Consider the following 72089-nt stretch of genomic DNA (forward strand, 5'->3'; position numbering starts at 1 on the left):
ACTTATTAAATAGCTCCAATTGATTGTTAGACCCTTACTTATAAAAACAAATCTCCCAACTTCTGCTTAGGGGCATGCCATTTTACATACTGCAACACTTATTCGCTTAAGGCCAACAAGTTATCACCAATTCTCTCTTCTACAATTGGCTTTTGGCCAACAGCCAAATATTTTCTATTTGAGAATATTTGGATATGCGGTATATGTTCCAGTTGCTCTGCCTTATCGCACCAAAATGGGACTCCAAAGAAAATTGGGGATATATGTTAGATATGATTCTCCCTCTATAGTAAGGTATCTTGAGATATAAATAGGAGATGTGTTTAAAGCTCGATTTACAGATTGTCATTTTAATGAATTAATATTTTTAACATTGGGGAGAGAGAATAAGTCACTTGAAAAAAGAACTTAATTGGAATGTATCATCGTTAATGCATATAGACCCATGTTAGGGTAATATGAACTAAAAGTTCAAAAGATTATATATTTGCAAATAATAGCAAATGAATGTTCTGATGCATTTTTGATACTAATACTAAATCCTATATACCAGCTAAAAATGTCCTAATTTGAATTGATGTTCTGTAAGACCCAAAACCTTTGAAAAGGCTTATTATGATCAAGTATCAAATCATATTGTTATTTATAACCTTAATTTCGGAAATAATTTTATTAAAGATAATTAAGACAAATTTTGATTTATTGAATTTGAGACGAGTTATGATTTTTATCTAATTTTATAATTATTGGTTATTTCTATATTAAAATTTTAAAGTTGATAGTTATGAAATGATAAGGATTTTATATAATATGGACTAAATAATCAATATTTTAATATATTGATATTGCTATTTTGGAAAATAGAGAAATTAATTATATTATTTCTAAATTTTGGATTTGGACATTTTATTGAAAATAAAGTATGAAATTGATGAGCAAATAGTATATTTTTATACACTATTATTGTTGAATTATAATTTATTTCTAATTACTACGTTATACCTATTTTTAAGTGAAATTACTAAAATGCCCTTAACCCTAAGTTTCAAAAATGAAACCCTAATCCTATACCCAGCAGCCGCCATCTTTCTTCTCCCCTCAGCAGTTGCAACCCCTCCTTCCCAAACAGACACACACGCATAGCTTTCCTTACCCAGCAGCAAGTAACACACCTTCTCCCCTTTCTCCAATTCAATGTGCAACAACAGTAGGAGAAGGAAACAAGAGAAACGGACCAGAGAGAGAAGCTGAGTTGCGGATGAAGAGAGGAGGAGAGGAAGGAGATTCGCGCCGGCGCGCTGGGCTCCATCGCCGCCATCGCGTCGTCGCCGTCAGCACTGCGAGATGCCAGCCGCGTCGCTGTCGCTGAAGCTTCGCGCCGTTGTCCAACCGCCTCGCCTCGCCGTCAGTTGCTGCTCATCCTCATCATGACCAGAGAGGAGCGCAAGACCGAGAGAGAGAGAGAGAGAGAGGGAGAGAGAGAGAGAGAGAGAGAGAGAGAGAGCATGGAGTCGGCGTCGCGCGAAGAGGGACTCACCGCTCCTTCCCACCGCCGCTGAGCTGCCATTGTCGACGCGTGTCACCGCGGCTGAGGGTGTCGCCACCACCAAACCCTGGCTGAAGATGCTTCCACTGCACGCGAGAGGAAGAGGAGCGATGAGGCAGAACGCGTCCTCGCCGGAGCTCTTGAGCGCCGCCGTCGTTCGTGCCTCCTCCCGCCGCCAAATCTGCTCCCACTTCTGGGTTCTGGAATCTGACCCGGACGCCACTGCCGCCATCTGAGCTCGCTGCTGCTGTTGATGGTAGGCCCAAACTGCCGCCGGCAAAAAGGGGTTTAGGCCGCCGCTGGTGTCGCTGCCGGAGAAGGGAGCTGCATCTCTGTGATTCCGACCGCCAGGAGTGGTTTTGTGACTTTAGGAACCACCGCCGGAGCTTCTGGCTACTTCTGCCGTCGCCGAAAAAGTATGCCGGTAAGGGTTTGAATTTGCGGTTTCTGTCCTTTTTGGATTTCGGAAAGAGTATTGACACTGCATGGTTGTACAGCTGCTATTATCAGAAATTCGGGCCGCCGCCGTTATTTAAAATTTATTAACGGAGCCGCTGCCGAGTCGATTTGGAGTTGCGGCTGTTTTGTTTCGTTAATTTAGTGAGTATCTCTATTTCGAAAGCCTCGCGTTAGTACCTTGTTGTGCTTGGTTAATGAATATGAGTTTTGGTAACGTGGGGTCGAGTCCTGATTGCTATGTATTGCGATTAGAGTTGTTGAGATTGTTGAGAATGCAAGTGGAGCCGAGTTGCTGGCTACAGTTGGTTTTGGGTTGAGGCAGAGAGGACTCTGTGAGACTTTTGGGCTATGGAATTACGTTTTGAGGTAGGGGCGCTTTCCAAAAACTATGTTTTATGTATTGGAATTATTACATATAGATACTGATGTGAGATATTGTGTATTTAGTGATTGTAATTGCCTTATGTATTATTTGATTGACTCGAATGATTATAGATGTTGGTTTGGTTGAATTGTTGTGCGGCTTTGTGAAATGTAATGTTTTGAAGTTGATTCTTTAAATATTTGAAATTTGAGTTTAATCCGTTGAGGATTGATTTGAATTGAGTTAATTATTTTGATGATGTGAAAAATCGAATGCACTTTTGAATTCAGCTTGGTTTACTTAAATTGACTTGGTTTTGGACAAACGATTTGTTACTGAGCTGCTTCTTTAAAGCTTTGGAAATGAGTTAAATCAGTCGATATTGATTTGATTTTTAAATGGTTTCCTTGAGATATGCCACTGAGGCGACTGTTGGATTTAGCTTGCTTTTGAATTGATTTCTGGTTTTAAGCTGTTGAAAATGAATGAGAAACGGTTTAGTTGGGACCCGAACCGGGTGGCAAAGTCCAAGTTTTAGGGGAGATGCTGTCGAAATTTCTATAAAATTCGAGTCTTTATTTGAAATGTTATTTGGAAAATTGAGTTTAATGCCTTTCCTATTTACTTCGAGGATTGTAAATTTAGGGCTTCTTTTATTATCTTTACTTAGAACAATTATGAAAGTGATGAAGCTACGCTTTAAAAGAATTGTTGAAAGAGAATCATGATTTCCCCTTATTTTCCAAGAAGAATAGTATGTTCTTGGGTACAAGTCATTCGAAAGAGAATTTTGCCTTGCGGCTGTTTTAAAAGGTAAAACGGGTTTATGTTTTTCTCTATTAGCATAAAAATTGTCCCTTGGAAGGGTTTTCGTGATTTTAAAAGGACTTGGATTTCGATTGATGAACCTCACTATTTTGACGTTTTAAAAAGGATTCAGAGTATCCTTTGAACTCTAGTTAAAACAACAAAAATTATTCTCTTAACAGTTTGAAACGCTTCAGATTTAATTATAAAATTGAAACCGGTTTTGTTTAAGTAAAGGAAATGGCTTTGAGAAGAGTAATTGATTACATGACTCGGATTGGTTTAGATCTTATTTTATTACTCAAATCAGGAAAACCAGGGTGTTTAATGATTTTAAGTGAATTTGGCAAAATGAGTTATAATATCCTCCCCTAAAGACTTGGGACTATGCCGAGAAACTTTGTTATAAAATCTCATTGTGGGATGGATGATTTTGAATGTTTCCAAAATGAATCTTCAACTTTCCATGGTTTTGAAAGTTTTGGAAAGAGAATGCCGAGAGCGGCTTTGTTTTAGAAAGGGAACTCACTTTGAGTAAAAGTGGCTTATGAGCTTGAGATGATTTGAGAAATGAGATCTTTAAAGTCAAGGCTGAAAAGAGTTGAAACTTGATTTCAAAGTGAAATGATTTGAGAAAAAGTGATTTATGGCTTAAATGCCAATTTTATGAATTTGATGATGTTGAATGGTGGAAGTGCTGCTTTGTTGTGAGCCGGAATGGCTGTGTATGATTATGAATATTGGCTGGTTCTGGATTGAACCGTGAGCCGAAATGGCTATGTGTGATATGAATATTGGCTTGTTCTGGATTGAATCGTGTGCCGGATGGCTGAGATGGATGTTGCTCCATGACTGAGAATGAAAGCATTTATGCTGAGATATTGATAAGTTGTGATTTGCACTTCCACTATCGGAGATAAGAGTTTTCCTGGGAGGAAGCAGTGGCTAGCCACCACGTGCTCCAAGTTGAGACTCGAAGCTCTTTTGACCCTATGTCGTCAGGATGGCCGGGCACTGCGAAAGCCCCGGATGAGCTCACCCCCATAAATATTCACCAGTGAAGGTGATGGATATGGATCATGATTATGATCAAGTTTATTATTGAGTATAACTCTAGTTGGAGAGACACGACAGAGGAACAGTCCAATGGTTAGCTACCAGGACTTGTCGGGTTGGCTATATAACCGACAGACGATATCATCAGCTACTAGGGACAGGCATGCATCATATGCATCTATGTGACATTGTTTGGGTGTGCATATTATACTTGATTTGCCTATGTGATTAATTGCTGATTGTCCTACTTGCAATAACTGTTTGTTTGTGCTTGAACTTCCTATCTGTGTTTGCATCTGGGACTCTGTTGGTTTGTGGTGATTGGTTGTTGGATTGGATTGTTTGGGTCTAGGGCTGTGGTTGAATTGAGATGGACCGATGGTTGGTTTCGGTTTGGTGTTTCTGGTTTGGAAAAATATATGAAAGGCTATTTTGGCTCAGTATGTTAAACCTTTTGAAAGGCTTTTGAGTTTTTGAGAATTGAATGGTTCCTCTTTTAGAAAATATTTATGATTTTACTTTTATTGTAAACCGTTGTTTTTGAAAAAGAGGCATAAGATGGTTATTAATCACTGGTGCGGTTATCTTCACGTATCCTATTACAGTAATTCCCAAAAACCCTCTACTGAGAACCCTTTCGAGGATGATGTTCTCACCCCCTACATTTTTTTCCTTTCAAGATATGGGCGCAGAAGTCACGAAGAGTTTATTTAATTGTTGTTGAGATGCTCTGTATTGCTTTAGATTATTATTTTTGTACCCTCGCCTTTATCTTACTATATTCTATAAGAGGGATAGGAATTGTATTGGATAATGTTTGTAATATTATTTATATATATATGGATGTACTCTTTATGAGTTTCTATAAGTTGTATGGTATGTATGGATGAACGTTGTATAGCAAAAGTATTTTTGGGAGCGATATTGCGGTTTAAAGTTTTAAACAGGCTCATATTTTAGTATTAAATAGTCTAAGTGTCGTCGTAATGTCCGAGCTACCAGAGTAGCGCAGCCGGAAGCGTGAGCTTTGGTGGTTAGGGTGTTCCATGTTCCAGTTGAATAAATATCTACTGAAATGAGTACATGTCAGAAGTGTAGTAGACCAATTGGTTCCAAAAATAAAAATTCTCGAAAAAGAAGAGAGGCATTTGATATTACTAAGACAAATGGTACCCCTTTTGAAAAAGATAAAGACATAGAAAAGATACCAGCAAGTGTCTGAAATTCTGATATAGTTTTGATGGTCTGAAATTCTGATATAGTTTTGATGGTAGAAGACGTTCAGGTACCTGAAAATTATAAAAATTGTGAAAATTATAAAAATGATGAGATCTTGATAAATTATGTCTTTACAGGAGAAAAATAGAACCAAAATAAAACAATTGTCAATGAATTATTTGCATATAATATGGTATTACACATCATACATGAAAGTAAGGATCTTGAGATAAGAACAGTCAAAAAATGCCGACAAAGGAATGATAGGCCAAAATGAAAAGAAGCTATGAAGACTGAGTTAGACTCACTTGCAAAGTGTGAAGTCTTTGGACCTGTAGTCTGTACACTAGAAGATGTAAAACCTGTTGGATACAGATATGTATTTGTGAGAAAATGAAATGAGAAAAATGAAGTTGTACGCTACACAGCTCGTTGTGGCACAAGGTTTTTGACAAAGACCCGGTATAGATTATAAAGAAACATATTTTCCTGTATTAGATGTAATAACATTGCGTTATTTGGTCAGTTTATCCGCATACCATAAACGACATATGCATCTAATGGATGTGGTGACAATTTATTTATACATATCATTAGATCGTGATATCTATATGAAAATTCTTGAAGGAGTAAAGATATCTAAATCATCAAGTAAATATTCGCAGGGGTTATACTCAGTCAAATTGCAAAGATCTTTATATGGTTTAAAGCAATCTGGACGAATATGCTATAATCGTCTTACTAAGTATCTGGTCAACAATAGGTTTAAGAATGATGATATCTGCCTATGTGTTTTTATAAAGAAATATGCATCTGGATTCATTATAATTGTTGTATACGTTGATGATTTAAATATTATTAGAACCCTTGAAGAGATTCCAACAATTATAAAAGCTCTAAAAGAAGAGTTTGAGATAAAAGATCTTGGAAAGACTAAATTTTATCTCGACTTGTAGATCGAGCATACAAAAAATGGGATCTTTATTCATCAAACAACATACACAGAAAAGATCTTGAAGAGATTTTATATGGATAAGTCACATCCATTAAATACCCCAATCATCGTAAGGTCTTTGGATGTGAAAAATGATCAATTTTATCCTAAAGAAGAAAATAAAGATATCCTTGATCCTGAAGTACCATATCTTAGTGTCATTGGAGCACTAATGTATCTTGTTAATAATACACGACCTAATATATCATTTGCTGTAAATTTACTAGCAAGGTATAGTTCCTTTCCAATCAGAAGACATTAGAATGGAATCAAAACAAATCTTTCGATATCTTCATGGAACAGTTGATATAGAACTGTTTTATCCATATGAATCAAAGTCACAATTAGTTGGTTATACAGATGCAGAATACTTGTCGGATCTACACAAAAGAAGATCTCAAACAAGATACCTATTCATATATGGTGATACAATTATGTCATGGAGGTCCACGAAACAGACGATAGCAACAACATCCTCTAACCATGCTTAGCGATACATGAAGCAAGTTGCGAGTGCTTTTGGCTCAGAAGTTTAATGTAATATATTCTATCATCTTGTAGACTGACTGATAGAAAAATAGCTCCAATTGTTTTGTTTGAAGATAATACAGCATGTATTGCTCAACTTAAGGGTCAATACATCAAAGGTGATAGAACAGAGCATATTTCTCCCAAGTTATTCTTCACTCATGATCTTCAAAATCAAGGAACAATTGATGTCCAACAGATTCGCTCAAGCGATAATCTAGCAGATTTATTTACAAAGTCACTTCTAAAATCATCCTTTAAAAAATTGGTACATCAGATTGAAATGCGTCGATTTCAATATATTAAATAATGTCGACAAGAGCAGGAGACTGTACTCTTTTTAATTTGGTCAGATTTTTATCGTTATTAGATTTTTCTTGACAAAGTTTTTAACGAGGTAGTTCTCATCATAAAAGATATTGCACTCTTTTTCCTTCACTAAAATTTTTTTTAATGAGTTTTTCTTCCGTAAGGTTTTAACGAAACATAATTCTAAATGGACATCTAAAGGAGAGTGTTGTGATAAGGATGAATGTGAATGCCTATTAATATTTGGACAGCTCATTTTCTCAAGAAGGAAAATACTTAAATTTTTAAATTAATTACATTAATAAAAATAAAAAATAAAAAACTTAGTACGGCTATAAATAGAAGACTGAGTCTCATACTATATACACAAAAACAATATATATAAAAACACTCTGCTCTCTTTATACGCTGCAATATATAATTAGTCAATATATAAATGAATTATTTCTATTATATTGAGATATTAATATTAGTTAATATTAATACGAGAATCCTCTATTTATATTTTTTATTTTATATTTATTTTATTTATTTATTTATTTTACAACACAAGTAATTAAACGGAGTAATTATTAGTAGTAAAAATAATATTGTGAATTAATTTTTATTCTAATTAATTTCTCAATCTGAATAAAATTTTATAATAAATATTTAAAAATGGACACTTAATTAACAACGAAGAGAAAATCAAAATCCGCCATTCTTAACGAATTAATCCTTGATTTCAGAACTGTACGTGAGAAAAAATGTTGGAGTCTGCTGTTGCTTTTTTTTTTTTTTTTTTGGTAGGGTGTTGGGTGTTTTATGGTGTTAGGTTTTATATTTTTTTTTCTTTCAGCTTATATTAAATGATACCATTTGGGCCACTCTAGCCCCTTAACTATATAGTTGCAAAAATAAAATTGCATCTGCAAACATTTTTTCGTTTTTGAAATTTTCACATGGTTCTTTTTCTTTTAGTTGTATTTATAATTTTATATAAAAGGTTCTCTGTTTACCAAAAAAAAAGATAAATTATATATATTGTTTATCTATTAATTATAAATTTTTTATTTATGTCCTATACTAAAATGATATATAAAAAATGACTATAAAATTTTACATAATTAAAAATATTAATATATATATTAAATTATTAATATGCATATCTTATATGTATTTAATATATACTTTTAATATTATATATATAATTGAGACAACTCACAAACTAATAAGTTGAGCTTATCCAATCTCAAATTCGACTCATTTAATTTATGAACTTTATTCTAAGTTCAAGTTCGGCTCACTAACTCATAAATTTCATGAGTTGACTTGATTTACTTTCAACTCTATAGACAATGCAACTAAAGTAGTTATTGAAATAAATTTAACTTTTCAATTTTTTCCAGAAACATAGATACATGAGGCAAATATCACGTGAACTAAGGTTTTGCTTCAAGTGGATCACATGAAATGAAAGGACATCTCTGTTTTGAACTGAATCGCACCCTCACCTGCAATAATTCCTTTGGGTACATCGAAAAATCTTGATCTGCATGTACAGGATATTATTACCGGCCCAAATTTGTATCACCAATCAATTAATCTCTACAAAATTTGTGTCTACTTTCAATTTATCGACAAAAATAAGTGAATAACATAAAAAATAATATTAACCGCCAATATTTTTATTGAAAAATAAAAAATGGATTAATATTAGTTCAAATACAAAAAAAAATGGATCATCCACAATTTTTCCTAACATAGAATCCCAAAGCTTCAAGAATAAAAAAATCAAAATATCAATTGTGCTGTTGTGTCTGGGAAGCAATAATAATAATATGGTGTCTGTGTCTCCACATGAATTATTATTGTGTATGTGACCAACCCTTGCTTGGGCTTCTTGTCACATTTATATTATTGTACTATATATATGCTATATATTTATTTTTTTCTTGGTCAATATGATATTATATATGCTTTCTGCAAGAGTTTCAAGTGTATTGAAAACACCGGTATTTCAGTTGTTTTAACCGTTGATCTGAATTATAAAATATATATATAATATATATTAATTAAAATCAACTGTTAAAATAACTAAAACCGGTGTTCCTAGTACATTTAAAATTTTTCCATGCTTTCTTATTAGTCAGCACATTTGCACTATATTGGAGAATGAAAAAACCATGCAAAAATACCTACAGGTTACATAGGAGAAGAGGGGAGCTATAACGTTTTGAATAAAATCTCAAAGTTGACCTAAGTATTAAACTAATATTATCTAAAAAAAATGGTTACCATCTTAGTCTAAAAGTACTATACCACTTATGTGCGTTCCAATTTGGGACATGGGATCATTATAATATTAGCTCAAAATATATCATAAAAATGACGCTTCCTTTAACATTTTTATACTCATATTCATATGATGATACACATTTATATGAGAAGATATGATAAAGAAAAAATATATATATTCCCTAAAGTTTGATGTTGTGGAAGGTGGATGAGCCTTTCTACGATAATTGATGGAGGTATGGAGCTAAGAGCAATAATAATACTATCAAATCAATGGAAATTAGTCCAAAACCTAACTAATTATCATAAAGAAGTATCAAATCAAATGACAATAATTAAACCCTACTACTAATTGTGTGAATGAATTGGGAAGCAATTCTATCCACAAGCACTTCATTTTATTTTATTTTTATAATTATATTTTACGAAAGCTAAGTATGAACCAACATTAAGATGTAAAATGATTGATTGTTAGAAATTAACAAAGCCATGATTGCACGTTATAATTTTCATTTTTTTCTCTTAATATCAATTATCCAACCACCATTAAGTGCCCCACGAGTGTCAAAGTCTTTGTCCTTAACTATAAAATAGGTATAAATCAATTCTCACATTACCTAAATCATCTTCAAAGATTAGTTTTGATAGGGTATGTGTAGGGCATCTTAAGAAATTATTGACTATTGAAGAGATTTTAAAGAAGAACTAAGTAAAAAATACAATATCAGAACACATTTTATTTAACTTAAAATCTTAAGATATTAAATTAATATGTATTTTATTTTATAAATTCTTTATTTTTAACTTTTTTTTTATGTGAAACTAATTCATTATGATCCTCACATTTAACTATTTAAAAATATGCATCTATTTGATGCTTTAAAAGATAAGAATTCAAAATTTACATAACTGTATATTTTACGATTTTATATTTTTAAGAATTAAATTGAGACATCTAAATCTTTAAAAATCAATTTAATTCATTTGTGATTTTTTCCTAATATGGGAAAAGCCTTTTCCAAATAAAAGAGCAAGAACAAAACATTCTTTTTTCTCATAAGTTGTTTTTGTCATATTACAAATTCACAATTGGTGAGCTTTATCTTAATTAGTCCTATTTGCAAATGTACATTTTTTGTTGCTAGCTGTCCAATTAGCATATTCCAAATCATAATTTTAAACTGCCCCGGGTGATAACAACCTTGCATCTTCAAGCATTAAGAATGACTTTCTGTTCTTGAATTGTTTTTCTTTTTGTTATTTGGGATCAATTTATTGAACGTAGGTTACATACTTATATCCATTCAAATATTAGGCATTGAGTCAAGTAGTTTGGTTAGCCCATGTCCTTTGGTGCTTGTAGTTTAAGATGGCGATAAATAGGATGCGATAGAGTTTAAATTCTATTGTATTTTTATTCATAGATTTAGTTTTTTTTTTTAACTTTAATCTTATAAGTCAGCAATCTGTATCTCTCAACTCCGACTATATTTAAATTGATTTCAAAAAATATTTTTATTTAAATATAATATTTAATTTTTTAATATTTTATAATATCAAATATTATTTACGTAATATTAGCCAATTGAATTATAAATTTTGTAGTATTAAATACTTGTAAAAAAAAAATAAATGTTCAAATCTCTCCTTATTAAAAAAATATATATATATTAAGATTACGCATTGAACAAGTAAAATTAATCCAACACTTAAATCTAATTATATCCTCTACAAATTAGATTGCTAATCTAATTGAACGGAATTAAAATAAATTAGATATTTGTGGATGTGTGTAGTAATATCGGCCCAAATTTTATATGGTCTCTCTTGTTTGTAATGAGAAATTTACATGTTAAATAAATCGAGTATGTTATGTATTTACACCGTTATTAAAGTTAACTATTAAAGTCGATCACCAAAGTCAATTATTAATATCAAAGTCAATTATCAAAATTAATTATTAATATAAAATATATATATTAAAAATAAAATAAAATTATACATATATTTATACACAAATATATTAATAATTAATTTTAATATTCTGGACATATACTGTTTGAATGGTTGGCAGTGGCAAGTGGTAAGAAGAAGGGCTTAATTATTCTTTGCTGGTGCCTCACTCACTTTTTATCACACCGACAACAATAAATCTAAAGTCATCACTATTTCTGTCTCTGCTCTCTTTGATGACAAGTTAACATAACAAAGCCAAATATCGACCTTTCAACTACTTAACCATACTCCAATCCTCTCTTCATTTACATTTATTCACGTTTCATATTGTTTTATATTATTCTTATTATCATATCATCTCACTTACTCATTCCCTTGCACCATCATAGTAGAGTACTACTTCTGCATTCTCTTTCTAGAAACAATGTCTACATGTCTCTGAACTATGCTCAGAGAGACAGAGAGAGAGAGAGAGAGAGAGAGAGAGAGAGAGAGAGAGAGAGAGCATGTTATGTTGGACCCACATTCTGAAACTCAACAAACAATCAAGCAATTCCATTTCCATGTGCCAAACCTCTCTCTCTCTCTCTCTCTCTCTTGCATTCCATGTGAAGCATTGATTCATTCAAGTTTGTACTGTAAGACTTGGAATCTCACTCACTCTCAGCTGTGAAGTGTTTCAACCTTGAGGTTTGAGCTATGGACCCAAGCACTCGTCTTGATCACACACTCTTTCAGCTCACCCCAACAAGAACAAGGTACTTGCTTCATTCTTCAAAGTTAACACATTTTCCATAAACTTTCATTCATTCTTCTTTGTTTGTGTTCAAAGATGCGACTTGGTTATTGTTGCTGGTGGTGTGAGTGAAACACTAGCTTCAGGCTTGTTAGAACCGTTTCTTTCACATCTAAAGAGTGCAAAAGATCAGATTTCAAAAGCTGGCTATTCCATCACTCTGCGTCCTCCATCTTCTCCCAATGCTCCATGGTTCACCAAAGCCACCCTCCAAAGGTTCCATTTTCTTTCCTCTTCCTTACCAATTCTAAGCATGCTTCTTTATCCCTTCATTTATGAGTTTAGATCTCTAAATCAAGTTTATGTGCTGTGATTTGTGATTCAAGGTTTTCAAAGCTCTCTGAGTTTTGGTAAACAATAGAGTTTGATTGCTTTGATTGCAAGTTTTCTGAATGATTGGATCAAAACAGCCATTACCCTCCATTTGTTTACTTTCAAAGTTTGTACCTTTGGAATAATTCCATAAGAATAAGAACAATGTCTGTGATCCCTTATTTTCTGCTAGATGGAGATGAAAGAGCCTTTTTTAATCTGTTTTGTTTTGATTTTTCTACAGGTTTGTTAGATTTGTAAGCACTCCAGAAGTTCTAGAGAGGATTGTGACGATAGAAAAGGAGATTGTGCAGATCGAAAATCAGTCAATTGAGAAGACAAATTTAGTGTTAGAAGAAGGTATGGGTGAAAAATAGCAATAAAATCTATACATTATCTCGGTGCTAATTTCATATCATATTCAAGTATTTGCTATAATCATTCTTAATTTAACTTTCCTGTTGCAAATTTCAATCACTACCTGAATGTGATTATTGAATTAAAAAGGCCAATGATTGTGTTTACTACTACATTTTTAACTTTGAGTTTGCATCATAATGAGAGAAAGTACTAATCACAATACAACTTTATTTAGGTTTCATCATTTTCTTGACATATAGTTTCTCTGTTTAGTCTTTCATTTCTATTTTAAATAGGATCAGAAACTTTTTTCTTTTGGTTTAACAGTAAATCTGTTATCTTCTGCAGAAGGGCGCATCAAAAAATCAACTGCAAATCAAGAGGGAAATGAAGAAAATTCCAGGTACTATACTTGGTGCATTCCTTATGCTATCTTGTTTCTCATCATTTTTTTGTTCTTGAAGGAAGTATCTATTATATGTTGCAATAAGTTTTGATTTGTTTCTGATGAACAGGGTTCGCCTTCGACGTGTTTTAGATAATCGTAAAGCCATGCTTTGCAAAGAGCAAGCAATGGCCTATGCCCGTGCTTTAGTTGGAGGGTACTATCCAGAGTCTTTAGATGATCTTATATGTTTCGCCGATGCTTTCGGAGCTTCACGTTTAAGGTCTGTAACTGTAAGCATGCAAGAAAATAGTCCTTTGATTTGTCCAATCTTCTTGCTTGAAAAAGAAAAGGAAAATCTTACATCTAATTTAACTGGAGATTCATTTATACTCAATTTCATTTCTTTTTAAATACTTTAGTTACTTGTTGTTACATACTTGTATTGATTTTTAGCACCTGAGAACTTGGTAATATAAATTGGTATCTCATGTAGGGAAGCATGCATCAATTTCTTAGATCTATGCAAACAAAAGAATGAAGACAAACTCTGGATGGATGAGATAGCAGCAATGCAAGCGTCGTCTCAGCCGGTATTGCCATACCTGAGAACAGCCGGAATCATACTCGCCGGCGAAGATGATGCTAGCAGTAAACTGAATGGTTTAGGTGATGCTGCTATCTCTGAGTCAACCCCAAGTCATGCAAGTTTTGACATGAATCAAGGTATCATCAATATCTAGTTCTTTCAAGAAAATTCAGAATTTTCATACATGAATTCCCTTATGTTACTTATCTTTAATGGTGAAAAAATTTGCAGATAATGGCATGCCAACACCACCAATGTCATGGCCAAACCATGTTCCCCATTACATTCACAATTTTCAGGGTCATGGATTTCAACATTTGCCACCACCATACCAGGGGTACCTCTATCCTGGTATGCAGGTTCCCTCTTCATACTATCCAGCCAGTATGCAATGGCCTCCGAATTCGGAAGACTCAATGGATTATAATAAACCATCCTTTAAGAAGAAGAAGAAGAAACACTCTCAGGAAGATGCATCTACTTTGTCCAGTGACTCAAGCTATGAGAGTGATTCAGATGAACATTCAAGGCAAGGAAAAAAGAAGCATGGAAAGAAGTCATCAAGGAAAGTCGTTATTCGCAATATAAACTATATAACCTCTAAAGGAGATGGCGAAAAAGGTAGTGTCACCGAGGGGAGTTCGTCCAACAATGAAGATTTTATCAATGGAGATTCCCTGAAACATCAAGTAGAGGAAGCTGTGGAGTCACTGGAGAGAAAGCACAAGTCAAGTTCCCAACAGCATAAGAAACAACAAAATGGTTCAGCCGGCATTGATTCGAATGGCGCGAAGGGAAATGACAACTGGGATGCTTTCCAGAATCTTCTCTGGAGAGATGATGAGCCTAGTCCTGATACAGAACAACAACATGTAAAGCTTGAGGAGGAAGTTATTGTGAATAAGAGTTTCAAAGATGATTCATTTATTTTATCATCAAAGGAATTGGACAATGAGAGTCAAAATTACAACGAATACTTTAAGGAGGGGACGAATGCATCTTCCTTGATTAAGAAAAAGGTTAACACAAATGAGAAGTTTTTGTTTTCTCAGAGAAATGAAGAAAATGAGAATGAACACAAAACTTTCAGCATGTTGAATGGTGTTTCCAATTCTGAGAAAAACAGGAGAGACACTTTGGCTGATGACTCATTCATGATTCAAGCTCGGTCATCGGATAACCAATCGAATTCTCAATCAGCAGCAGACTTAAGTTTGGTTTCAGACATTGTTGGTGCTGCTGAATTCTCCAACAGCACACAAGAACATTCTCACAATAAGACTGAAACTTTGAATTCCCAAGAGCCAGATGATCTCTTCATGGTTCTTGATCGTGACTCGGCCTTAGAGCACAGTGCAGCAGCACCACCTTGGAGTGCTGAAATGGATTATCAAAACAACATATCATCAAATGAAGTGAACAAAAAGCTATCCAATGCCGAAACAGAGAAAAAGAAGTCGTCGAATGTCGAGAGGACTAATACTAAAGCTCCCGGAGCAAGGAATGGAAAAGTTTCAGGTAAAGCAGCAAAGGATAGGCCAGTAAATGGACTTAATGGAAGGAGCAAATCAGATATCAGCTCGAAAACCAGAGCATCCCCTGGAAGCAGAATGACAGCTACTAAAAGCAAATCTGCAAAGGTAACTTTTAACTCTTCTAAGTGGAACTTCATTACTTGTTCAAGTTTCTGTTATTGTTGTTTGAACTTTGAAGGCTATTTTGTTTTGATAGGAAGAAGAAAGTAGAAAGCGAAAGGAGGAGCTACTGATTCAACGGCAGAAAAGAATTGCAGAAAGAAGTGCTTCTAAGAAGACTACTTCAATAGACACCAAGATTACTTCCAAGAACAACAAGCCAAAGATTCATCCATCCAATGAAGAGACTAAGAAATCACAAAAGCCGGTCCTTCGAAACTCCACAATCGAGCGCCTCGCAACTGCGCGTGTAGTAAGTCAGAAAGTTTCAAAAGCAGTTCCTACCAAGAAACCATCCTTGAAGGCAAATGCAGTTCCTTTGGAAAAGAAGAAACAAGGTGTGAAAGAGGTGAAATCTTCAAAGAAGAAAGCAAATGAGGAAAGAGAGCATGCCTCAGAAGTTGTGTTGCCAATAAACTCTGCCAAGAATTTGATCTCAGAAAGAGAGCATGTGCATAAAAATGTTGGCCAACTTCACATGGAGGCGTCAAGAGGTAAAGACTTGTCAAGCAAGTTATCTTCGCTTGCAGCCGATAAACCTCAGCAGATCGCCGAGGCGATCATGAATCCTAGCGCAGCATCGCCAATCAAGCCGCCGCCAGCTGTATCTGCCGTGAGTTCAAAGGTCAGTCTAGAGATAGATGAAATCAATGCTGCTGTCTCTCTTCAAGTCCCTATGAAACAAAATGCTACCCCTCCTCCTCCACTTAGTGATCAAGTGATGTCGGAACCAGTTCACTCTAGGAAGAAATGGAACAATGATGAGGACTCTTCCAAAGCTGCGAAAGGATTCCGGAAGCTTCTCTTCTTTGGAAGAAGAAGCTAAGCAGCCTAGTTGACAACAGTCATGAATCCTCTTTATCCATGGTTTTGGTAATTCAATGTTTTTGCATTTCCCACTCTTTAGCTTAGTAGAAAGTGTTTGACACAACATTTTGTTTTGTTTTTTGGGTTTTGAACACATACATTCATGTTTCATGTGGAAGATTGTAGATAGTTTCTAGCTTTTGCCACACACAAACACAATAAGGCCATGGGATTTGGAGTTTGGTGCCATGTTAGAGATCCTTGATGTAAATTATGTGAGTATGGTATAGTAATATCCTAAGTGAGGATTGCAAAGTTAATAAATTTTTGTGTGTTACAACTCTTATTAGGAAGGCTTATCTTTGTTCATTGATTTCATTTGATGCCAAAAACATGTTTCCTTGTATTTTAAATCATGAAAGTTTGTGATGGTTTATTGTGTATTTCTCTCATGTTGATATTTCTTAACAATGTCAATAATCTAATCCTGTAGTTAAGATTTATTGAGGTCCACATCAATGTTACAATTTTGTTTTCAGAAAAAAAAAAAACAAAGACAATAATATAAAAATAAATAAATAAATTTCCATTTCCTCGTCCATTTAGAATTTGGAGGTTATCTTCGCCCCAAATTTTAACATACAAGTTGTATTTGGAATCTAGTTTTGACCCAGATTTACAAATCATGGTTCTAATTCTAATATCCGAATTGAACTTATTGGTATAAGCGGATTAATAAGAACTAGTCACTAGATTGATTCGATTTAGGATAAAAACTTGAGTAAATTGTTAAAAAAAATTTTGACTAACTGATTGAATCATTCTAAATTTTTTTTATTGTTAACTAGTTTAAAATAATAAGATACACAAATTTATTTTTCTTAAAAAATATATTTTTTATATATAAATATATATTTAATTGAATTTCGATTAAATTTTTAAATTATTAAACATCTAACTTCACAAATTTAATTACTATTTTGATTTTGAGAACTTTGGTACAAAAGACATATATATCTTTGTCAGTCAAGTCTAAGTTCACTAACGCAAATGAAATTTCACTTTCGTTGCATTTATTATTCGTGCACCTCCTCATTCTTCTTCTATTAGTGATGTTGTTGTATTTTGTTTTTATTTCTTCTTCTCCTCTTTTTTTTCATGCTATTGTAGTTATTTCATTTTTTTATATTTTTTTCTTGATTTTATTTCTCTCAAGAGAGTAAATCACGAAAAATTTTGAAAAAATAAAATAAGAATGAGAAGATGAAGAAAAAAAATATGAAAAAGAAGAAGACGAAGCGGAAGATGATGAGGAGAAGGAAGAAGAGTTTTGAATTGTGCAGGACAATGATACCAAATGCATCGAAGTTACATAGTGATTTCGACACAATTAACTCAGAAATGCACCAAAATTACAGGAGTTTCTGAGTTTATAGAATGCACAATTTTCGGTTCATTTGTTATTACACAATAATGTTGTTATGAAAATATTTTATTTCACTTGTAGTACATGTGTGTTGTCGACGAACAATTTGTCCCAAAAATTGGGATGACTTTCAAGACAAATTGAATGTAACGGAATAAAATCTAATGTAATTAAATAAAGTGATAATGAATAATTTCATTCTTCTTTGCTAAAAAATTTGGTCAATACTTATCAGTAGCATCAAGTGAACCTCAATTCACACACAAATGAACTGAAATTAGTTCAAATTTAAACAAGCAGTTAAAAAGACTCAATCATCAACAAAAACACATCGAATTCATTTTTAGATCTAAATGAACCTCAATTAAACTAAGAAATGAACCAAAATTACTTAACGAATAAAAAATTTGGTTAATACTTATCAGCAGCATCAAGTGAACCTCAATTAACACACAAATGAACCGAAATTAATTCAGATTTGAACAAACAGTCAAAAAGACTCAATCATCAACAAAAAACCACATCTAATTCATTTCTGGATTCAAATGAACCGAAATTACTTAAGAAATAAAAAATCTAGTAAATACTTATCAGCAGTATCAAGTGAACTTCAATTAACACACAAATGAACCGAAATTAGTTGAAATTTGAACAAGCAGTAAAAAAGACTCAATAACCAATAAAAACACATATAATTCATTTTTGGATCTAAATGAATCTCAATTAAACTAAGAAATGAACCGAAATTATTTAATGATGACACTAAAGAAAATCAGAATCAATGAAGATGTTAGCAAAATATTAGTGATGTTGGTGTTGTTGGTGACGACAATAACAAAAGAGAAAGATAACCAAAAAAGGAAAAGAAGAAGAAGAAGACACAGCATCAGAGAAGAAGGGAAATGAGAAAGAGGAGAAAAAAAGAAGAACTTACCTGTGAGAATTTAAAAGAAGAAGAAGAAGAAAAAGAAGCGACGATAGTAAAACGTGCGTACGTGAATTTAAAATACTTGGTTGAACTTAGTTAGGGTTATGACTTAGATCTAGAGCATATATATATATATATATATATATATATATTGGTTTCTAATTTTAAAAGTTATAAAAACTATAAAAAAAGTTAGAAAAGTTTTGTCTTTATCTTCATAATGAACGAGTTTTATGTGTTTATTACTTTTGGGACCAAATGACACTAACATGAAAATTGAAGACTTCACTTTAAAAGCTAACTTAAGAAAAGAGAATTGCACCTATTGCTTAACTGTTTAATCCGTTATGTCTATACTTATAATCTTTTAAGGAGTTTGTGTAAATTGTCAGTTATATAGGTTGATTAGGTAATATTTAATTGCACCATAGTGTAGTATATCCAAATGAGATAATATAGAGAGTTAACGAAGTATCTGTATAATATGTACAATAAAAATTAGAGATGTTTGATTCAGTAGGATATCAGATGTTTATTATCCTCTGGTATCCGGATGGTTATTCTAGATAGTATGGATGTATTGTGTTTGAGAAATTAGTAGTATTTTATTCTGTATGTTTATTTTTTAACTCATATTGGACCAAATAAATAGCTCATTGTACACATTGTACAAATATTTCATTAGCTCCCTAGTGGAATTCTATCCAAATTAAATTCTACAATTTTGCTATATGTACATTTTTTACAATAAATATTATTTTAATAAAAAAATATATGAAACCAACTCCTAATCAGTCAAAAATAGAATAACTTAATTAATTATAATTATATTAATAATTAATTTTAAATTTTTAAATTTAAAAAATTTAAAATTGATTAAGTAAACATAATTAAAACCTATAAAAATCTTCCTCTTCTCTTTCACATTAACTTACCCACCTTCAACAACCACACACAGAGACCTCTCTCTCTCACCGTCAGGCCCTCTTCGCCTCTGCCCTCACCCAAGACTCTGCTACTTCTCAGGAGTAATGCATTGAGTTGCTGGTGTTGCGATCCAAAGAGGGACTTGGTTTGTTGAAGGAGAGCCCAGTTTTTAGTGATGAAATCGTAGGAACCCATTTCAAGAACGCCATCGGTAGTTGGAATGTGTATGAGAGTTCGAATGCCATGCATGTAAACTTCTTTAGCTCTGTCATAGTCGCAGAATTGAAAGTCTCCGTTGAGCCAGATGGGAGACCCCGAACTAAGGGCCTTCTCGGGTAGCAAAGAATATGAAGCTTCGCCCATAGGGAAGGTGCGTGTCAAAAACATCACGTAGATACCTTTAAAATCAGTCTCTGCCTTGCACTTTTTCAGCTTTAGGAATTGTTTAAGGAAGTAGTGGTGGAGAACGAATTGTCATTGAACAATTACAGAAATATAAAAAAATATTCATTTAATATAAAAAAATATCTTAATACTTAACAAAAGAAATATCCAGTTATATTTTGGCAAAATAATTAGATATCTATAAAATTTTAAAAAAATATGAAGTTCCTAAAAAAATAGAGACATTCACATTTGCAATACAAAAAAATTCGAACAATATATAAAAGAACATCCATTCGGTATGAAAAAGAAACATTCTGATACTTAACAAAAGAAACATTCATGTATATTATCTTATTTTTATTAAGATGAGTTTCGAAATCCAGCCTATTAAAAAGTTGGCAGGAATTGGTTGAACTCCCTCTTGTTTTCTAACAAAATTGTATTTTAATATTAATATTTTCTTAATAATTATATACGAATTTTTTTGTTAATTAAAAAATAATTTAAATGTATGATTAATTAATAATAATCATATTTTTATATGGATATCTAGAATATTTAATATACGAATAATATTTTTTTAAATTCTATGTTGTTTAATTGATGTAACAGGTAACTTATTAAAAGGGTAAGGATCAATAACACCACCGCAATACAACGATGTTAATAGCAATTATAGCATGTCCGTAAGAAAATTGACGAGACAAGGCATTGAAAAGGGTAGAAAGAAACCTAAAAAAAGAACCATGCTTAGCTGTTCATGGGGCATTGGATATGTCATTCTGTAACCCTACCAATTAATTTGCATAGAGCATATGTATATATCTTACATTAAAAACAACATAACATTGTTATGAATTGTGATGCTTAGATCTGAAATGTGATGATTGGGCACATGGATTAGAATATTGCAGGTCATTAGGTCAATTAATTTCAAACTGCGAAAAAAAAAAAAACACAAAAAGGAGAAATTCAATTAGCAGCTTGATTTGTAGTTTAATTTTCTAGTGGTTTAGTACACATTTGTCTTGAATACATAAAATTATTGTAATTGAGCTACAAAATTTTGGTATAAGACTATTACTTATACGATATATTGTTTGGACAAATAAACATTGGTGTCCTCACCTGTTGACTTTAATGATTAAAAACAATCTTAATGAGGCAAAGTTAATATTTTCGGTGCATTGAGTATCCTAAGACAAATATTAAAGCCTTTAATTTAAAGGCGTTATCACCGCATTACATGGAGAAACTCTTACAATAATCTTAATTTAAAATCTCATTTACATTTAATAATGATTATTAGAAATTGTATGAATTGCAAAACATATCATTGTGACTTAAATTTTAAAGGATTTAGCTATGTGTCTGAAGACCGGGTTTAGTTTATACTTTATAATAATAATGTATGTATTGGTAGTGCGATGTATAAGAAATATTTATTTTTTTTATATTCATGTCTGAAATATATTTTTAAATAAGTTATTTATAAATATATTTATCTTATATAAAATAACTTTATATATTTTTTATTATTTATATTAATATCAAACAATTTATGAAATAAAAATTTCACAAAGTACTTATATTTAAAAAAAAATATTGTATATAGTAAACAAATAACTCAATGTCTATAAAAAAATTAAACTAAAATATTTTAAAGTGCATTTTATATGTATTCATCAAATATTATCAAAATAATAATAATAATAATAATAATAATAATAATAATAAAAATAAAAATAAAATACTCATTTAAGTAGTAGAAAATAATAATATATTATTAAAAATATTAGTAATAATTATCTAACTATTTAGATAAATTTGATAAAGAAAAATAAAAAAATACTATATCCAAAATATTATATAAGAAAGAATCAAGAATTATTAAAAAACATATATAATATTGATAAAGATATAAGAAAGAATCAAGATAATTATTAAAAAGATATGATATAAAATATTATAATTATTGATAAATCTCATCATAATTAATCATTAAATATTAACAAATTTAGTTACTTAATATATATATTTTTTAAAAATAGTATTAACATGTAGACTAATACTAGAATATGTCACGTCAGCATACTTAGTTCTAAAATTTACACTCATAAAAGATAAAATAAAACAATATATAGCATTTACAAAAATATAAAAAAGTATAATTTTTAAAAGGATATAAATAAAATATTAGAATTAGTAAAATCACAAAAATATAAGAAAGAATAGTCATAATTATTAAAAAGATATGAAACAAAATATTAGAATTATTAACAAATTTCAACATGATTAATCATTAAATATTAATTTGCATATAATTGATTACATAATAATTTTTTAAATAATAATTAAGAAGAGAGATATTCAAACTGACATCAGAATGTGTCACGTCAATATATTTGGCATATATAATCTATTGTAGAATTAAAATGATTGAATTATAAATTATCGATGATTTACTCACTCAAAATATTATAATAATAATAATAATTAAAAAGATATGAAATAGAATATTAGAACTATAGACAAATCTCAATATAAATAATCTTTAAATATTAATTTATGTATAATTGATTATATAATATTTTTTAAAAAAATAATTAAGAAAAAAACGTATGCAAACTAGTAATTGTGTAATATTATGGAATGGAGATTGATGAAATGATGTAAAATTTATTGAGTATTTATGTTGGCTTTTGAGTTGGTATTGTTAGAATTGGAAAAGAATGGAATGGAATGAAAATGAGGTTTACAATTGTTTATCAACTTTTGGTTTTGGGCTGAATTTTGACGGGATATAACTTGGCTTTCGTAATCCCAAATTGATTTCAATTTGTTTTAAATAAAAATTGGATTCGTAAAGTTTATACCATTCGAAGAACGGAAGAAAAACGATTTAAAATGATTGAATTATGCCCTTTGAAAGTTTGATTTTATAAACTATGTTTTGAACCAAATTCTGCAGCTTTCTTTTATCAATTCTGCTACTGCTGCCTCACTAGTGCATCTGCCTTATATTTTTTTAAAAGCCGTACGTCCACGCGTACGCGTTACTCACGCGTGGAGCGAATTTTTGGCGATGCATACACGACGAGTCCCATGCGTGCGCGTAAAGAGTAAACAAGTTTGTTCACGCGTACGCGTGACATGAAGTTTACACCCACGCATACACATGATAAAGAGACACGTGCGCGAACTGCAGTTTTACATTTTCACGCGCACGCGTGAGTCACGCGTACGCGTGGATCCCATTTCAGAAAACATGATTTTTAATGTTTCAAACTAAATTTTAAACATCTAAACCTCTATTTTCATTCCTCTAGTCATGAATATTAATGTTAAATTTGATAATTAGATGAAGTTAGGAAATGAGAATAACTTGAAGGTGAAGTAAAGTTGAAAAGTAATGAATTGATGATAAGATGTTATGGATGAGTCATACATGATACTTGATTGGATGTTCTGATAAAATATTATATATAAAATTTGGCTTGAATGATTTAATGATCTGAGATACGAGGATCGAGGTTCTCTGGATTAAGTACCGTGGTTTGCTACCACGTGTACCAGGTTGAAAACTCGATACTCTGTTGACCCTACGATATAAGTGGGACCGGGCACTATATAAATTATCGGGAATGTTACCCCCATTGAGCAATATTGATCATTTGAGAAAAAACTATGCATAGACTCTTGGGGATGCACGTCGAGGGACAGTCTAAGTACAATTCAGACTTGTCGGGTTGGCTGGATAACCGACAGATGGGTCTCATCAGTCATAGGACAGGCATGCATCATATGCATATTACTTGAACTACTTGCTTGTGCCTTAATTGGGTGTGCCTATGTGTATTTGTCATGCTAAATGTGTACTTGTTACCTGCAATAATTGTAACATTCTTGTGTTTGCCTTTATCTGTCTAATTGTCTGTGAAAATGTATGATGGAATTGGAAGAATGGAGAAATGGCAGTATGGAACTTAGATTCAAGGTAAATTAAGTTAGGTTTAAATATTCTTAGAAAACCACCTTTTATGACTCCTGTTTAATACTTTAAACTCTATAATCTGAGTGTCAGCGTTCTAGGATTGCCTCTGACATTCTCAAGACCTTATATATTATGTGTGTGGCACCTTTACCATACTAAAACTTCCGATCTCATTTTATACTATGTTATTGTTTTTCAGATGCAGGTCAAGAGGCATCTTGTTAGGCATCTGGACTCTTGAAGCGAAATGGTTACTGGGTTATATATATATATATATATATATATATATATATATATATATATATATATATATATATACTTGGCTTTCTCTCTCCTTAACTTGTTCTTTTTAATCCTCTTAGAGGTTTATGGAGAGGCAGGATTGTGTATAACTTTTGGGTTTTGGATACATATGTATATATGTGTAAATATTCTCCGGACAGTCTTGACTTCGCGAACTGAGTTAGAAGCTTGTTATTTTGTATGTTTGTCACTCTATTCCTACTTTTGTCATCTTATGTTTAATAGTTATGATTTTCTTAGCACGTAAGTTAACTTGTTCCTTGAGCGTTGCGCTTTTATTTTGCGATTTTTATTTCCTCTATTCCTCAAGGCTCCTAGCATATTATAATTCTTCTATTATTATATGTACTCATTTTATTTTAGAGGTCGTAATACCACACCACCTCTATTTTACGACTTAAGCATAAAATTTTGTGTGATAGAGTGTTACATATTTACCCTTTAATCCGAGTTTATACATTTAATTATCATACTTTTAAGATTAATTTAATTTTTAATTTAAGAACCAATAATTATGTATAATTATAATATAATTTGTATAATTTATATTTAGTATAATTAATAATAAATTAGAATATTATCTTTCTCCTAATAATATATTCATGTATGGCCCTACCATTAGTTGATTTAAAACGTTAATGGATGCATTCTAACTTTAATAATAATAAAGAGTACCAAAATAAAGTCATACTCAATACATTGAGGAAACAAAAATCTCAAACTATCTAAAATAAATTATGAATTTTAAATAAAAAAATTAAATATTATTTTATTCTCTTTAATTTAAAAAATCTATTTAATAGACTAACATGTATACTCCTCAGTCAGAGTCTATATATTTAATTATAATATTTTAAAATTAAAAATTAATTTATTAATGAATGATAATAATATAATAACTTGATTCTCTAATTTAAGAACAAATAAATATGTATAATTTGAATAATTTACTTTTAGTATAATTTATAATAAAATAGAATATTATCTTTTTTCAAATAATATAATCACGTACATTTTTAGCATTAAGTGATTTAAAATATTAATACGCACATTTTAACTTTAATAATATATAAAAGTATGATTTATACCTTAAAAAAATTAGTTTCGATACAAAAAATACAATATCATTATATGAAATAATTAAAAAAATAAAAAACAAAAACAAAATACTTTAACTCTAGAACTTATATTTATGAATGGTAAATAAAACACTTTATATAAGTATATATAATATTTATTGAGATATAAAAAAGAATCAATATAATTATTAAAAAGATATTATATAAAATATTTTTATTATTGACAAATTTATTATTAATTTTTAAATATTTATAAATATAATAATTTAAAGTTAATACTTTCTAAAAATAAGAAATAAAAAAAAAAGACAAGTATACTCACACCAGAACGCGCGACGTTAACGTACTTAGCGTTAAAATACAATTGTTATAGAATAATATAATCATAATGATATAATGACAAGTGATTTAAAATATTAATACACATTCTAATTTTAATATTATATAAATATTATCTTTTTCATAATCATGTATTAATATCCACGTTTGCTCTATAAAATTTGTTATTAATACTATATAATATATTAATATATGTAAAATTTTACGTAAAACACGTATATAAAGCATTTTCTTATACACATTTAGACATTTAGTATTATTGACAAAAAAATATTACTATTAATGTAAAAGATTCATTTTTTATGTATATAACTTAAAAGTATATTAAAATTATATGGCATACTATTATATTAACAGTATTTTTAATTTAATTATTTGGATATATTTAAATATGATAAAAAATCATAAATAATAAAAAAAATTAAAAGTAAAAAATAAATATTATATATTCAAATTAAATAAGTATAACTTATCAGATTTAAATATAATTAGCATTTAAATAGACAAAAATATACTATTATTATATGAAATAGTTAAAGAAGAAAAGAAAATTATGATGTATACATTAAAAACATCAATTTCGATAAAAAAAAAAAGTAAAAATATATTATCATTATATGAAATAGTTAAAAAAATAAAAAATAAAATAAAATACTTTGATTCAATCAAAAATTAAATTCTTTTTAAAAAAAATTTTTTATCTACATTCTATTAAGTTGGTCATAATATATGAATAGATTCAACCATCTTTTTTAATAAAATAGAGTTTATTATCCATTTGTTAAACTCTTACATCTATGTAATTAGAATTAGGATCAGTAAAAACATTTCAATGTGATATTTGATAAATGTGTATTATACATAATTGCGATAAAGAACAATCATATTATAAGGTTAAATAAAAAAATAAATTTTAGTAAGAATATCATCACATTATCAAAAAAATAAGAGAATAACTACATCAATAAAAAATCATAAAAAATTTGTAACTTACTTTAAAAGGATAAAAAATAACAAATTAAAAAATTAAACAAAATACTTTAATCTTAGAACTTAAACTCATGAACGGTATCGCACGAAATTAATTATGAGAATATCAATATATGTGTTATTAGTATACATGTGCATAACAAAGTTATAAACGTAAAAATCATATAAATGTATGATTGACAATTAGTATAATTAAAATTAGAGTGATTTATAATTGAATAATTGACAATTAGTATAATTGTTCATTTAATGTTAATTTTTATATAATTATAAAAAATATATTTTTTTAAAACAAATTGAGAAGAGAGAAATATGTATATTTGTACCAGAATATATTATATCAGTATTTTTGATATCATAATATAATCTGTTGTAAAATAATATAATGATAATGATGATATAAAATGAGATATAAATATAGACAAAAACATAAATAAGTTATTAGTGTTCATGCATTATGTTTAGCAAAATAATAAATAAAATACAATCAAATTATAAAAAAAAAAAAACAGTTTACCCTCATATATGATGGAGGAAAAAAAAATAACTGTTTCGCTTGGCATTTTTTATCTGAAGGCATTACGCATATAGGTGTTTTTTTTTCTCTCTCTCAATGACATGTGTCCCATATTGATGATTTTGTGTGAAAGACACATCCTAATTAAACATCAATAAGTTTAAAAGTAAGTTGAGTTAGGCTAAATTTAAATTCAACTTAAAAAATTAAGCATGATTTACGATTTCACTCATGATAAACCATTAAAAAAATAGTTAAAAGTGTAAAAATATATTTGAATTTATAAATATAATTGAAAAATTTTGATTCTTGTAATTCTTTAATTTTTTTAATTAAAATCTATCAAATTCTTATTTTAGACTAAATAACAATTATCTGATGGAATAAGAATTGCAAAATAATTTTGGCATATTAGAACCAAAACCCTAAAGCTCTGTTTATAATCAATTATTGTTAATAAATTGATTATGAAATTCTAATTTTCTAATAATTAACAATCAAAATAGTTCATTAACTAATTAACTAAATTCACTTCATTTAATATATAAATTCTATTTCGTTTGGATTTTGTTTTTTTGACCTTGACAGGAGTCGGGAGGTGTCAACTAAGCTTGTATCAAGATTTCAATTTGGAAAATAGATACGACTTCTCTTGCGAGTTGCTCTTAAGATTTAGAGATCGTATCCAATAGAAGTATAAAAACAAAAAAAATAAATAAATAATATTAGAAAGCAAGAAGTAAGAAAAAACAAGTGCAAACAATAAAGAATTGAAAATTGTAAAATCTGTATTAAAATATGTAGAAATTGACAAGATCTTGAATGAAAATAACAAAATTTAAATAACAGAAAAGAAATAACATAATTGAAATGAGTGAAAGAGAAAATGGAGTCTCCCAATACTTATATGGACTCGTGACTCATATTTTCGTGCGTCAATGTGACTAGAAATTTTTATAGTGAGTGAGTGTGTGAATGAATGGAGAAAAAAAATTCTATTTATAGAGAAAAAATCCTAAACTAATTGATATAACCTTAGACTTTAAGTAAACTTGTTCTTTAAGTAGTCTTGGACTTCAAGTAAATTTGGACTTCAAGTAGTCTTGAACTTCAAATAATCTTGGATCTCAAGTAAACTTTGACCCCAAGTAGTCTTGAACCCCAAGTAGTCTTGAACCTCAAGTAAACTTGGATAGCAAGTATAAGGTAACTTGACCATCAAGCATAAGGTAATTTCACCATCAAACATAACTCATTCTTATTTTCTTAAATCATGGTGTGCTTCATACATATATGATCTTTGACTTTAACTGTCAAATTCTTTTCGACGTCGACCATTTGTGCCAAATTTTTAACACAACAAAATGCCCCTCAAAGTTTTGGATGGGTTCGATTTTGATGAAAAAGCATTAAAAACTTTGAAATCACCTTTGAATTCAATCCAAAGTAGTAAAATTGATCTCCATCTTCTATATCAACTTTCAAAGTGCATCTTTTATCTTGACTATTTGTCGACTACTTCTCTTTTTCTCTTTTATAATACGCCTAAAGCACATATAGTTATGTTCATTTTCGACTTTTTTTATTGGGTCAGCAAGTCTAATAAATTTTCACCAGTCTTAGGATATATATGTCTTACTTTGAGCATGCTGGTGTCAAACTAAATTTCTTGATTCACCATCGCATTAACAACAAACTCTTCAAATTCAGCAAAGTTTAAGGTCAACTCGCAAGAATTTTTGCCAACCTTTGTATCTAGTATCTTATTAGGCAATCTTAACTTGCTTTTAATAATTTTTTTCTTTGGGAATACCTTTTCTTCGACAAAGTTAAGCGATTGACATATAAAATGAGACTTGTTTTTTGTTTTGATTGTAAACACATTATTTTGCTCTTTAACCTAGAATTCATCACACAACCAACAAAAGCTACTATTTCTTCTTCAAAAAAGTTCTCATCTTTTTACTATTTTTCTTTTTGTAACCTTTCGATCTATCGGATAGTATCTACTAAATTGAGCAAGGTCAATAACTTGTTGGTTAACTAGCTTCTTTCTAATTTTGAAGTCAAACCCATTAATCAATATCTTGACAATTTTAAGCTTTGGGATCAAATTATAGCATTTATTTTTCATATTTTTTAACCAAATAAAATAGTCTTCCACCGTCTTTACATTGAATTTTTTGATTGAGAACAAAGCAGAGAATGTAACTTTTAGTTTTCTTTTAAAACATTGATCATAAAAACTCTTTTTCAGTTATTCCCACGAATGGATCGACTTGGACTGTAAATTTGAGAATAAAGTAAAAGCATTCGCAGTTAAAGAAAAAGAAAAGTATCTCATTTTAAGTTGTTCATTGCTAGTTAGAACTCTGATTTCGACTGTGTAGCGAGCCACATGCTCGACAGTTGACTATCACTTTCTCTTAAAAATTTAGTGAGTGATTTTAGGTTTTTGACACATCTAGAAAATTCTGCTTGCAACACATGATTAGGGATATGAAATATAAAATATGGTTGGTGAGTCAACTTTACGTTGAAACCTACCCTATTTGTTTCACTTGATTTTTGATAACCTCGACAGCGTGTTGAATTAAGATTGTATCAAGATCTCAATTCGTGGAGTAGATACGACTCCTCTGAAAAAGAGTGAGATCGACCTAAAATTACTTAATGTTAGTGTCGAAGTGAACTGTGTCGAACTATTGGTGGTATATTGTAGCAAATAAAAAAAATACGTAAAATAAATGCAAGTTTTAGATAAATGAAAGAGTAAAATTGAAATTAAAAGAAAGCAAAATAACAATGAAATCTTAAAGTAAAGAAATGAATTAAAACGAAAAAGAAAACAAAGGAAAATAAAATAAAAATGAACTTCCAACACTCACATGCATTTGTACTCCATGTCTTCCGTTGTATTGTTGGAATTGAGACTTTTTATAGAATTTTGTGTGATGATCTAGTATTTTTTTATTGAAGTTCTCTTTATTCTTCTAAACTTCTTCTATTTAGAGACCTCAATGATAGACTTGCTCCTAAAGAATATTAACCACGGCCTAATTTCTCTTTTTTCTCATATCATGACTTTGTCTTGACCTTGAAGAATCTTTACAGTGAACTCCTCACCTTTTTGCATCGTGTTCGTATTTATCCACGCAATTTATTTTATTTCGAACTCGATTCTCGACTCATTTCAAATCATCAAGTTCTCGACTTCGATTATCATTCCTATCGTAGTCGAAGATAAATTTTTCTATAGTCGAATATCTAATCCGTTAATCGTATTTTAAATTATTCCTATAAATCATAGTCAAATTTTTTCGTAATTTAAAATTTATACCAACAAACTCAAATTAAGATTTAAGTTTAATTCACAAGTTTGCTAATTTAATTTATCGAATTATTAACTAGTTAAACTCGAATGGTCTTTTCTCATTTTCAATGCTAAGTATCATGCTAAAAAATATAAAGTGTTATCGTATTAAAATAGTAACATTTTGGCAATAACTCTTTGAAATAAAATATATAAAACTCAAAATAAAGTACTTTTGTACTTAAAATACTTGGTCAATTTTTTAAATAGCATTACTAGTTAGTCTTATAATATAACATGCAAACTTTAGTTTCAAAATTATTTTTTTTTTCCAGATAAAAATGAAAAAGACCAAGATTGAAAAAGACAAAACAATCCCATATTATTTTTTTATTAAGAAAAGCCGATTAACTTTTCGCTGCTGAAGCATGTAATTCATTTTATTTTTTTATAATCCAATAGTTTTGTAATTTATTGGTTGGTTCCTTCCTTAGCTGCAACGAAAATCTACGCTACCGCTTGCTTTATTGGCTTTACGCCTCACCGACAGCTACCGCGTCATTGTCACGCGCGCATTTGAAATTACGACATTGCCCCTTTTCAATTGTTCAACGACCTTCGTTCCCTTTCTCACCGACTCTCCTACCAAATAAAGACAAGATGTTAACATTTCAGACCATGCAACATGCAATGATAATTAATAATTAGAGCCTTCCTTTGATGTAATTATTAGTATAATTAACTAATAACATTTTTTTAAGAGGTTAAATCTAGAAACTAATATCAAAATTGTAAAAATTTCAAATTTTTTAAATATTTATTGCATAAAAAATGTATATAAGTTAGAAAATCTTTTAGAAATTTTCTGATATCAAATGAAGTATTTGGATAATGAAAATTATAGCTAAATTTGTAAAGAGGACGTGCATTGTATATTGTATTTTTTATTTTAAAGAATAAATCTTCACTCTTATTAAAAATAGTATTCGACTTAGCGAAACTCATCTTGTTAACACAGGTAACTTTGTTAGTAAAATTCTTATTACTAATATTTAGACTAATCCTGAAATCACAGTTAATTATGTTTTTAATCTTTTGGTAATTTTCTTATTTTGAAGGAAAACAATTAATTTTTTTAGCCCAACTAAAAATTTGATGCTGACAATGAATATCGTTTGATGAAAAAGTGTATTTTTTAAACATATTTTAAAAGAGAATTTTATTTAAGTCAAATTAGTAGTGCAGTCAAAATTTTCATAAACTCTATACTTAAACCTAAAACATATAATTAATTGATTCGAATCATTATAACTACTCTTTGTTGACCAACATGATTATTGATGCGGTTTTTTTAATCAAATATCACCTTAAACAACCTTTTATGGGTAAAAAAAAAAATTAAACCTTTATTCTAAGTAGCAGCTTAAACTTATGGTAGTGTTCTGGGGTACACAACTAGTGCTAATATAAAATAGAAGATAAAAAAAATTAAAACGAGAGACCTGATAAGAAGATAAAGTTAAGAAATTAATTATTTTTAAATTAAAATAATAAATTTATATATTGTAGAAATTATAAATTTAATAATAATTAATTTATCATTTTATTATTTGATTAATTTTTTATTTTAGAAGATCTAAATTTAAAATGGAGTATTAAATAAGTCCAATATATGTCAATGTTTTAAAAATAAAAAATAAAACTCAAATAAAAAAAAAGATGACATGGTCTCCTTTATTTTTAATAAATAAATTTTATGATATTTTAAGAAACAAATTTTTTTAAAAGTATTGTCTATCTAAAATGGATTTTATTAATTTTTTTTAGTTATACGTAATAGTGGGATATTATCGATTTTTTTTTTAGTTTTTTATTATATCTTCTATTCTAATAGGTCAAAGACTATATACACCATATAAAATTTGAATTCTCTGTACTTATTTAAGTACACTAACCGGGATATTATCGATTTATCTTAGCTTAGTTGCCGAAGCAAAAAAGATAATATGATAATTAGGTAAGTAATCTCATTTATCAGAAGGTAAAATACCTATTTTCAATAGTAGTTTAATTGGTGCTGTTGGGAATAAGACACAATTCCCCCTTGAGAAAACACCTTTGACAGAGAAATAAAATAGACACAATCACAACACAAGAATTTAACGTGGAAACTCCAATTACCGGAGAAAAAACCACGGCCGTTGTCAAATGACAACCAGAGAATATCACTATGTGAAAATTGTTACAACACATAGACTTCTTTCTCTCACCGGCACCCCAGTACACCCACACTCTTTCAAAGCAAATATCTAACTACACCTCACAACACTCTCTAATCAAAGAGTACAGAGGAAAAGAAAAATCAGATACAAGCTTAAAGTGTTTCTGACTGGTGCAAAAACAAATGAAGAACTTAGCCTCATATTTATAGCCTAGGCCACCCACTCCATTTGCTATCCTAAGCAATGTAGGACTAATTCAACCAAATTCTAACAATCTCCACCTTGATTGAAATAGTCACACATCTTCAGCTTCCATTGTCAACACCGACAATTCTTTGCTGCCATTGTCTATACCGACAATCATAGTTCAGAGAACTATCATACTCCACCATGAAAGTATACTCACTTGGAATTAGACCACTCCAAGAATTTCGCCTTGGTACAGATCGAAACCTTGCTGAAAATTCATGGTGCAACTTCCAAATTGGCTTTTCCTGGAAGTTCTTCAGCCATCGACCTAACTCCGCCACACACCTTGCATCTCAACGCCAACCAATGCCCGTGTGCAATTGTGGACCTGATTGCCACAACTCATCCTTATCCATGGCAGTGCGGTAATACCATGAGGATACTTCTTGTCTTCTAGAGAACATCATCTTCTCTCATAGAGAGAGCAACCAGAGATCTTCTCCTTCAACGCCTTGTGCAAACCTGATTGTATCAACACATCCTTGACTTGTACTTGCCACAAGCCAAAATTGATTCTTCCATCAAAATTTTCTATTTCAAGCTTCACAGCACTTGAATATCCTGACATTGTTGCAACCGTATACTGGAATAGTATAACTCAACTGTAGACCGTGCACTAGGAAGGGTCCCCAGGAAAGAGAGGTGGGTCACAATGGACACACTTAAATACCAAGTCTTTCCTTAGCCAGAACCTTTTCCAAACTGCACTCTCACAGAGTCACACTGCCTTCCAGCAACAACAACAGCAACCAAAGATCAACCTCAAGCCACAGGACAAAATTCTTTTCTGATGTGGAAGGTCAGACTAGGCTGCAACCACAGAGCATACTAAGAATAAATCCCACCGAACCGAAGCTCTGATACCACTTGTTGGGAATAAGACACAATTCCCCCTTGAGAAAACACCTTTGACAGAGAAATAAAATAGACACAATCACAACACAAGAATTTAACGTGGAAACTCCAATTACCGGAGAAAAAACCACGGCCGTTGTCAAATGACAACCAGAGAATATCACTATGTGAAAATTGTTACAACACATAGACTTCTTTCTCTCACCGGCACCCCAGTACACCCACACTCTTTCAAAGCAAATATCTAACTACACCTCACAACACTCTCTAATCAAAGAGTACAGAGGAAAAGAAAAATCAGATACAAGCTTAAAGTGTTTCTGACTGGTGCAAAAACAAATGAAGAACTTAGCCTCATATTTATAGCCTAGGCCACCCACTCCATTTGCTATCCTAAGCAATGTAGGACTAATTCAACCAAATTCTAACAGGTGCCATGTCATTTTCCATCTCCAATATATTCTTCTTTTTCTTATTCCCATTTCCATCTCCCTCCCTTAACTTTCAATCATAATTTTAATAATTATTATAATAATTTTATTAGTTTGGGATCCAGCTTGCTTTTATAGTAGCAAGTGAAGGAAACAGAACAAAACAGAACATAACAGAGTGCATTTTTGCAGAGACACAGAGATACACAAACAGAGAGAGTGAGTAAGAGAAGAACATAGATCCACACACTCATCCATGGCTTCCAAGCTCGTTCTCATCATTGTCTTCGTCTTTGACTTGATTGCTTTTGGTTTAGCTGTGGCTGCTGAACAGAGAAGAAGCACTGTAAGTATTCTCTGCATTTTCCTTTCTTTCTGTCTTTATCATTAATTTCACCAATTTTCTAACTTTATTGTCTCTTCCTTCTCAAAATACAGTATCAAAATCTGGGTTTGTTTTTGTTTCTGGGTTTGTCATGAATCTTTTGATTATTGCACATTGCAGGGGATAAGTCATAATTGGGATAGTTTTCTTCTTTTCTTTTCTCTCTCCCCCCCCCCTTCTTAATTTTACTAATCTTGATTGCTGAGAATGTGGGTCAAAATGATGTTAAAGCTTGAATCTTTCTAATGTAGGCATGCCCAGATCTTCTCTTTTACTTTTCTTTTTGTTGAATTTGTGTTCTTTTAGCAATGAAACTATCTATAATATTTTATCCTTTAATGAATCTGTCCTCAGCTGTTAGAATTTACCAAAAAATAAAAAATAAAAAATTCTTGAACTTCCTATCTTGCTTCACCAATTCATCATCATAGATAGAACTCAGAATCTGTTTTATCTAACAAGAAAATGGTGCCGAACTTCAGATCTCTCTATCTTTAACCATTTCTATGAGAAGGCCTAAAGATAGCTTCAAACATATTTATTCTGAAACAAATATCAAATTCCCGGAAATTCTTCAATTTAGAGTTTATTTCAACGAAATTTACCCGGTTATTGTTCATTATGGCCAATTAACATTTAGTGACAACAAATTTTGGCGGCATCTACAATTAACTAAGCTGAATCTTATATTTATTTAGTCCTAGTTGATGTACACTTCAATTTCGCACCATGTGCTTTGTGAAGAAGATGTCATGACAATGCCTTGATTAGATCTACAAGATACATAATCTTATAATTCTTGAGGTTGAAGAAATAAAGCACAAATTACCAAAATGCCCTCTCATTCGTGCTTTCTTAGGGACGAATCCAACTCTTCTATCTTTGATATTGCAGGCTAGAGTTGTTCAGGACAAAGAAGTGAACTACAATTACTGTGTCTATGACTCAGACATAGCAACTGGCTATGGTGTTGGTGCATTTCTGTTCCTCATGGTTAGTCAAGTACTCATAATGGTGGCGAGTCGATGCTTCTGTTGTGGGAAGGCTTTAACCCCCAGCGGTTCGAGGGCCTGCGCCATCATCCTTTTCATAATCTGCTGGTATGTTATCATCATTCGCCATGTTAGCAACTGTAATACCAAGTTAATCATGATTAATCTCCATACACAAGCTTAACACATATTGTTTCTTTTTGTGTTGCATTGAACTTGTGAGTTAGTTAATGTCTTTATGATTTGAATTCTACAATTTTTTTTTTGTTGAATTGAATAAATTGTGACATTTGATCTTATAAAATTGAATAGCTATCTATTAAATCACATGAAAGTTAAACAGGATTTTGCAATACTAGGGTGTTCCAAGGGCTTGATAATTACAGACTTTTAAACTCTTAGTTGAAATTATAAGGACCTAAAATTAAAAAGTGGAAATTGACATGCAGTTGTTTCACGTAAAATTGATAATTGAGAACTGTTGGAGTATAGTCTAGTCAAATACATCAAATCATTTAACAATTCTCAACTATCAACTTCATATGAAAATAACTGCACGAGAGTCTTCACCAAATTAAAAATGAGGTCAACATCAATGCATAGAAACTAAAGTCTACTTGTTTCCTGACCCTCTTTTTCCAGGGTGTTTTTCTTCATAGCTGAGGTGTGCTTGTTGGCTGGATCAGTTGAAAATGCATACCACACCAAATACAGAACCCTCTTTGTGGAGAACCCGCCTTCATGCGAGACAGTTAGGAAGGGAGTTTTCGCGGCCGGTGCCGCATTCACCTTCTTCACTGCCATAGTCTCTGAGTTCTACTACATCAACTACTCAAGTGCCAGGGACAAGTTCAATTCATATCCTGGTGCTGAAGCTGGTGTGGGCATGGGAACCTACAAATGAAATGAGCCTTTGTAATTGTTAAAACAACAAAATTTTCAGCCTTAAAATTACACAACTTTAGATGATGTGACTGTATGTCTAAACCCTCTTTTGGATTCTGCAGCAAATTTCTTTTTTCTTTCTTTTTTTTTATTTCACCTCATTTTATTGGATTATGACATTTTGTTGCATTTATTTGTATCTAGTAGTATATTGCTTTACTAGAATATTATATACATTTACTTGTATCTTAGTAGAAATTTTTTTATTTGGTTGTTGGCTATCACATTTTTTTTTTGTTAGCAGTATATTGCCTATTCACATATCAATAAGAGGAATTTGTTTCTTTTGGGAAAAAAAAGGGGAAAAAGAAAAGGAGGAATTTGCTTCTTGTATTCACTAAGCAATTTGTTTATCTTGGCATATCATTTGTATTTGAAGCTTAATGTTGGTGAAAGTTGTAAGATTAGTCACAAAAAGACGGCGAAATTAACCAAACTTGCCTTTAGGCTGGTTGACAATTAACCCTCCTCCTGTCCCGGAGATAATATGTTGAATTTTGCAACAGATCTTTAAATAGAATCTAAATTTATGGTAAATTAGTTTTTGATTTATTAGATTGAGAAATTTTGTGAAAAAAAAAGTGACAAAAAATAATTTTAACAGATAGAATTAACAGTCTTTTATTTTATTTTATTTTTTAATTTTTTAATTATCTTCAATGTTAAAAGCTATGTAGCAATTTTTTTAGCCATTTCACGTGATATATATGATACAAGCATGGCATTTGAGACCACCTATCCAATTAGATTTTAGTTGCTCAGTGATTTTTTTGGGTCACGAGTTGCTCAGTTTTCTTTTTGGTAGAAATTCAGGTATAATCAATTTTATGTCACTGAAAATTGTTAGATAAAAATTTAGTCAAATTATTTAACAGTTTTTAACTATCAACTTCATTTGAAGTTGACTGTGAATTTTTACTTATCTTTTTTCTTCTAATCTTTATTGTTATCATTTTTTTTTTGAAATAAAATCTACAAATTTATATAGATTGATTAACCTTTTTTCAAATCTGATCCTTTTAATTTATAAAATTGTAATCATATTAGTCTGAATTCGGAACCAAGAAAATCTTCATTCTATGATATTATGGGCTTCACTTATTCTTGCCACAATAGATTTGCGGGTCAACAACAGTAATAATACTTTAGTTTTCGGTAATTAATACTAACAATATAGACATGGGGTTATGTATGGACGGAGTCCAATTCAAGTAGGGTTTGTTTTCCAAGACAGGATACAAAAAATATAGAACCTTGGATCAGTGGCAGCATCATCTGCCTCGCTGGGAGCTGCACTCGGGTTCGAATCCTCAGTGAGGAATATAGAACCCATGTTAGTAATACCCATGTAGTGTGTGTGAGTGTGTTGTACATGGGTGTAATGCCTAGGATTGGGGGTTGTCCAATCCACTTGACCAAAAAAAAAAAAAAGAAAGGATACAAAAATATGAATAACGAATATTTAAAAAGTGTCATGGATACTAAAAATATTATCTCCGGGACAGGAGGAGGGACGAGTGGAGGAAGCACCCAGTGCTCACCAATCAGTTCCGCCACGCTTTCCCTGGCTTCGGCATCTATGTCGTCGGCGAGCAGGTCTTCCGTCGCGCAGCCGCTCCTTCTTCTCACTCTCACTGATATCTCTTCAGGTATCCTCCTTCCCCTCCACCATCCATTCCCAGGTTTTTTATGCTCACAGATCTACCCTTCAAAATACATTCAATTTTCATTCTGCTATTCACGCTAGGGACAGAAATACGATTCCAATTTCTATTCTTGCGTGTTTTAGTTTTACTTGGTGATTGTAGGATTGTGGTTCTTTGATTATGTTTGTAACTTCACTGGCCCGTGCTTTCTAATACCTTACAAGTTACAAATTACATTGTTCTTGCAGGTGGTGGTGGAAGGAGGCTGGGAACAACTAACAACTATGGCACTTGCCCCTTCTTTTAATGTCCATTAATAAACTTTTTAAGTTCAACTTAAAACTGGCACCATTGAGTTTGTAAATCTCAGACTACGTTATCTATCTTGGTATGTCGTTTACCACTATTGCTGTGGCTACTTTTTATACATTATGCTGCTCATGCTTTTAGATTTCACTCGTTTTCTTTCTTCATTTACGTCTGTATTGCTTTAGAATGCCCTCTCATCCCAAATACTTTTTAAAAAAAGAGAAAACAAGTAACTCTGTCTAATATCGATCTCAAGTATTCCCGGCACTACTTGAATTTTAGGTTGAGAAATCAGAAACACAGCATTATATTTTAGTTTGTGTTACATAGTCTCCCCTATTTATTAGGTAGTTTGTGTTACACAGTCTCCCATATTTATCACATAGTCTCCCCGGGCAGTGGTTACTGTTCACCTCGATATGCGTGCCCGGATTTCCCGTCACCCGGTGCGGGCACTGTTCACCTCGGGATGCGTGTCCTGCGGCGGCCTTATTACCACTAATCTATTTGTTCAATTGTGTTCATGCCTTGAGTCTATTTTTTATATTTTGAGTGGTGTTATTTCTTCCAATCATCTCATTTGCTAGGCATTATCAGCAATGAACAGCTCATGACAGATGAATCCGAACTTGAATGTCATGAAAAACTTAGAAAGTTACATAATTCAACAAAGATAGCTAAGGTGTATTTGCATTTAAGATTAATTTCTATGAACTTATGGTTTATGTTGGTAACCATTCAAATTATAGGAAAGTGAGAAATTATGGTGGGTAGTTATTGTAATGTATAGTTACCTATAATGATTTAGCACTTCCTTGGAATTTCATTTGTTGATAGTGTAAAACTCATTTTACATCATCGGTGTATAGAAATTAATTCCTCCTTTTCATTCATTATCCTTTAATGGCTGGAATTTAACAATTTAAGGATGCTTAATTGTTGGTGCTTTTAATCCTTTAATCTGTGTGATGCTTTCAGCATTTTCAGCACTATAGTGTTTGTGGAATTCAAGGTTTGATCTCTGTTAGTTCCAAGCAGATGGAGATAGGTGAGTTTGCTTTTTTTTTTTTCTGTTTGTCTCTATTGATTTAGTTTGTGCCTCAGGGTTGATAATTGACATTATGTTCAATATACACTTCAGTGAGGAAGTTGGCTACGGATTGCTTTAAGTATGGCATTGAGAATCAAGGTGGTGGTTACCCTCTGCAGGGGCCTTCTCTTCAATTTGGTACCTCATGAAACATTGGAAAATGAGAGAGAGACTTTGTTTGGGATCCTAGGTGATCCAGCTCGTCTAAGGCTTGACCCTGTTAAAATGAGAGAAATGAGATTATTGATGTTTCCTCATGAAGAAGAGCCTGAGGAATTGAGTAACAAAGCATCCCGTCAGTAAGGAATATGCAAGGCCTTTGCAAAATTCTGCTCAGGCAACGCCCCATAGATCCACTCCACCAATTGCAGGGAAAACTCCATTTCCTTTACTTGAATATAAACATGGGAGTTTTGATGCAAATTCTCCTGGGTCTATTTTGATGGTTCAGCAACATAAGGGAATGCCTCCGAAGACAATAAAAGCAGAAGGTTTTTAAGTTAGATCTCAAGCATGATGCTCGCAATACTGTAGATGCAGCTCTATTTATGGGCAAGTCATTCCAAGTTGGATGGGGACCTAATGGCATTCTCATTCATTCTGGTGGACCTGTAGGAAGTGGTAGTGAGTACAAGATATTATCATCTGTTGTCAGTTTGGAGAAAGTTGCTTTTGACAATTTCGTTAGGGATGAAAATAACAAAGTGAGTGAAGGAAGAGGTTAGAATTGGTCCTTGCAAATTGAAACTTCTAAAGCTTGAAGCGAATTGTACAATGTTGTCGGATATTTCACATGGCTACTGTGATATTTTTGAGAGGCAATTGACTGTACCGGGGTTGTCTTCCACTACACGCTTGGGTTTAACACACCAAGTAATGACCTTTGAGTTAATTAGAGTTCTTTTCTTCAATAGAAAACAAAAAGGTTAAGTAGAATGTTTTGGGTGCTGACAACGAGGAAGATATGATGCAGGATATGAAGGAAGTTTATCAAGATGTTGACCAAGAAGCACTCCCACTTACGAGGAGGGCAGAGTTCAGTTATTGGTTGCGAGAGTGTTTCTTATCATGTTCAAAACCAAATAAGCTCTCACTGGGTAGATGAAGCAGTGCAACTGGCAGCTTCCAAAGGAAATGTGAGGCTGGCTTGTTTGTGGTTCTACTGTGAATTGCTCTGGCATTTCAAAGCAACTTGATATTTGGAGAAAGAAATGTCTGGATTTTAGTTTCATTGAAAACGACAGAGTGAGGTATGATTTGTTAAGGTTTACAATTAAATAAAAATAAAGGTGTGCCCTAGCAATCTAAGGTGTGTCCTTATCTTGAGCCTTTCTTATTGAGGTATGCTGTGAGAAAGGTCATCTGTTGCAGATTGGTGTAATGGTGTATTCGAAAACGGGGAGTGAGATATGTGATTTGCTGCTATCTGCTATGGGCGAGGGTGCTAGCCGAGTTGAACAGTTTAGCTGCTTTGACACTGCTTTCAGTTTCGCTCTGGTCACTTGCAGGACGCAGTGTATCTGTGACCAGCTTTCTTTCTGAGATTGCTACTTAATTCCGCAGTAATACATGTATATCATTCGTTATTGGACTTAATTAGTTACTAGAGTGTGATACTTCATTTCACTATATATATAATAAATAAAGGGATCTTAGGAGCCACCACTTAGCATCTCCTCTCCACACATACATTGCATACTCTTATTATTAGCAACCTTAATGACATATTATTGCGGCTGTTATACATTAAACTGTCCTTTTAATCAATGAAACAAATTAACACATAATGAAATCAAGTTTTTATATTTGTCAAATTTAAAATTGATATACAGAATTGAAAAGAGAAGGTCTCAAATGACGTGGCAATAACTGCCACCTAAAAGCAAACAAATAAAACAAGACACAACAAGCTCTAACTAATGAATAGTGATAAATTTTGGATGATGCATGCAGGAGTCTTGGATTAGAAAACTTGGATCTTTACTTGGTCTATTGTGTTGGAAGTTTATTTAAACTTCTATTGTGGCTTAATTGTAATATAAATTATTAATGACTTAATTTTATCTGTTAATGCTAATGTTTGATGGGCACAATAGATTAAAATTAATGATACATAAAAACGGTCCTTTCTTTGTTTATAATACACGATATTTTACAGTTCCATTTTATTAAAAATATTAAAATACTGTCATTTTATTAACATTTCTCTTTTGCTACTATTCCTCCTGCGGTTAATCAACTAATTTTTATTTATTTATATTAACTATACACATAAACGTTAATTTTATTAGTTGGATTACTAAATTAATTAAATTTCGTATCATACTAATCATACAATAAACAGGTGGAGATGAATCCTTCCTGGCAGCAAAAGAATCCAAGAGAATATTGCAAAGCCAAGGGTATTGTACTATTGTGATAACTGCATATTCTCCTTTGGTATCCAAAGAAACCAGATGGGATAGTAATGATGTCATGGACAATGAATTACTCAAGCACATTACACATGTTCATGGAAAGCCACCAACTGCAATATGGTAGAGCACGGGTGTATCAGATTTGGTTCATTCAATTAAACAGAATCGATATTCATTTAATAATCAATACATTACTTCGATCTCTTCTCTTTTATTCTCTCTTGTCGTGTAAAGAACAAAATAGTTCTAACTGTTCTTGTTAAGGACTTTACACAGCATTCTAATAATAAAGTCAAGAGTCTCAAATATGTTTAGGAAAAAGTTAAATAAATTAACTTTTCATTTCTCTCATTCTATAACTAAATCCATTTAACGACATTCAAACCTGTTCTGGACTAGAATCACAACTTTAATTTATATTAATCCGACAATAATATGTTACAAGATAATGAGTATATTTTTAAAAAAGTTAACACTGAAATTTCGCCTAACCGCCACACTATGGCATTTAAAATGTATATTGAAGACAATAAATGTCCAAGAGCATTACACCGGAAAAACAGAATAAAAGGGAAAGGGAGCCTAGCAGGTGAGTATCTGATCATTTTGGTACCCAAAAAGTACTACTAAATTAATTAACAGAGTGCCTTTGCAGGTAGCCCACCCGGCTCGGAGACAACACTGCGCCAGATAAGATCTTTGAATCTCATAAGCTTGTTACCTCGGTTCAGGTACGAACATTTGATGCTATCTGTGGGGATCCTACACCGTTGTTTCCATGGCCGATTCCAAGTTGAAATCAGTTATTAATCCAAACACTCCTCTAAAGGAGAAGCCCTATAAAGACAGACATGAAATTGATCTCAATACTACTGAGGAGCAGCAAGTTCCTCCTAGGTTCGAGAATCAAGCAGCTAAGAATGCTGAAGAATAACATTTGTCAAGATTAGGAGGAAGCTATACGCAAGTGATGCAAGAAATGCAACACCGCATGTTGGAGCTAGAGCATCAATTGACAGAACACTCTATGTTGTGACAATCTCGGTCCCAGAGTCACACAAGGGATCGGCGAGATAGTCGTGCCAGAAGATCGTTAGATCGTGAATATAGACGCCACCCAGAGAAGGATCGTCGTCAATCCCTTTCGTCCCAAAGAAATAAAAGGGAGTCCCCTCGACAGGAAGAGCAACGCAGTGACCCCAGAAAAAAAGATAGAGTTGATTCCCGTTCTTCTCAGTCTGGAAGGAGGTGGGCTCTACAAAGAAGTCCAAGTCCTAAAAGGTATAGGGATACCCAGGAACACATTATTATGGGTTAAACTCCATTTACTTCACACGTGCTTCAAGTCCGCTTACCAAAACACTTTGATAAGTCGATGGACTTCAAGTACGAAGGAAAGTCGGATCCTCAATAGCATATAAATGCGTTTAAAGCAAGAATGAATTTGGAAGGGGTTGGGGATGCTATTAGATGTAAAGCTTTTTCGGTGACATTATCTGGCCAGCCATGTCATGGTTCAACACTCTTCCTTCCAGCTCTATATCATTATTTGACGATGTAAAGATGAAGTTTTTAGCACACTTCACAACTAGGAGGATTCAAGTCAAACACCCAATCTCGTTACTTGATATAGAACAAAGGGTGGGCAAAAGCATTTGAGATTACTTGGATTGCTTTAATAAAGTTTCACTAGAGGTTAATACACGGACCCTGAGGTTGTGTCTTTGTGCCTTATTGTGGGATTTCTAGAAGGAAATTTTCGGAGACACTTGACCACTAGAGATGTGAAATCTATGGAAAAATCCATCAGATTATTGTCCTGAAATATATTAGGGATGAAAATGTCTCGAAGGTGGTTGCGACCAAGAGAAAAAATCTTGCTCCATCACCTAACAAGGTCGGAACTTTGGGATAAGCTGCAACCCCAAAGCTATCAACTCCTTGTGTAGGAAAGGTTTTAACATATACACCGTTGGTGGCTTCGTTAATCGAAGTATACCAACAAGTGTCTCACAAAGAGATCCTCCTTAAAGCAAGGAAAATTCGATCAAGGACCTCTTTGAATAAGTCGCAATATTGTGACTATCACAAGTCTTATGGTCATAGAACTGAAGATTGCATTGACTTAAAGGATGCATTGGAACAAACAATTTAGTATCGAAAGCTCTCTAAGTTTGTTCAACATGTTAGGCCACCCAGACGACAAAACAAGGACAAAGATGAGGAGGTCAGGAATCCTAGAAATGTCAAGCCTGTGGAAGTTCGTGAGGGAACTGCCAAAGTGATTGTGAATGTGGTCGTAAGTAGAACTATATTGTTGAAATCTAGGAATGCGGTTAAAAGAGATGTGAAGGCAGTGAGTCCAGAAGTCCTAAAAGTAACTAGCATCCCTACTGTACAATTCACATAGGAAGATTTTCAATGCACCACGGTAGATGATAATGAGCCACTAGTAATTACTGCAAAGTTGGGGAATGGCATTATAAGAAGAATCCTAGTAAACACTGGAGCGGATTTGAATTACTCTTCAGAAATGCTTTTGATGCATTTGGGATAAAAATACCAACACCTAAAACCACACCTTCCTGGGGTAGTAGGTTTAGGAGATCATTACATCAAGCCCGGTAGGAATATTGATCTTCTATTTACCATAGGGGAAGGTGTGGACTTCAAAGTGATTTCAGCAAAATTTGTTGTTTTGAAAGATTTGACAACTTATAATGTGATCCTTGGAAGAAAGACATTGAATGATTTGTGCGCGTTCATTTCAACGAAATTCTTGGTCATGAAGTACTTGACCTCAGAAAGTTAGATAGCGATTAGCCGCTGTGAAGTGCAATAAGCGAATTTGTCCTTAAGAGACAAAGCCAAAGATTCTATTGGCATATTCCTTGTTGATCTGGATTCTAGAATTCAAGAAAAGCTAAGGACAGAGCCTAATAGAAATTTGAAAAACTTTTAGATTGGAGATGTTACAAAAAAGTACACCATGATCAACAAGGATTTACCTTATCTTTTGAAGTCGGAGCTTCAGGATTTTTTGAGAGGTAATGCAGATTTATTTGCATGGGAACCCTCTGATATACCGGGGATAGATTCCGCATTCAAGTCCTACCAACTTGCTATTGACCCTATTTTAAGTTGGTGGCGCAACGACGTTAGAAGATGTTGTCTGACCGAGCTTTCAAGGTCAAAAAGCAGGTTTAGGAATTGTTGGATGTTGGATTTATTAGAGAACTAACTTATTTTACTTGGTTGTCTAATGTGGTGATGGTTAAAAAATCTAATGAGAAATGGCGTATGTGCGTTGATTATACTGATTTGGATAAAGCTTTACCAAAATATTATTTTCTATTGCCTATTATTGACAATGTGATAGATTTAGCCTCAGGATATCGTATACTCAATTTCTTAGACACTTATAGTAAGTATAATCAAATACCTATGCATAAACCTAATGATGATAAAGCTACTTTTATTACCCCGGAAGGGATTTAATATTATACTGTAATACCTTTTGGCTTAAAAAATGCAGGGGAATACTTTCAAAGATTGATGGCCTAAGTGTTTAGGCAGCAAATTGGGAAAAACATGAAAGTCTATATCGACGATATGTTGATAAAGACTAAAGAAGATTCCAACTTGATTGCTGATTTAAAGAAACTCTTTTCTTGCCTCCAACTTCATAAGATAAGATTAAATCTAGCTAAATGCGCCTTTGGTGTCTGGAGAGGTTTAACTTTAGCTCAAGACGTCAAAACATCAAAAATCATTGTGTTTAGTGATTTACAGATTGTAACCTCCCAAGTTAATAGAGAGTACCATGCCAGGGACCCATTGTTGCAGCTGTATTTGAAAAAAGTACAGTAAAAGAAAATATATGAAGGATGTTGTGGACAGCATCTTGGCAGAAGGTCGTTGGCTCAAAAGGAAATCAGGATTGGATACTATTGGCCCACTATAATTAAGGATGCAATGGAATAAGTGTCAGAAGTGTCAGCTCCATGGTAATCTCCACCAAGCTCTACCTCATGAACTTGTCTCTATTATCCCGACAAGGCCGTTCGCAAAATGAGGTGTGGATTTGCTTGTACCATCCCTCAGAGACCTGGTCAGGTAAAATACTTGATAGTGGCAATAGACTACTTTACAAAGTGGATTGAGGCTATGCTACTAGCCAGTATCACATCAGCCCAATGTCGGAAATTCATGTGGCGAGAAGTGTTTACCAGATTCGGCATTTCGAAAGTTGTCGTCACAGAAATGGAACCCAGTTCATAAATACCAAGTTTCATGAACTTTTAACTGGGTTAGGAGTTTATCAAGCTTTTGCTTCTATAGAACACCCTCAAGCTAATGGATAGGCTAAAGCCACAAACAAAATAATCTTGAAAGAATTGAAAAAGCGGTTAGACAACTTTCTAGGGTCGTGCACTGACAAGCTATGGTCAGTCCTATGGTCTTATCACACCACTGCCTAATCTTCTTCCGCTGAGACTCCATTCCGACTTACTTATGGAGAGGAATCGGTTATTCCGGTTGAGATTAGCGAGCCTAGCCCAAGGCTGTTCCTGGATAGCTAAGAAAATCGAGAAAACCTTGACCTAATCGATAAGTTGAGATCAACAGCTAATCTGGTCGAGCAATCCCTGAAGCAAAGAGTTGCGAAAAGGTACAATGCTAAAGTCAAAACAAGGAGTTTTCAAGCGGAGGATTTGGTATTGAAGCAGGTTGACGCCGGGACCTCGGCACTTCAGGGAAAACTGGTCCCTACCTGGAAAAGACCTTTCCGAATTAAAGAGAATCTTGGGAAGAGGGCGTATAAGCTGGAGAACTTAGATGGTCTCAAGGTTCCGAGAACACAGAATGCCATTCATCTGAGAATGTATTATTTTTAAGAAATTCCAGATATTAGAATAAAGGCACTCTTTTTCTATGTATTTAGGTTTTTAATGGGGCTTCTTATTTTTTAGTAATGTAGTTGTTCTGTTTCAAATAATAAATTTTTTCAAGTATGAACAATGTGCTTTAACCAAATTGTTGGATGAATGAATGATTATTAAGTGCATGTGTTTCAATCTGTTTGATATACGAACGATTTTATGATGATATAATGGCATAACGAGGAGTAAAAGCACATAATGCTAACGTAATTAAACATCAAAATAGACGATATACTTAAAAGCTTTGCTACTAAAATTAGAAGGCAGTAAGAAGTTCTACGAAACTTAGCCTAACAAATTATTTTTCGAGGAGTTCCAACTTAACCTCATCGGTTAGAAAATATTTTTTGATGAACTCAAAAGCTCGGAAGTCCTTGTCTAGGATGTTTCCAAAGGAAGCCGGGGAAAGGAGTTCGCTTGGAAAGGCTGGACCTTCCCCCTTCTTTTGTTTCTTTGTTTTTGGCGAGTTGGTGGAAGATTCATCTTCCAAGTCATGAATTTCAGGATCTACAGCAAACTGCAGTAGGGGGAAAAAGGTTGCTCACCATGGTAAAAGAAGAGATTCTGTCACCATGGTTCCCGAGACTCCCGAGAACTGAAAGGTATAGTTAAGGTAAAGAAATAAAAGAAGATCCTAACGGTGGCTTCTATATGAAGGAAAGAACAAAGAAGTTCGAAGCTAAGGATGATAGGCCAGCTATTTGGATGAAGTTGCGAAGGGGCACATCCAGTAAACTTGATGACTTTTTCTTGAAACTAAAAAAAGGGAATCGGACAGAATGCTGAGAGAATTTAGTCTCGTACACCATGTTCGTTTATGTGGCATAAGCGGTCTCCCTGATTAGGAACAGTGAGAACATAGAGGTTCCCGATGTCTGAATTAAAAATAACTCTAGCCTCCCGAAGGTTATCCAGCTCTTCTTGAATGATGGTGGAGGGAGTATAAGTCTACTTCGTCGGCTAAATTGACGCGAGGGACCAGCGCGTTCTCAGTTGGCGATAACCTTCTTTCTTGGCATCACGAAAAATGCTAAATGCAAACTATAAAGAATACACTGCTAATCTCTGGAATAATCCAGAAAAGGTGCGAGGGACGTTCTAGTCAGTGTTGTAGGGAAAGCTAAATAGTTTATCTAACTAAAAATGGTTACAAAATACAGAACACCCATTTGAGTAATTTGAAAATGCGTACTACAGAGAGAGAAACCTGTTCTAGCTAAATAGATTGCAAAAGGGTTCAAAGAATCAAGCAGCAGTAGCAAGTTTCTCTCTTCTTAAACAAAAATAAAAAAATTTGTTACTTGGCTGGATGATGAGCGGACGGATGAATAAAAAAGGAACGAAGGATAAAATGGCGCCTCTGACTGATGGTACTTTACCTCGCAAAAATCCCAAAGGAAGGAGGGAAAATGAAACATTCGAAGAAATGGGGGTAGAATGGAAGTTGAAGTGAAGTGTAATAAATTGAAGATGGACAGAGAGGTGTCACTCGACGGTTCAAAAATTGAAGCATGCTTAACCGCCCAAGGAAAACTGAAATTTTTTTTCTTTTTTTGATCCATTAAACTCGGGTGTTGATGACCAAGCTAATAAAGTCAACAAACCCGAGTTGGAACATTGTTCTGAACAAGAATCACGACTTTAATTCATATTAACTTGACAATAATATGTTACAAGATAACGGGTATATTTCAAAAGAAGTTAATACTAAAATTTTGCCTAATAACCACACTATGGTATTTAAAATGTATATTAAAGACGGTAAATGTTTAAGAGCGTTACACCGGAAAAACGGAATAAAAAGAGAAAGGAGCCTAATAAGTAAGCATCTGGTCATTTTGATATCCAAAAAGCACTGCTAACTTATTTATCAGAATGTTTTTGCAGGTAATCTATCAACTCAAAGATAATACTACACCAGATAAAATCTTCGAATCTCATAAACTCGTAACATCCATTCAAATCTCATAAACTCAGGTACGAACAAAACCAATTAACAATTACTTTTTCTGTTTTTATTGGTATATGAAATTGATCACTGATGTTTTATTTTTTTATAATTTAAAAAATATTATTTTTATAAAATATTAGTGATATTTTATTTTTTATGCCATTACCATAACAATATAAAATATTAAAATGATTAAATATTTTACGTTAAAATCACCCATATGTAAAAAATTAGCTACAAATGCATATTACTGCTATTATTGTATTGTATTTCTCACTGTATGATTATTTATATACTTTTTTATTGTTTTAAATTTTGAGATAAAAAAAATCGTATAATAGAAATTTTATAGAAAAAAAATTAGTGTTGGATATTTATTATATAAAGAAATCAACGATATAAGACAAATAAATAAAAAATTTAAAAGATCTATCACTACAAAAAAAAAAAAGTTTTAGTGATAAATTTTGTGTGTGTGAGAGGGAGAGAAAGGGCACGCATTAAAAATAGAGTTTGTAAAATGTAATTTTTTGAAAATTAATCAAATTAATTTTTATATAATTTTTTATTTTTTTCATAATATTAAATTTGAAGTATCTTTTTATAGTACTAATAATTTTAATATTATTTTTTAGATTTTAATAAATAAATTTTTTTACATAAAATAATAAAATAATTAAATTATTATAAAGTTATTTTTTATTTGTATTTTAAAATTTTATATTTTCAAATTATAATTTGTTTATAGTAAAAATTTTTTATTTAAATGATTTTATCAAATTATTATTAATTATATATTTAAAATTTTAATATTTTAAATTTTACTAAATAATATAATAGTTATTTTAAAATTTAAATCTTTTAATTTTTTTTTTTTAAATTATAATTTTTTAATATATATGATAAAATTTAATAATTGAAAAATTGATTTGTGAGATCACTTGTTGAATTTTAATATTTTAATATATTATTTAAAATAATGACTATATTATTTAATGAGATGTAAAAGATTAAAACATTTAAAATAATTATTATATTTATTTAGTAAAATCTAAAATATTAAAACTAGTTATATACTAAAAATTTTAATATTTTAGATTTCACTAAATAAATATAGTAGTTATTTTAAATATTTTAATTTTTGATATCTCATTAAATAAATATAGTAGTTATTTTAAAAACTATAAATTTAAAATATTAAATTTTTATTTGATAAATTCGTTTAAATAAATTTTTTTTATAAAAAATTATAATTTAAAAATACAAAATTTTAAAATATAAATGATAAAATAACTTTATAATAATTTAATTATTTTTATTATTTTATGTAAAAAAAATTATTAAAGTCTAAAAAAAATATTAAAATTAGTAATATAAAAAAAATTTTAAATTTAATATTATGAAAAAAAAATTAAAAAAATTATATAAGGACTAATTTGATTAATTTTTTAAATTTTAAGGATGAAAATGACTTACGCCTGGAATACTACTAGAAAATTAATTATTACAGACGAATATTTCTGACGGATTTTATCCCACAGAAATACAGACAAAATTTGCGAGGTATTTTTTGTCGGAAATTAAAAAAATGAGTTGGCATAAATTACAGATGGAAAAGAGAATCCGTCGATAATTCTGTGAAAAAAATTAATTTTTTTCGTGGGAAATGATTATTGACAGAAAATCCATCTATAATTAAAGGAATAAAAATGTTACATTTCATTAAATTATTTAATTTAAAATAATCCATCGAAAATAATAAGTTAAACCTAGCATTGCTCGAGCTCCATTCACAGCACACAAATCAAACGAGCTAAACCTAGCATTCCTCACCCTTCTTCTCCCTTAACAGGCTAATTCTTCTCCTCGTCTCCTCACTCACAGCGCCACTGCCGGCCACCTTAACCGCCGTAGCTACTTTCTCCTTCTTCTCCTCTTTTTTAAACACTGAATCAGTAGAACATAGCCCATGTCACTCTTGTTCTTTCTAATTCACAGAACAAAGCAAGCTCAAGCTCCACCACCGTCGCGCCTCTCTCTCTCTCCTTTTATCCTCCTCAGTTCTGGCTACAACCATCATCTCTTCCAGGGCTACAGCCATTATCTCCTCCAGTCAATGCCGCGGCTACTTTCGCACAAGCCCTAGCTCCGCGGCGACCAAAATTGGTTCCGCCGTCAGTCGCGGTTCCACCTCTCTCTTTCCCCCTGTTTGAACCGTAGAGACCCGGGCATCCTTCTTTTCCTCTGCCTTGTTTTGATTGTCTCTGCTTTCAGGTTTTGGTTTCAAAATTCTTTTAATTTCTGTTGAGTTCAATTAATTTTGTTTAGTTAGTTTGATTTTAGTAATTAGTTTAGTTAGATTTGTTTTTTGATTAGTGGATTTTTAGGTTTTTAAAATAGGATTAGATTAGGTTTTGATTCTGAATAGCTGAGAAAGGTTTAGATTGTTAATCTGGATTGCTGAACATTGATGAACGTTGTTAATACGAGCCTGATGAATGTTGTCTAGAACAGAAATTTAATTCAGTTAATGGCTTCTTCTCTGGTAATGCTTCTTCTCGGTAGTTTTGCATTTGGAGTATTAGCAGAATTGTGTTTCTGCTTATCTATTCATAAAGGCCACAAACAGTCACAAACAAAATAGGTTGAATAGATAAATAGAAACACAATTCTGCTAATACTCCAAACGCAAAACTACCAAGAAGAAGCATTACCATAGAAGAAGCCATTAAGTGAATTAAATTTCTATTATAGGCAACATTCATCAAGCTCATATTAACAACGTTCAGTAATGTTCAGCAATCCAGATTAACAATCTAAATATTTCTCAGCTATTCAGAATCAAATTCTAATCTAATCCTATTTTAACAACTTAAAAATCCACTAATAGAAAACAAATCTAACTAAACTAATTACTAAAATCAAACTAACTAAACAAAATTAATTGAACTCAACAGAAATTAAAAAAATTTGAAACCAAAACCTGGAAGCAGAGACAATTAAAACAGGACAGAGGGAAAGAAAGATGCCCAGGTCTCTACAGTTCGAAGGGGGGAAAAGAGAGAGGTGGAACCGCGTCTGACGGCGGAACCGATTTTGGTCGCCGCAAATCTAGGGCTTGCGCGAAGGTAGCCGTGGCATTGACTGGAGGAGATGATGGCTGTAGCGCTGGAAGAGATGATGGCTGTAGCCATAACTGAGGAGGATAAAAGGAGAGAGAGAGGCGCGGCGGTGGTGGAGCTTGAGCTTGCTTTGTTCTGCGAACTAGAAAGAACGAGAGAGACAGGGATTGTGTGCTGTGAATGGAGCTCGAGCAATGCTAGGTTTAACTTATTATTTTCGATGGATTATTTTAAAATAAATAATTTAATGAAATGTAGCATTTTTATTCATTTAATTACAGACGGATTTTCCGTCGCTAACCATTTTTCACGAAAAAAAAATTTGACAGAATTATCGACGAATTTTCTTTTCCGTCTGTAATTTATGTTAATTTATTTTTTTTTTTTTGACAAAAAATTTCTCATAAATTTCGTCTGTATTTTTATAGGATAAAATTCGTCAAAAATATTCGTGTGTAATAATTAATTTTCTAGCGGTGTATTTCACCTATAATAGACCTTTATGTATACATAATTCAGTATCTAAAGACTATGTGAGAGTGTTAGAGAGAGAGAAAGCCAAAATTAAAATAGAATTTGTGAAATATAATTTTTTGAAGATGAAGTAAATTGATATTCATGTATATTTGATACCGATTATTCACATACAATAGACATTATATATAGGTGTAGTCTACGGTGGCCACAAGTTTTGGTGGTTATGGTGGCTATGGACTTTACAAAATGATATTTTTAACTATACAAAATAAAAAATTGAAGCATGTTTCAGTTCTATTAATAAATAATGACATGTTTATGAGTCTGCAAATAAAAGAAAAAAATTAGATCATTTATCATAATTTTTTGACAAAAAATGATCTATCATTTTCTCTCGTCGTCGAAAATGGAGTCGCTACCAATGCCCAAAATTTAAAAAATGATAGTATCTAAAAATACTTACATTGCATTAATTTTTTTCTCACGTTAATAAATAATTATTTATATCTTTTATTTTTAATTAAAATAATCATTTTATTCCGCAATAAAAAATTTGTAGTCTAAAATTACTGTTATTAATTAAATTTCAATATTAGTCAAGTGAAATTTAAAATTATTAATTACAAAAAAGAGTATAAATAGATAATAAAAATATTAAATAATATAAATAATAAATATATTGGATATTCAATTTATTAGATGTGTAGATAATTATTCTAATATTAAAATTTAAGTAAATAATTTAAAATATAGTATATTTTATTTGAATTAAACTAATTTTAAAGTCTGTTCTTTATGTTATTTAAATAAAATTATTAATTATTTAACATAATCCTTACAAAAAAGTATCATACCATGTATCTTGTTAGATTGATAGATATGTATAAGCATTTATAGCCACCACATTGATAGCCACCAAATATAGTCGTGGCCTTATAATATATATGTATATTCAGTTACCTAAAGACTTGAAGGGGTAAGCCAAAACTGAATCCCTAATTGACTAACTAACTCTGGTTGTCACATTTTAGAGAGATAGTTTTGTTAGATATATTTATTCATATATTTTTATCTGGTAGTTTAAATAAAACAATTTCTACGTACATCAATTTGTGGTTAACTTTTATTGTTGTTTTTTGACTCCTTCTGATCTCAACGAATTTATTAATTCACTAATACCTTAAATCCAAGACGTAGATAGAGACCTAATACTCATGGATCCTGCTGCCAGCTAAAATTCCCACATCATGTTTTGCGCAATTAATTATTTGTATATTAAGTTATTAACCCTACTCTTTTAATTTGGCATATGTTTTATCCGACTATGTTCTTTCTCCTAGCATGAACAAACTAAAATCAAGACATCATTATACTTTGCTAATAAAAGAATAAGGATATTTCTGGTTCAATTCGCTGAACAAATAATGAGCACACTATTATAAATAAAATAAATAACTAATAATAATAATCATGACAATATTTATTCAAACCCTAAACATGAACTTATAAGTAAAATAAAAATTTATTCAAACTATTGTTAGAACATATTTAATAAATATTTCAGTAATAATATTTATATAAAGTTTTAAAAATATAAAAAATGAATATTTATAAAACTTATATTAATTAAATGTGCTAGAGATCAAAATTGTGCAAATAGTGTAGTCCACAAATTTAATTAATTGGGAGAGAAAATACATATAAATATAGCAGGTACAGTGGCATATACATGCATGTGCATGGTTTAAAGAAGGCAGAAAAGAGAGAGAGAGAAATTAAGAGTGGATACATAATATCCATATATTTAATTTGTTGCAATAAAGTAGAATGTAATTACTGCTATATATTGTGTTAAGCTCTTAAGGCCATGTGCCTCTCTCTCTCTCTCTATATATATATAGAGAGAGAGAGAGAGGGTGTGTGTGTTGGTTAGTTTCACAAGTGAGGTCCCTTTCCTTGGACAGCTGCCTCTATTCACTTTGTATTGCCTATCAACCACCAAATCCATCATCAATGTTGCCACATCCAATTTATTCTAAACCCTTCTTTATTCACCACATATTATTATTATTACTATACTATCCTCCTAACTTTCAATTAATATTCCCTTGTCACTCATTTCTTTTCTATAATTTTCAACTAGAGGCAAAGTTTTAAATTAGTCCAAATTTCATGGCTTATCTTTTTTTATATTAAAATATTATGGGTGATTTTTTGTTAATATTACAATATTTTGATGTAAAATAATAATATGAAATAAAAAAACTGTGAATAACGATTTTAAATAAAATAAAAAAATTAAAAAAATAATTCAAAATCGTGAATCGCAATTTTAAATAAAAAATCAGGAGTCAAGATTTCAATTTTTTAGTTTAAAAAAATATAATTTATAAAATCGTAAATCACAATTTCTTTTGTTATACAGATCAGCACATTCACGGTTTGTATTGTGATGTACACGTTTATCTCTCGGACACAATCTAAAATGCGGATTACTTAGCTCTTTTGAACGTTTTGTGAGTTAGTTGCATGAAAATTAATATATATATGCCTGCCAAAAAGAAAGCATATTTGGTTTCACAATGTTAGTTAGGGGATGCACATGTGCATATCCATGATAGAGATTTAAATCAAATGAGCATCTCCATCCGTGTCATTTTTTTTTTCTTTTTGGGATTATTGTGCATTTTTTGGAATACGAAGAAACAACGGTCATTATTACTAAGCAAAAGTATAGTTGTAAAGTTGGTACATTACATAAGAGTCAAACAATTGAAAGGAAGAAAGAAATCACTACTATATACTTCAACTATGAATTTAGATTATGCAAAGAGCTGTTAAAAGAAAAAAGTTTTACATCCATAAAAATAATTCATCCAAGCTATTCAAGTAACTTGTTTCACAAGCTTCTCTTCTAATTTCTCACTTGTTTGTCATACACACGTCACATATAACGTAAATATTTTCTGCTGCGTGATAAATTTTCTGCTGCAATGTAAACCTTATTTTTTGCTGTGCATTTTCATTCTTTTTTCTTTTTTTTTGCTCGCATTTCTTCTTCTTCAACGTAATAAGCTTCGTCATTCTCCTGTGTTCGGGTTTTTTTAATTGTTGTTCTTCTTCTTCTTTACTCGCATTCTTCTTTATTGATCTGCATTGTCTTCAACGTAACAAATTTCGTCGTTCTTCTTCTTCGTTTTCTTCTTCGATCTTCACTTCTGAATCGAAACAATGAATGATTCGAGTTCAAATCAGTTGAATGAGAACCATTTGAATTATTGTTCTGAAACGAATCATGTTGATGAGGTTTGGATTATTAAATTTTGAATCGAATTGAATTGAATGCAATTGTTAATTTTATTTGAAGTGAATTCAATGGACGTAGGTGTTTTTTAATCTGAATTGAATTGAATTGAATTCAATAGACGTAGATGTTTTTGAATTCAAATTTGATTTTGTATAATGGATTATGTTTCGTTCACTCATTACTATAAAATTGTTTTACTATGAGTACGTGTTTCGGTTCATTATGCAGAAAGGAGTTTGAATTTTAATATATATAATGGATTATGTTTTGTTCACTGAGTAATATATAAATGTTTCACCGTAATGACGTTTTCGATTCACTATACTGACCAACTATGTTGTGGATGAAAAATTTGTCCCAAAGGTAGGGATGATTTTAAAGACACTAGAAGAAACTGGAAAGTTCTACAAACATTATTTCAAACTTGCCAGTTTTTCTACCAAAATAAGGAACACGACTCGGGACAGAAACAAGATTAAGAATCAACTAATCGTATGCAGCAGAGAGGGGAGGTGGAAATCCAAGATATCTCCAACTCTGAAGACAAACCCCTCAGCCGAGTTAAACTGTCCAACCAGGATTTACATACACATAATGAAGGATGTCGGCCTTTGGACAATTTCCAAAGTCGTTCTGAATCACTCACATCCTCGCTGTCTAGACCAGACAGAGATGCTCAAACAACACATGGAGCTTAGCATGTTCGTGCGTCGCACCATTAAAACCAACGAGGAAGCCAAAATCAGACCGAGCAAAACTTACCAATCATTTGTGGCAGCAACCGACAACCACCGTGAACTAAGTTTTATAGAAAAAGACGTGAGAAATTACATCACAAGGGAAGTACGAAATATTTCCGAACAAGATGATTCCAAAGGAAAGTACCTACTAAGAATGAAAGAGAAGAACCAAAATTTCTTCTTTGAGCTCAACCTCGAAGGTGATCGTTGCATTAAACATGCATTTTGGGCCGACGCAAGAAGCACGGCTGCATGTGAATATTTCAGAGACGTGGTTTCATTCGACACCACCTACAACATAAACAGGTATTCCATTCAGTCACATATAGTTTTATATTCAGTGAATGTACAAATTTCGGTTCACCACTGTCTGGTTGCGTCTATTTATGCAGGTACAATATGGTTTTAGGTTCTTTTGTTGGCGTGAATCATCACGGTCAATTAACACTTCTTGGATGTGCGCTGATGAAAAATGAAGACATCCAATCATTCAAATGGCTATTCGAGTGTTGCCACCGTTGCATGAAGGCACCAAAAAGCATGCTTAACGACCAATGCGCATCGATTCAAAGGGCAATTGAGCTATGCATGCCAACAACAATTCACCGGTGGTACATCTGGCACATCATGAAGAAGATCCCACATAAATTAAACGGGTACAAGCGACACGAAGAAATCGAACAAAAGATGAGCCATGTCGTTTGGAACACATACACAAAAGAAGCATTTGACAGAAAATGGAACGATTTCCTCACAAAGTACAGCCTCGGAGGCAACAAATGGTTCTCAGGTAACTAAGATTTCAAATCGAACTATTTTCATGCCTATACCTTTTTTTTTCAAAACATGCACTGGTTTCGGTCACCACACCATATTGGTTTGGTTTATTCTGCAGAGCTGTATAAGGATCAGCATATATGGATTCTAGTTTATCTGGATCACCACTTCTGAGTTGGGATGAGAAACACACAAAGGAGCGAGAGCATGCATGCATTTTTTAACAAGTTCATCACACGCAACAGCTCTCTAAGACAATTCGTGAAGCAATACGACAATTGCCTAGCAAGCAGAGAGCAAAGAGAAATTCGATGCTGCAGATTTTCACACCGTGATACCGTACGCAACAAAATCAATAATAGAAGCCCAATTTCAGCACGTGTATACCCATGAGAAGTTCAGGAAAGTTTAAGCACAATTCAGAGGTAAAGTGCCAGTGCTTGCTGTTCGAGTCAAGGGGCATATTGTGCCGCCATTCCCTGAGTGTTCTAAGCTTCAAGTGAGTGGATAACGTGACACAAAAATACATACTGGAACGCTGGAGCAAGAACATAAAGAGGAGGCACACACACATCAAAAGCAGCCAAGATGAGCCTCTACTGGAGCTGAGAAGTAAGAGATTCGATGAATTGGTATTTCGGTCGCACAATATATGCGAATTTGCATCTGAGTCCGAGGAGCTGACCGGAATTCTGCACCCGGCGTTTGACAAGGTCATGGCTGATCTGCAAGAATATCAAGAGAGAAGCAAAGGAAAAGGTTTGTTATCCCATGAAAAAGCAACATTAAGCAATGTGAACGACCTTCAAATCCCACCACGCGTCAAAACAAGAGGCCGGCCCATGAACAGACTTGGATCACACCTGGAAAAAAAGATCTCAAATGCCACGAATAAAAAGAAAAAGACAGCTCCAAACAAGGTAAAATTGATTTGCTTTCAATTAGGGAAAAATTCATCTGTGCATTTTGCTAATATATGATTAATTATGTCTTTTGTAGTTGAACCTTTTAGACAGCGGATCAATGATTCAGTCAAGCTCCAGCCTTTACAATGCACCAGATATGAATTATTCCAAAGATGATTATATGAGTTTTAGTTTTTATTAATATAAATTTCTTTTCACCCATGAGCAAATTTCGGTTCACTGAGGTTTTAGGAGGGTTAATTTCTTACTGTTGTTAGTCTTTAATGAATAGTCACTTTTTTGTGAAATTCTTTATTCAAAAGTCAATTTTTTCTTTATTTAATAGTAATTTATTATACTATGTCAGAGAGTTCAGGTATTTCTGAAATTGAATACTGATAGAAACATTTTTTTATAATTAGCTCTCTAAATTTTCGTACTGTGTGTTTTCAACTTTCGGTTCATCCAGTGTCTTAATTTTGGTTTACTGTGTTTTTTGGAGTTCTTAATGTCTTGGTAAATACACTGATTCCAATCACTGTGAACATGGAACAAAACAGCATACAGTTCCAAGAGATATATATAAATTAACATCTCAGACTGACAAGACAAGGAGTAATCCATCTTGAATCAGATATAAATATTAACATTAGATATATACATTGATATTAAGATTAGATATATACATTAACATTTACATATATATATATATATATATATATATATATACACACACACGTTGAAAGAAGCATTGTTTGCTTTTTTAAACAAGTTAAACAAAATATTGTTTATTACAACTAATCAATCATAATATATCCTATTTACTATCTAAATCCCAGATGAGAATTTATAATAAGGGTTGGAGAGGGTAGCAGATGGCTTCGGGAGTCTTATTGCTTCAGATCCCCAAATCACTTTGTCTCTAATTTTATTCATTTCATGCAACAGAATATTTGGACCATATTCGTTCCTGAAGCCATCAATCTCTTCCTACATTTCAATAGAAATGAATTAGTTACATAAGAAATGAAGTCAACCAAAATAAAAAATAAAAGAACTTTATTAATTTAAAAAGTACTTACTTGTATCCAAGTTTTATATTGATATCTCTTCCCGCTTTTGATCTTTCTTGGATCAATTTTTTCAAGCCATTTCATAACGTATATACCGCAATCATAGCTAAGCAAGAATTGAGTATAGTACGATTAATAGTATACAAAATAAAAAATAATAAAAATAACACTATAGAAGAGAAAGATTTTTGCGGTGTACGTTGACCATTCAGTGGGATATACTCTGCTTCTTCTCCCTCTCCGTCCTCCATTAAGGGTTTCGCCCCAGCGTAAACCCTCATATGAAAAATTATTAATCCCTAAAGGACACAAAAATTGAATAAAGAGAAGGAAAACCATTGAACCAAACTCCTTTAATGTACTGAATAATTTGAATAATTTACACCAAAATAACTTATAACAAATTTGTTCAGTTTCACTCTCAATTTATGTATATCTTTTTTCTTCTTATTTATAGGGTCGAGCACATAGAATGCCTTTTTCTGGATATCGGCTATCCACAACCACCAATGCCCTCCGTTGTAAATCGGCACAAACAGCTAAAATTTAGGAAAATGATAGAATATTTCAGTCGAAACAATAGCAAACGAGAAAATTATCAAAGAATTTTAGAAATGACAACTTAAAAATGGATGCGATGCAAGTTTTCTTTCGTCAAAGAAACAGCGGTGGTAGGCATATTGTTCGACATCGAACCAATAGGCCTTCTTTGTCCTTCAATCAGTGTAGTCCACGCCATAGTTTCCCAACATAAACATCTGTAAAATGAAAATCAGTTAAATCACAAACAACCATACTAGTGGATCAATATAAATATTTTCACCGAACCGAACACAATTCATATGATGAATAAAACATGAAAAATATTAAATCATTAAGAGGAAACTTTTCTTGATGCAAAAGAACTTAACAAAACACATAACAATCAAGTGAATCAATATGAACATTTTCACTGAACCGAACAATAATCATGTGATGAATCAACTCCACTAAACAGACTCCATTCATGTTTTGAATAAGACGCGATAAACATGAATCAGTAGGGAATAAGAAATTTAGCTTACTACAATATCCTGTGGCACAATGTATATTTGTTCCTTAAACCGACAATATTCTATTTGGTTAAGAATCATGCTATATATAGTCACCACCTATAGAAAAAGAATTATGAGATATAATATATAAGAGTCTTTAGAAAAATTATTAACGTTAACACAATTTGCAAAGAATTTACCGTATTTTCACATGTTCTTTGGCCATTAGAGACATGAAATGTTCTCTAAGCCCCTCGTAAAGCGCCTCATGCTTCAAGACGAATATGGCGTCATATTCGTATGAATAGTATCCATATGAAAGACTTTGGATGTTTGTTTCTTACTAACTAAATATGCATGCATTTGTGGAGTTTGTGCTAACTTGTTCACAAGACACTTAAACACCCTGAACTCTCTGGTTTAACAAAAATTTAAAATATTAGATTATTAATACATTATCACAAAATAACTCAAGTGGTCTTTTAAATTTATTTTTCAAAACTTGTGACAAGTATTCATAATCACCAAAATAGATACTTTCAAAAGGTATTTTATATTGAATTACTTTAGTAGCAAGAGTAATAAGTATCTTTTTAACACCTTTTTAAAGAATTCTTTCAATGAACATATGAATATACATGCAATGAATCAAAATTGTCTTGACATCTAACAAAGTTAAAATCTGAATACCAAATTATCTCTAACTTTAGTTTCTGACTTCATATGTGTGCACATATAATGTTTTGCTCTAACAAGACATGTTTGTCTACTATTTTGTGATCCATTATTAACTGACTCAAATATCTGCCAAAGATATTAATAAAGTACACAAATAATTGTAAGTGTACAAATTTATTATCCATTAGATTACTATTGAAGCATAATAAACCTTATGCACTTTTGAGCTTTATAACTTTCTTGAGACATCTAATGAGACAATACTTGTCTCCTTTAGAGTTGAGTATATAACCTTATTTACAATTATGTATGCGGCTCACATACAAGAATAATAAAAAATATATTTACTCCCACTAAACTAATATAAGTTACCAACCACATTTATTTCAAAAGACCATATGAGATAATAATTAATTGGATCTCGCTAGGTTGACAATAGACTATTTATACAATGTGTACAATGGGCTATTGAGTTACAAAATGAACATCTCCATACTATCTAGAATAACCATCCGAGGACTAGGGATAATAAACATCTTCTCAAAAAATTAAATTGATTTTGGGGTTCACCAAGGATCGAACTCTTGATCTTTTAGATTTAGCACTCTAATACCATGTCATGATACCACTTATCCCAAAAACTTCAGCCGATGAAAAAATGTAACACTAATAATTATATCCCTAATACTTCATAAACCTCTATTGTACACATTGTACAAGTATTCCATTGGCTCCTCATACTTTCTTTAATTAATTTGACAAAATATAAGTTATTAATGGCATAAGTATTTCTTTTTCTAATTGCAAAAAAAATCTATTTAAAAAAATAGACTAATATTAAAAAATATAATTTTAAAGTAAAATAATATATTCACATAAGCTACATATTATATGAATAAAGTTATATAATGATGGCCTATCATAAATATCTAGCACAATATTAATATTTAATTTTTGGACAGAAATATTAATTTGTAAGTGGTATTTTTAATACAGTAATAAAAAATTGATAATTAATTCTGTCAAATGATAAGTCTATCACAAAACTTTTTTTGGGCCGATCTGTACTCACATAAATTACACACACATAAATTTATTTAGTGCGATTTATCAAATATTCTCATCAAAATTCTGTCAAACAATAAGCCTATCTTTAGATTGACTCATTGTTCACATAAAAACTTGAGAATTATACTTATTTATTACCGCATATATTTTCTATCAATTAGCCAAACACCAAACTTCCTTTGGGCCAATTAGTAGTTGCATAATTAGATAGAAAATAAAAATAAGGTCAATTAGTGGCCACAAAAACCCTAATTACCAAAATATAAGAGGATTATATGTCATGTATTCCAATAAATCCAAGTAATTAGCAGTTTAGGAGGAATTTACTTTCAAACTAGTATTCAAGTGAGATAATTTTTTTAAGAATTACAAGAATTCATGTAGAACAAGAGTTGTTATCCCGATATACCCAGATTCATAAGATGAAGAAGGAAAGTAATCCTTGAAATTGAATCAATACATTAATTAAAATAGAATGATAATAGTATTAATCCATAGAAATAAACAGAATTCCTAACCTTAACCAAGGAGGTTTAGTGACTCATGACTCAGAGAGAAAACTAGAGTTCAAAAAATGTGAAAGTGTGTAAGTGAGATCTCTCCGAAGGGCTAAATCTTTTTCCTTTTATATCTAACCTAAGTTGATTTGAAACCTAAATAAAATAATAAATTCTAATGCTAAAAGATTTTGTTTGTAATTAAAAAATGACTAGAATAAAATAAGATATAATAATTGAAAGCTAAATCCAACTAAAGATGCTCCATTTAAAAAGTATGATCCAGATCATTGGCGCTAAACGTCAGATTCGGCGTTTAGCGCCCTAGTGGGCAGAAGTTCTTCCTTTGAGTCTGTCTTCCTGGTGCTAAACGTCAGGCTTCGCGTTTAGCGCCCCAACAGACAGAGGGCTTCCACGCGTTTTTGAGTTGCTGGATCCGCGTTTAGCGTCAACTTGGTAGTTTCAAAATTCTTTTCTTTTTTTGCACACGAATTCTGTCAAATCGATTAAACTTTATCTAAAATAATTAATACATTAAAATAATTCAAAGTAGTATCTAAAAAAATTTTAAACACTAAAATAAAATTAAAACTCATTAAATTTTAACTTAAAATAAATAGAAAATAGAAAAAAGATGCTTACGCATAATAAGTTAGATACCAGAAATGAAGGAAAGGAATTTAACTGTGATATGCAAAATGGAAGTAAAGGTGAATCTAATATCAAAAAGAATATCAGAATAACATTGATTATAATTTGGATTCTTAGTTATAATAGAAAGGAAGAATTCAGCTATTTATAGTAGTGACTAAACTATACAAAACTAATTGAATATGAAATTGTTATCACTAACTAAAGGTAGTTACAAACAGAATTGATGAATGGAGAATTTTTAAATTTTTTGCCGAGACTATAAGTCAACGTTCCATTCTTAGTCTTATGCTCAACAAAGGAATTAACAAAGAATTAGTGGCCAAAAATTGAAACTAAAATTTTAATTTTGGATACAAAATTTTAGATTTTTTAGTATCTCTAAAAAGTGAGAATTGAGAACTTAATTTAATCTTAATTTCTCAATTTTTATTTCTGTCTCACATTCTCTATTTTTCAATTTCAATCTCTCTTCTAAATAAAATTTAAAAAATATGATAAGCACAAAATTAAAAATATACTTTGTTTTTTTTTTTCTTTTAGATTTAGTTGTTGTTCTTATTTTTATTATTATTTATAGCGAGACTTTGAATTGTTTATTATTTTTCCTTTTTTCAACCTATGAAAAAGTTTTCAGGCTCAATAAGCATCCTAATTATAATGGCGACAAATTTATAAGTTAGAAAAAATTGAAAAATATTATAATTTAATTAACAATTTAGATAACAAATCGCTATCATCATTTCATATCTAATTGAATAATCATCTATATATATCCATGAAAAAAATAATAATTATATATATATAAATCAATTAATAATATAATAAAATATATGTTAAAATATAAAATATATATATAAAAAATAAATTAAATAATATAAATATTTATATACAAATATTCAGTGATTAATTTTTTTGTACACGTATAAATATAGTCTATTTAAAAAAAAACTGATGAGATTGAGTCGGCGTCACACTTTATTAAATTAGGATTATTTGAGTATTTGAGATTAACTAATAATATTTATGAAAATTTGTTTGATTTATAGTATAGTGACATAAATATAGGTAGTGGTGTAATGTTAATAAGTCAACTCAAGGAGATTTGTTATTTGTAAGATGCATGAATGTATTTTCTGAACAGAAGACATTGAATTCTCAGCCAAGAAACTGAAAGAGAGAAAATGAAACAAAGGGGCAGTGTTTTGATTACCTTCAAATTTTTGGGGCCATCAATGGATTTGGTTATGCTAGTTTTTGATTCTCTCTTTGTCCATATCCTTCGAAAATGATGTTTTTTGAAGTTGATGGCATAAAAGATGGCCCCAAAGGCTTTGCTTATTTGACATTGAAATTAAATTCAGATGGGGCTGCAAATTATTACTCGCATTGTTTCCTCCAACATCAAAACAATAACCTTATTAGCTTCTCCATCATCCTTATATGTAATATTACTTTTAGGATAAGATTATTATTTTCAATAGTTCATTGTTAAAATAGTCGTTGAAAGTTAATGTGTGCATCAATTTTGTTTTTAAAAAATTATGTTCTTTAAATTGACCTCTAAAAAATACGATTATAAGTCGGATTAATTTATTATAAATTATTGTTTATAAAATAATCAATTTGATTCAGTAATATTTTTTAGAGACCAATTTAAAAAATTTGAATTATTTAATAATATCTTAATTTTTGGATTTATTTAAAATTTTGGACAGGTCGTCTTTTTTTTTATCTTATAGAAAAAATTTTTTTTTCGTAAGATAATAAAGATCAAACTATATTTTTTCTATCAATTTAAGTCTTTAAAAAAAATAGTTTGATAACACACAATTAAGACTATTTTTACTATCAACTTTATCTATTAACATTGAATACTTTCTCTAATTAATTAAGACTGTTGGGTTCATTATTTCAATTACGTGCACTACACATGTCTAGGAATTTTACAATATGGGATAAGTTTTGTAATATTTGGGAAATTTTAATTTGTTAAAAATTGTTTGTGATAATATACGATTAATTGTTTGTGTAAAATTCTTTTACACTAATGAAAACTAAATTCTTCCTATTACTTGTAAATTGATATAAAACCAAGCAAATATAAATTCATATAGTTGTTAGTTGAGTCAAGGACCGGATTTTTTCTTAATTGCAATTTTTAATAAAAAAATTAATTTCAAGAACATTAATAGGACATTATTTTCAAAACGAAATGCAATTTCTTTTCCCTAAAGAATGACCTAAATTGGCCCGTAATACACGCAAATAACAACCCAATATTTTTTGTAATTAGTTAAGGAATATTAATATGGTATAATTAAAAAAAATTGTTGTATGAAATAATTAACAGTATAAAATTTTCTTCAAATAATTAAAATTATATTTAGGACTTAAATTGAGATTTTAACAATCAAACTATGTTCTAATTACTAACTTGAAAACTTGTTAATTTTTTTTCTTTGATAACTGTACTATAGATTACAAGTTTCAAAATTTAAATTTCCCAACAAAATATTTTTATATTACAATCATTAACAAGTGTGAGAAACAAACAATAATTAAGTATTTATTTATTTTGCCCAAATTAATTAAATTCATTAAGATACAATAACAAAAGCCTGAGGTCAGATATTTACTCTCAAAGTGACAACAAACAAAATGCAATCACATAAATGATTGAAAGAACTTGTATTGTGTAAGAATTGATGAACTAGAGTTGATTGTATACAGTAAGAGATATACTTCATTGAATCAATGATTGAAAGATTTGTAGATTACAAACATATATATATGTCCCATTATCATTGAATTGATAAATTGATGATTTAATTAAAATAGTGATATGACATTAATAAAATTAATCATAGGCATAAAAGCAGAAAAACAAAAAACAAAAAAACAAAAACAAAAACTTAGGTTGGTGTTGTGAAAATAGTGACAATGATGTTGAAGCTTGCCTATTTGGTTAGGTCATATGTCACATTTGATATTTTCATATAAGATGAAATTGAAGATAGGCTAAAATCTGAATCCAATTTCAATATCTAAATGCAATAATATAACATTTTGATCAATTCACTTTTTTTTGTTTTTATTTCTTTTGCAAAGGGTGTAATAGCAATTAAATAAGAACAAATTCCCTTCCAACATTGGCCCTCTCCTTCAATTCCCCAATTTATATTACATAAATTTTATATAGTTATTTTTTTTATTAAGTGATTAGTTCATTCATTCATTTAAATAAATATAAAAAATTTAAATTTTATTTTATATATATAATAATTTATTGACTGATAACAAATATTTAAATAAATTTTAATTATTTTAGCTATGAGATATCGTAAAAAAATAAAAAATAAATATAATGTGTAATTCAGTAATTCTGTTCAACCAACTATATGTACGGCAATAATGAATCTTTTTCCTTTATTAGGGTATCTAAAATGAGACCTAGGAGCTACTCCAAAACTAGTCCTAAAATTTTGATATACATGTCACACCATCTCTACACATATTGGAATATGTAGCCACTTGGAATGCACATGACTCAACCCAACACAATCTTTTTTATAACAATATAATATCATATGCTTTCAATAACCTTTGCCATGTGCTTCAACCAATTGAATGCCTAAAATAAATGGCCAGGCCAAAGAACATGATTAACTCACCTGACAATCTGACCAAAATTAAACTGCCAAACCATCTCATAATAATTGCTCCAAAATTCTACCTTAGACACACTTTAATTTTCATCATAACTAAGCTTTCTTATTTTGATACTTCTCTTATTACTTCTACCTTCTTTTTTCTTTCCACTGCAAAATTTTAAGTCGAAAAAGAAGTGCACTTGTGGTTGCCTTTATGTATATCTACTCTTTTGTATAACTATAAACTAATTAACTTTAAGATGCAAGATATAATATAACATTAGATATATAATTTTATATTTTATAAAAAATTAATTTTAATATATTGATAATATAAAAATTATATATATATATTTATCTAATCATCTTTATGAATTTATAGGATTTTTTGAGTAATAGATTTAAAAATTAGTTATTTCTGTTGATATATCAATACATAATTAGTTAGTTATGTAAAAAATATTTAAACTAATTGTATATAAAAATTATTTTTTTTATAAAATATAATACCCCCTAAAACCTTTTATCTAAACTTAAGGGGTGATTGTAAATAAAAAATAATAAAAAAAGATATAAGTATAACATGACTTATTAGCTATATATATATATATATATATATATATATATAAAAGACTGTATTTATTTATAAGTACGAAATGCAAAAATATAAAATCATATATAATAAATAAAACATAGTTATAGATATTATATTTAAAAATACTAATTTAGTGTATTTTGTATCATTCTTAAAAATAAAAAAGACATAAAAATATTAATAAAATATAAAAAAAAATTTATATTTTGATCAATGTTTTATAATTATATATTTATTATTATATATTTTTGAATTTTTTATATAAAAAATAAAGTAAATTATATTTTTATTAAATATTTTTATATTAAATTTATTATTAAATAAAATATAAAATATTAATTTTTGTATTTTTATTTTTTATATATTATTTTTAGTATAAAGCAATGGTGCCTAAATGCTCTGACGGCTTCACCAGTGAAGAGCATTCAGCACCGTCCCTCTTCTAATTTGTTTGGTTCGTCCTCTTAGCTTCTATAAAGGAACATAAAATAATAAAGCTGCACGAGGTTCCCAAAACTTAGATCACAAGAATGAGTTGTCATGCTCTTTTTCATCCAACTTGGTCAAAAATGTCATTTGAGCTGGACCAATAAAGCATGCATCTATTCATTGAGTCTCTTTTACACATTTCTATAATAACCAAAAGGATAAGTGAGACAACCATAAAAATATAAAATAAAAACATACACAACATATCCTAGATAAAATAGCATGTTTGGATTTAGGGCTCACCTTTCAAGGTATACAAAAAAATTATGGAGCTACTAATAATATATATAAAAATTTAATTTTCAAGTCTTACCAATATAAAAGAATTTCATATATATGACTAATAAAAATATTATTTATATGTTAAAATCAGCTATTAAAATCAATAAACGCTTAAATATATGTGTTGTTTAATTTATTTTTTATGTACATTTTATATTTTAACGTATATTTTATAACACATCATGAACATGGTCGATATTGTTGAATACTCTACCATATGACCTACGGATGAGAAGACAATTCTAAATGCCTTGGCTAAATACCTTTATCAATTTTGACAATCTGAACTATATGGAAAAAGAGATGCAATTTTCAAACAAATGTTCAACCAATAATTTTTCAAGAGTTCTAATTCAGATTCATAAATACATAAATAATTAATCAATTTAGATAATACTCTAATCTAGTACGTCTAGTCATATCCCAAACAAAAATTATGAGAAAAATCTAAATTCTGAATATCTAAATGAAAAAAATTCTGAATCCTTATTTTTCAACTCGCATTGTATAATAGTATTTTTAATCAATAATTAATGTAAAAAATAGTAGTATTTTTTATCATGCATGATGCATGTGGGTAGGGTGAAGGGAATTGCAGTGTGAATTAAGCAACACGTGATTGAAGGTTAATGCTTGGAGAGGGATTGGGTGTTGGTTAATACTAAGAACCAAAAAATGGGAGCTGTGGCTATGTTTGACTTTGTTCCATTTAAATGCAAGTTTGACAAAGTTGGTCTACACCCTAGTCATTAGCCTCTTTGACGAGAGTAATTTAATTACATCCCCATTCTCCAATCACTTGTTCTTGTCACACATTGGTTTTCTCATACTACTATATTAAGCTTCTTATCATCCAATCATGCACTATTCTATATACTCTTTATCATTTACTATATTCGTCATTCAAAATAATTATTAGTTTAAAGATTTATTTATTCTGTGTTCTACAACTCTATGTTAAGTTTATAAATTTAAAAAAATATTTATTAAAAAATATTTAAAAAAATTAAATTTTTAATATATTTATTAAATAAAAAAATTTAAAATTTTTTATTAATAATAAATTTATCATGTGTAAACATGTGTTAACTAAATTCTTTTATTTTATTTTTAACTTAATTCAAATAAGTTAATAATAAAAATTTAGTTATACCAATTTATAAATTATTTATTATATATATTTTAATAAAATAACTAATTCTTATTTTGAATTTTCTAATAAGTTTGCAAATAATAAAAAGTTTTAAAAATTAATAAAATTTATTATTTTAATCAATAATATAATATTTTTAATTTAATAATTTAATAATATATTTTAACATACACTTTAAATATTAATGACTAATTACTAATAAAAAATAAAAATTCTACTCATATTCTAATTTTCTTAATAATTAATTAACACATACTGTACATCGGATCGGAAGTAGTATATTTTAGGGGGCGAAATGATTTTATATATATATATATATATATATATATATATATATATATATATATATATATATATATATATATATAACTCTTTATAATCAACGTCATGAAAAATGAGTTATTCTATTAATTATACGTACTTCTAAAAAGCATCCACTTAATTACAAAATGAGAATTATTGATTATTTTATATTTTAATATATATTAAAAATATTTGTTTTTATTTCATTTAAATTACAAGGATTTTTTTATATTAATTGAATGTCATATTATTTTTTGTACAGATAATTCATTGTTGATTATATACATAATAAGTATAGTATGATTCAAAATTTTCTGAAAAAGAATGTGTTAAACAGATTTTTTTTTAAAATAAATAAATTAAATATTTTATTTACGGATATAAATAATTTATAATATTTTTATTAATGTATATTGCATTATTTATCTTATTTACAATGTAAACGAGATAAAGTTGTTCATATATCTCATTCACTAAGACACGTTTGTCATTGTACGTAGTATCACGTTTGTACATGTGTTATGTAACGGGACTTATTTCGTTTGCACAATCTTATGTCGTATATACTGTAAACGAAATAACTAATGATTGTGCGGTTGCTTTTAAATTACATTTCACTTTCTTTTTTCTTTTTTTGGACATTTTTGTTGATATTATTTACGTATTAAAAAATTATGTCCCATTAGATATATGCATAAGATGATGATATCAACCGCTTGAACGCGATTTAGCATATCACTAGATAAGGCGATTAATTTTTAGATTAGTGTTATTATTTTCTTGTTTTAGTTAAATAAGCATATAATTATAGTTAGGTACTTTTTTAAATTTAGTATCTATTAGGTAGTAAAATGTATTTAGTCAGTGTTAATTAATTGATTTAATTTAACTTATTCGTTAATTTAATTTATTTTGTAAATATTTATTACGTTTTTTAATTTCTTCCATCCGAATTAATTTTTTTTATTTTAATTTTGAATATGTTAGATAGCTTGTTTTTTTTTTAATTTCTGGCAATGTTGTTGGATAATTTTGTATTGCTAAAGTTAATTATTCTTAATCCAACTAACTTATGTAATGTGAAATAATTATTTATGATATTTTTATCTATTTATTTCGAGATAAAAAATTTTACAATTGAAATATTTTATTTTTGGGTAAAGTATACTTTTTGTTCTTGAAGTTTACTAAAAGTTTTAAAAATATCCCTAAATTTTGATTTGTTTCAATTTTGTCTTTCAAGTTTTCGATTTGCATCAATTTTATCTTTATTACTAATTTTTTGATAATTAATATTTTTCTTTCCAAATATACCCCTCCCTTATTATACCTATCATCATCATCATCATCACAACCCTCTGTCCCTCTTTCTTTCTCTCCATCTCCATCGTCACCATCTCCATCACCACCATCTCCGTTGAGCCCCAATCTTCGATGACCACCACTCTTTTTCTTCTTCTTCACGTAAACCCAGCAACAACGAAGCCATCGCTCTTCCTCCTTCTCTGTTAGCAAACCCAACCTCATTAATTATTAGTACTAGTTGGATTAATACTCTTTTTTTGTTTCCAGATTTCACACAAAGCAAAGCAAAATCCTTTTGCTACCACACCAACTTGAAACCCTGACCCTAACAATAAAGTTTTTTCTTTTCAATATTACTCGTACTATACCTCATTGGAAAATTAATAACACAAAAATTAAATGACAAAGAACCAAACATGATCTATTTCAACACATTTCTTCTCATTTTTCAAAATGCCAACATTCAAAACAAATAAATTTATCATCATGACTATGATCATACTCCAACCTCCTCCTCTCTCCCCAAAAAAAATAAAAAATTTAAAAAAAGAGAAAAAATAAGAAGAAGAGGAGGATGAGAGAAAAGATCACATCTTTAAACACCTGCATCATCAAAAAATATGGGTTTTTTTTAAACTTCATTGTTTGACAAAAATACATGCTTTTTGAAATTTCAATGAACATACTGAGAGTGAAAAGTGGTAAGAGCATTGCTAGAGGGATCCTGCGAGAAGAGTTTCTCCAAAAACCGGTTCCATAGAACCTATCCCACATCTCATTCTCTGTTTGCTAACAGAGAAGGAGGAAGTGCGATGGCTTCGTTGTGTCTGAGTTTACACGAAGAAGAAGAAAAATGGTGGTGGTCATCGAAGATTGAGGCTCAAC

General features: G+C 30.8%; 3 protein-coding genes and 1 long non-coding RNA gene across 4 annotated transcripts; all 4 read left to right on the plus strand.

Moving 5' to 3' along the window:
* Positions 1 to 11757: 11757 nt before the first annotated feature.
* On the plus strand, positions 11758 to 16803 carry LOC112707374 (COP1-interacting protein 7). The gene is made up of 8 exons (XM_025759083.3): positions 11758 to 12272; positions 12347 to 12526; positions 12867 to 12982; positions 13331 to 13385; positions 13498 to 13650; positions 13864 to 14093; positions 14188 to 15596; positions 15688 to 16803. Exons 1-8 carry the CDS (start codon positions 12214 to 12216, stop codon positions 16474 to 16476), a joined length of 2991 nt encoding a protein of 996 aa, XP_025614868.1. The 5' UTR covers positions 11758 to 12213; the 3' UTR covers positions 16477 to 16803.
* A 15790-nt stretch (positions 16804 to 32593) lies between these two features.
* Positions 32594 to 37052, plus strand: LOC112707375 (uncharacterized). Its single transcript, XM_025759084.3, has 4 exons — positions 32594 to 32734; positions 34418 to 34763; positions 35697 to 35902; positions 36437 to 37052. The coding sequence occupies exons 2-4, from the start codon at positions 34674 to 34676 to the stop codon at positions 36696 to 36698; spliced, it is 558 nt and encodes a 185-aa protein (XP_025614869.1). The 5' UTR covers positions 32594 to 32734; positions 34418 to 34673; the 3' UTR covers positions 36699 to 37052.
* Positions 37053 to 38181: 1129 nt separating this feature from the next.
* LOC112707376 (uncharacterized) lies at positions 38182 to 40606 on the plus strand. The gene is made up of 4 exons (XR_003811451.2): positions 38182 to 38388; positions 38634 to 38773; positions 39673 to 39742; positions 39836 to 40606. It is a non-coding gene; the product is annotated as an uncharacterized lncRNA (long non-coding RNA).
* Positions 40607 to 56595: 15989 nt separating this feature from the next.
* Positions 56596 to 57692, plus strand: LOC112705358 (protein FAR1-RELATED SEQUENCE 5-like). Its single transcript, XM_025756193.1, has 3 exons — positions 56596 to 57047; positions 57134 to 57531; positions 57637 to 57692. Exons 1-3 carry the CDS (start codon positions 56596 to 56598, stop codon positions 57690 to 57692), a joined length of 906 nt encoding a protein of 301 aa, XP_025611978.1.
* Positions 57693 to 72089: the final 14397 nt, after the last annotated feature.

This window comes from Arachis hypogaea, chromosome 8, assembly GCF_003086295.3.
Source record: "Arachis hypogaea cultivar Tifrunner chromosome 8, arahy.Tifrunner.gnm2.J5K5, whole genome shotgun sequence".
Classification (NCBI taxonomy): domain Eukaryota; kingdom Viridiplantae; phylum Streptophyta; class Magnoliopsida; order Fabales; family Fabaceae; genus Arachis; species Arachis hypogaea.

Bases quoted from the DNA above. Each gene is read 5' to 3' on its own strand.
- LOC112707374 (XM_025759083.3), top strand. From the start codon at position 12,214: ATGGACCCAAGCACTCGTCTTGATCACACACTCTTTCAGCTCACCCCA. The intron at 14,094-14,187 runs GTATCATCAATA...AAAAATTTGCAG, and splicing joins AAGTTTTGACATGAATCAAG to ATAATGGCATGCCAACACCA. The intron at 15,597-15,687 runs GTAACTTTTAAC...TTGTTTTGATAG, and splicing joins CTAAAAGCAAATCTGCAAAG to GAAGAAGAAAGTAGAAAGCG.
- LOC112707375 (XM_025759084.3), top strand. From the start codon at position 34,674: ATGGCTTCCAAGCTCGTTCTCATCATTGTCTTCGTCTTTGACTTGATT. The intron at 34,764-35,696 runs GTAAGTATTCTC...TTGATATTGCAG, and splicing joins CTGAACAGAGAAGAAGCACT to GCTAGAGTTGTTCAGGACAA. The intron at 35,903-36,436 runs GTATGTTATCAT...CTCTTTTTCCAG, and splicing joins ATCCTTTTCATAATCTGCTG to GGTGTTTTTCTTCATAGCTG.
- LOC112705358 (XM_025756193.1), top strand. From the start codon at position 56,596: ATGAAGGATGTCGGCCTTTGGACAATTTCCAAAGTCGTTCTGAATCAC. The intron at 57,048-57,133 runs GTATTCCATTCA...CTATTTATGCAG, and splicing joins ACCACCTACAACATAAACAG to GTACAATATGGTTTTAGGTT. The intron at 57,532-57,636 runs GTAACTAAGATT...TTTATTCTGCAG, and splicing joins AGGCAACAAATGGTTCTCAG to AGCTGTATAAGGATCAGCAT.